This window comes from Macaca fascicularis, chromosome 4, assembly GCF_037993035.2.
Source record: "Macaca fascicularis isolate 582-1 chromosome 4, T2T-MFA8v1.1".
Lineage (NCBI taxonomy): Eukaryota > Metazoa > Chordata > Mammalia > Primates > Cercopithecidae > Macaca > Macaca fascicularis.
Genome location: NC_088378.1, coordinates 130,254,897 through 130,315,947, shown reverse-complemented (window position 1 = coordinate 130,315,947; position 61,051 = coordinate 130,254,897). Strand labels below are relative to the sequence as shown.

The 61,051-nt window shown below is 42.2% G+C and overlaps 1 protein-coding gene, 1 long non-coding RNA gene, 1 other non-coding gene and 1 pseudogene across 8 annotated transcripts; all 4 read right to left on the bottom strand.

Moving 5' to 3' along the window:
- Positions 1-11,806: 11,806 nt before the first annotated feature.
- On the bottom strand, positions 11,807-25,006 carry TREM1 (triggering receptor expressed on myeloid cells 1). 4 transcript variants are annotated; one of them, XR_006697544.3, is made up of 5 exons: positions 24,931-25,006; positions 20,741-21,094; positions 19,284-19,476; positions 14,238-14,420; positions 11,807-13,813 (listed from the first exon to the last, which is right to left on the bottom strand). XR_006697544.3 is itself a non-coding variant. In XM_005553056.5 (4 exons), the coding sequence occupies exons 1-4, from the start codon at positions 24,977-24,979 to the stop codon at positions 15,203-15,205; spliced, it is 633 nt and encodes a 210-aa protein (XP_005553113.3). In that variant the 5' UTR covers positions 24,980-25,006; the 3' UTR covers positions 11,807-15,202. The 4 variants fall into 4 exon arrangements, 3 of the variants coding, with proteins under 3 accessions (XP_005553113.3, XP_005553111.3, XP_073895155.1); XM_005553056.5 differs by having other exon boundaries at positions 11,807-15,239; XM_005553054.5 differs by having other exon boundaries at positions 11,807-14,420.
- A 1,290-nt stretch (positions 25,007-26,296) lies between these two features.
- Positions 26,297-58,366, bottom strand: LOC123572931 (uncharacterized). Of its 3 annotated transcripts, XR_010586109.2 has the most exons (6): positions 58,113-58,366; positions 48,632-48,721; positions 40,040-40,141; positions 29,745-29,812; positions 28,915-29,173; positions 26,297-26,530 (listed from the first exon to the last, which is right to left on the bottom strand). It is a non-coding gene; the product is annotated as an uncharacterized lncRNA (long non-coding RNA). The 3 variants fall into 3 exon arrangements; XR_012434474.1 differs by lacking the exon at positions 48,632-48,721; XR_012434473.1 differs by lacking the exons at positions 28,915-29,173; positions 29,745-29,812.
- Positions 39,624-39,730, bottom strand: LOC123573148 (U6 spliceosomal RNA). The gene has a single exon (XR_006697897.1). It is a non-coding gene; the product is annotated as a U6 spliceosomal RNA (small nuclear RNA).
- Positions 45,497-46,723, bottom strand: LOC123572930 (large ribosomal subunit protein eL32-like; annotated as a pseudogene).
- Positions 58,367-61,051: the final 2,685 nt, after the last annotated feature.

Genomic DNA, 61,051 nt, shown 5'->3' with positions numbered 1-61,051 from the left:
AAAGCTGATATTAACCATCACGAAAACACATGAAAGTATAAAACTCACTAGTAAAGCAATTACACAAAGAAGGTAGAGAAAGGAATCAAATGACACTACTACAATATTTCACCAAACCACAATCAATGAGAGAAAAAGAAAAAAACAAAGACTTGATAGAACAACTAGGAAATAATTAGCAATATGACAGAAATAAAACCCCACATATCAACATTAACTTTAAATGTAAATGCACTAAATGCTCCACTTAAATGATATAGATTGGCTGAATTAATTTTTTTAAACGTGATTCGACTATATGCTGGTTACAAGAAACTCACGTTACCGATAAAGACACATATAGACTGAAAGCAAAGGGTGGAAAAAGATATTCCAGCAAATGGAAACCAAAAGTGATCGGGAGTAGCTATACTTACGTAATATAAAACAGACTTTAAATGAAAAACAATATAAAAAGACAAATAAGGTTATTATATAGTGATAAAAGGATTGATTCAGCAAGAGGATATAACAATTCTGAATATATATGCACCCAACACTGGAGCACCTAGATTCATAAAACAAATATTATTATACCTAAAGAGATAGACAGCAATACAATAATAATGAAGGCCTTCAACACCCCACTCACAGTATTAGATAGATTATCTACAAAATGATCTAAAATCAACAAAGAAACATTGGACATAATTGGATGTTAGAACAAATCAACTTAACAGACATCTAAAGAACATTCTACCCAATAACTGCAGAATATACATTCTTTTCATCAGCCCTTGGAACCTTCTCCAAGATAGACCATATAGTAGGCTACAAAATAAATCTCAACAAATTTTTAAAAACAAAAATCATATCAAGTATCTTCTATGATCATCAAAATTTATTCCATATCACAGTGGAATAAGTTTTTTAAAATAGAAATTATATAAAGTATCTTCTAGGATCACAGTGGAATAAAACTAGAAATCAATACCAAGAGGAACTTTGGAAACTATACAAATACATGGAAATTAAACAACATCCTCCTGAAAAAAAATCACTGGACCAATGAAGAAATTAAATTAGAAATTTAAAAATTTTTAGAAACAAGTGAAACCTGTTAGGTTTCTACCTAACAGAGATTGTGCCATTGCACTCCAGCCTGGGCAACAAGAGCAAAATTCCATCTCAAAGACAAAAGAATAAAAGAAAAAAAAAGAAAAGCTCAGGACCAGATAGATTCATAGCTGAATTCTACTAATCCTCCTCAAAAAAAAAAAAATCTTCCAAAAAAATCAATGAGGAGAGAATTCTTCATAACTCATTCTATGAGACCAGTATAACTCTGATACCAAAACCAGATGAGGACACGACAAAGAAAAGAAGACTACATACCAATATTCCTGATAAACATAGACACAAAATTTCTCAACAAAACACTAGCAAACAAAAACCAACAGTACATCAAAAAAATACACAATGATTAAATGTGTTTTATACTAGGAATGCAAGGATGGTTCCACAATGCAAAGCAATATATGTGATATAGCATATAAACAGAATTAAGGACAAAAAATGTATTATCATCTCAATAGACACAGAAAAAGCATTCAAAAAAATTCAGCATCCCTTCATAATTAAAAGCCCTCAACAAACTAGGCATCAAAGGAACATACTTCAAAATAACAAGAGCCATATATGACAAACTCACAGCCAACAGACTGAATGGGGAAAAGTTGAAAGCATTTCCTCTAAGACCTGGACCAAGACAAGGATGCCTACTTTCACCAATCCTATTCAACATAGTACTGGAAGTCCTGACCAGAGCAATTGGGTAAGATAAAGAAATAAAAGACATCCAAATTTGAAAGGAGGGAGTCGAATTACTCCTTTTGGCTGATCACATGATCTTATATCTGGAAAAACCTAAAGACTTCACCACAAAACTCTCAGATTTGATCAATGAATTTAGTAAAGTTGCAGGATGCAAAATAAATGTACAAAAACCAGTAGTGTTTCTATACACCAATAATGATCTAGTTGAGAATAAAATAAAGAAGGCAATCTCATATACAATAGTTTCAAACAAATTTAAATATGTAGGAATATATTTAACCAAGGAGGTGAAAGATCTACAAAACACTGATGAAAGAAATTGTAGATGACAAAAACAAATGGAAAAACATTTCATGCTCATGGATCAAAAAAAGTAATACCATTACAATGACCATACTTCAGTTAATAGGATTACTATTAAAAATAAAAATAAATAGGCTGGGCATGGTGGCTCATGCCTTTAATCCCAATACTTTTGGAGGCTGAGGTGGGTGGATCACCTGAAGTCATGAGTTTGAGACCAGCCTGACCAATATGGTGAAACCCTGTCTCTACTAAAAATACCAAAATTATTCAGGCATGGTGGTGTGTGCCTGTAATCCCAGCTACTTGGGAGGCTGAGACAGGGGAATTGCTTGAATCCAGGAGGCAGAGGTTGCAGTGAGCTGAGATTGCGCCACTGCACTCCAATCTGGGTGACAGAGTGAGACTCCATCTCTAAATAAATAAATAAATAAAATGACCATACTTCCCGAAGCAATTTACAGATTCAATGCAATCTTTATCAAAAATATCAATATCATTTTGCACAGAATTAGAAAAACATAATCCTAAAATTCACATGGAAACCAAAAAGAACCCAAATAGCCAAAACAATTCTAAGCAAAAAGAACAAAGCTGGAGGCATGGTGTTACCTGACTTCCATTTATATTACAACACTAATATAATGATAGTAACCAAAACAATTTGGCACTGGTATAAAAATAGGCATGTAGATCAGTGGAACAGAATAGAGAACTTGGAAATAAAGCCACATATTTGTGGCCGATTCATTTTTTACAAAGTTGACATGAACGTACATTTGGGAAAGGACACTCTTATAAATAAATGATACTGGGAAAATTAAATGTCCCTATGCAAAAGAATGAAATTGGCCCCCTGTCTCTCACCATATACAAAAATAACTCGAGATGGATTAAAAACTTAAACATAAGACCTGACATTATAAAAATAACAGAAGAAAACCTAGGGAAAACTCTTCTGGGCTTTAGGCAAAGAATTTATGACTAAGACGTCAAAAACAGTGACAACGAAAACAAAACAAAGGAGACTTAAAAGCTTCTGCACAGCAAAATAAATAAATAAACAAACAAAGGTGAGCAATACTTTAGAATGGGAGAAAATATTTGCAAACTATACTTCTAGCAAGGGACTAACATCCAGAATATACAAGGAACTCAAGCAATTCAACAGCAACAACAACAAAAACAAACCCAAATAATCTCATGAAAACATGGGCAAAGGGCATGAACAGACATTTTACAACAATCAGAATGGCTATTACTAAAATCACAAAGCAACAGATGTTGGCAAGGATGCAGAGAAAATGGAACTCTTATACACTGTTGGTGGGAATGTAAGTTAGTACAGCCACTGCAAAAAATGAATTTCTCAAAGAATTAAAAATAGAACTATCATTCGATCCAGCAATCTCAACTGTATACCTAACAAAAGAAAAATAAATCAATATATCAAAAGGACACCTGCACTTGTGTGTTTATCTGCACTATTCACAATAACAAAGATATGGAATCAACCAAAGTGTCCATCAATGGATGGCTGGATAAAGAAAATATGATATATATACACAATGGAATACTATTCAGCCATAAAAATAATGAAATCATGTATTTTGCAGCAACATGGATGGAACTGGAAGCCATTAGCTTAAGTGGAACAAGTCAGAAAGACAAATACTGCATATTTTCACTCATAAGCTGGAGCTAAAATATGTGTACACATGAACATAGAGAGTGGAATAATAGACAATAGAGACTAAGAAGAGTAAAGGGGTGGGAGTGGGGTGGGTGATGATAAACCGCTTAATGGTATAATGTACACCATTCAGGTGATGGATACCCTAAAAACCCTTACTTGGACACTGTGCAATTCATGCATGTAATGAAATTGCATTTGTGTCCCATGAATTTATACAAATAATTTCAACATCTAAACTAACCAAGGGCTTATTAAAAATCAACAAGTGGAAGGAAGGAAGCCAATAGAAACTGGTTAGAAATAGGTTACACATTGCAGTAAAAAACCATATACCCAAGAAACTCATAAATAGATGTTTGATCCTGTTAGTTAGAGAAATACCAATTTAAAAACATGGAGCTGTCACTTTGAACTCATCTGAATGGTGAGCACATGGAAGGTGGATGACACTAGAGGGATCCTTGAGCCCTGCTGGGGGGAAGGCAACATGACCCAGCATTCTGGAGAACAATCTGGAGCCTGTATGTGGCATAAACATGTGGATATCCCATACCCAATGTTCCATCCCTGACTTACGCTCTATTATGCTATTTTTTACGTCCTGTTTAGAAAAGATTTGCCTTCTCCAAGGTCATTTTTTTCTACATTTTCTTCCAGAAACTATATTGTTTTCACCTTTTATATTTAGGTCTATGATACATTTTCAATTAATTTCACGTGCAGTGTGAAAGAGTTAAAAACCTATTTTTTTCCTGGGTGGGTATCCAACTGATCGTTACCCTTTGATAGAAACAATGTCTTTTCCACACTAAATTGCAGAGGCCCTTTAGTGGCAGTCAAGTGACTGTCCATGTGTGGTTATGTTCCTAAACCCTCTATTTTGTTCTTATTTTCTGTTTGGCTTAATGCCAACTTCACATGTACTCTAAAACATTCTTATACGGCTCCTTCAAGAGCATTAATAGAAATGTTTATTTTGAGGGTTTTTTGTTTGTTTGTTTGTTTTTCTGTTTGTATGCTTGTGTTGTTTTGTGGTAGTAAAGAGTTGAAGCAACTTAGGTTCCCATCACTAGGAGGAATGGAAAAATGAAATCCAATACTGCCCCTACATTATATGAAATCCTACCTAGCAGCCAAAAAATTGAAGATTTAGGTTTACATATAGCAATGAGGGATAGTCGCAGAAGCACAATGCTGTCTGAAAACATATAACTGGAGTTATAATTTTCAAAAAAAATAAAGCTTAAACCATGAGAGACAAAAATAAACACATGTTAAAAATTCTATTTAACTCATACTCAATACATAATTTATTTGAGAAGATGTTATGCCAGTTTAAAAATGGAAGTCAAAAAGCACAAATGTATATGAAGTAAAGGAATGTTGAAATGAATTGTATGTGGAAGCATATCAGTTTGGGGTTTGCTTTTCCCTCTCAGCAGGGGAAGGAAGACAGGGCAGAGTTTGCTTGTCTATCAATAACCTGCATTTGTGAAAGTTAGACTCCTCTCACAAAATGATTACCAGATAACATGAAGAAGAGAGTGCAATAGATGATGTGGAAGTTTCAGTTTAATTGCAGATTTTTTTCTACAACAGAGTGAAATGTGTAAAAAACAAATGTGTAAAAAACAAAAGCACACAAAATCGATTCTATATATTTTCAAGAATCTACATGCATGCAAATAAACATGGAAAACACAAAATATAATTATTAAGAAGATGCCTATGAGGGAAGGGTAGAGTGGAGCTCAGGATGAAGGTAGTAAAGATTTATATATATATATATATATAAAACTAACAGTGGTAGTTCATGGCTATAATCTCAGCACTTTGAGAGGCCAAGGAGGGAAGATCCCTTGAGCCCCGGAGTTCAAGACCAGCCTGGGTAACATAGCAAGACTCCATCTCTATACATAAAAATACACATTAAAAAACACATGAAACCAAATGAGTGGTAAAGTGTTTCCTTTGATGACTGTGGGCTGTGAAATAAGGAGTCTGTCAATTCAGTTTGGTTACATGAAGATCTTTTGTGGAAAAAAACAGCATGTTTGCATTTTTGTTTGTTTACAGTTGACCTTGCCATCTTTCAGGACGTAGGTTTTCCTTTATAACATGAATGCAAGGATTGAGTTCCAGCCTGGGAGAGGAACTGACTTATCCGAAAGTGCCCAGTGTGCAGTGGTGGGGGAGGATGGGATTCCACATCCGGCCTTCTGATGCCAAATGTCATGCTTTTTCCCTGCAAATTTAAGCGGGGGAAATGATTGGGTCAGGCAGTCCACACAGGAGACAGACAGGAACAATCTGTACGGGATGCTGCTTTTCTGGCTAGATTAGCCTCAAGTTTTCTCCAGTTCCTGGAGAGAAGAAATATGAAGCTGCTATCAGAACAGCACTGCTTGTTTTATGGTTCAATGAAGATAATTATGTTTAAGTGTATCCTTATTAAACTTGATACAGTTCTCATTTAATAGTATGAGCTCAGTCTTTCTCAACCATTTCTCTTGTCTTTTTTAAGACTTAAGTTAAAGAACTGGGCAGAACTCCAATGATGGATTCAGACCACAAGGACTAAGCCATCCACTGGTGCCTGGACTGGGCCAACTTTGCTACATGTAAAATATAGGCCTTTATTTCCCTGAACTCAATAAAGATCCACAAACCCAAAAGGTTGGAGCTACTGAATGTCACAGAGGGGAAGCCCCACTGCCAGGGATTTACTGAGGCCTAAAAAAGGGTGAGGTGCTTCCCCAAGGTCAGTAAGTGTGATCAAGGCAGAGAGGGACCAAGAATCCAGAATCTTCTATTGCCCTGTGATGGCTGCCCTTACCTTTGCAAAGGACTGAAGTTTTAGTATTTATGTAACAAAGAGACACTAAGACCAAATTACTAAAATGTTCCTGAGTCAGGAGCAGTGGGTGATGGAACCGCTTGACCAATTGCGTCATTAATTTGTAATCAGCCTGCCAGTGACCGGGTATGTTTCTCAAGAACTGGGAAATTATTGTATTCTATTATATGGGTTCAGTAGATTCCAACCATCCTGCCCATGGCTCTGTCCCTTTGCTTGGTCAACTGTTTATTTGCAGATGCTATGATGTTCAACTTCAGCCCCAGCCTGTCCTGATATTCACATATTCAGATTAGCATATATTCAAATAGCAGAAGAGTAATGTCCTGTGCTAATGGAGGCCTCTCAAATTCACTAGCCTGAAAAGAGTCTTATAGAAAAACTTGAGGCAAAACCACTGACCTCCACCATCCCAGTTCTGCCTCCCCATGTAGGCAGGCAGGCTTGCTAACAAAGGAGGGGGAACTGGCAGTGTTTCCACCAATGAGAAGCAACTGAAGGTCACCAAAATGTCCTTCATTTTCCTCTCTAATAACTGTGCCTCATCTACTGCTATTGAAATCCCTGAGAAGAGGAACAGCTTTTCATTGGCCAAATGGGGCCCATTTCCTTGAGTCACCAGGCAATCAGATGGATCCCTGTAAGTCACAGCTGCACCACTTATCTGCAGAATGATATAGTGAATAACTTAACCTCTTTGCGTCTTCTCTTCTGCAGTGAAGACGGCAGCACTTATTTCAGAGTAAAGAGATTAAAAAGGTACGTGCTTGGCTCATAGCACATGTTCAATTAACCAGTTTCTCTAGCAGCCCTCTGCCACAGAGTAAGATAATTTTTTATGTCACCTAGTCCAACATCCTTGTCTTACAGGTGAGAAAACGGAGGCCCAGAGAGAAGCTATTGACTTTCTCAAAAAAGTCACAAAGCAAGAGAATGGAAGACCCAGGTCCCCTGATCTGAGGCCTGGAACTTTTCCCATTGCTCTGTGCTGTCTCTCCAAACAGCCCCTCATGAATGGGCAAATGGGGTCCAGCTCATTGGCTGTGCCTAAGGAGACCCTTCGCTGACCTGGGCCCTGCAGCTGCTCACCTTTGCACCAATACCAGCCAAATCCGATAGTGCAGAACAAAGGGGTCCTGAGGAGACAGGTGGGTCATGCACTGATACAGCCTCAAGTCCTGCCTCCAGAGCCCTATCACCATGACCCTGATCATGGCTTCCGTGGGATAACCCTCCAGCAGGTGCCTCCTGGCCCAGGCCCAGTTTAGGTCTTTGTTTCTTATCTCCATGAGCACCAGAGTCTCCAGGGGAACCTGGCTCCACCCCCACTGCCAGGCCTTCAGGCTGGAGGCATATTTCATGATGTAAGAACAGACCACGGTCAGAGTCTGTCCTTCTAGCAGGCACATTTGCTCCTCCATGTCACCTACAGCTTGGAATCCGGGAATGAAGAGTCAAGCACTTCGCTGAGCAAACATGATTTCTTCCCTCACCTCTGCATCCCCAGTCTCAGACCACAACACAGACACAGGACCACAGACGAAGAGTATTCCTAGCTCCTCCGTCAAGCATGTAGGAGTGATTAAGTATTTCTGTGATTATTTTTAAAAGGTTCTGCAATCATATATGTGTCTGTTTGCATATATACATTATATATTATATATATGATATATTTTATATATATGATATGATATTTTATATATATAATATTATATGTATGTATAATATGTCAGCAAGATTCCTACCTGTATGGAGCAAATGAGGCAAATATGTATCATGGTTGAAGTTTGAATCTAGATGATGAATTGACAGTAACTACTCTTGCTACATTTCGTAGACTGGAAAATGTTCATCATAAAAAGGTACAAAAGAACTTCACCAGATTTACCATCCATTTTCTATTCCACTTGTGGTGGCCCAGGCATGCCTTTTGCTTTCTGGTATACAGTTCTTTTGTCTTTGTCTTTGTTTTTTGAGACAGAGTCTTGCTCTGTCACACAGGCTGGAGTGCAGTGGTGCAGTCACTGCAGTCTTGACCTCCTGGGTTCAAGTGATCCTCCCATCTCAGCCCCCACCAAGTAGCTGGGACTACAGGCGTGTGCCACCATGCCCAGCTAATTTTTTGTTCTTTATAGAAACATGGATCTCACTATGTTTCCCAGATTGGTCTTGAACTCCTGGGCTCAAGCCATCCTCGGACCTCAGTCTCCCAAAGTGTTGGGATTATAGGTGTGAGCCATAGCACTTGGCCTCACACAACTCTTTGTATTAGCTCCGGGTGTCCCCAAGACACATGCTCTTCCCACTCTTCTCTCTTCTCCCAAATGGAAGGGATATTCCCATTTGGTCCCAGAGGGGAATCAACCTGAACAGTTGTAGCTGGCACTAGTCTCTCTCTTCTTCACCCTCAATGTCACGGATCACCCTACACCTGGTTCCATCATCATCATCTCCCATCATAAAATATTTAAGCATGGCTGGGGCGGTGGCTCATGCCTGTAATCCCAGCACTTTGGAAGGCCGAGGCGAGACTATCCTGGCCAACATGGTGAAACCCTGTCTCTACTAAAAATACAAAAATTAGCTAGGTATGGTGGCACATGCCTGTAATCCCAGCTACTCAGGAGGCTGAGGCAGGAGAATCGCTTGATCCAGGGAGTCAGAGGTTGTGGTGAGCCGTGATCATGCCAGTGCACTCCAGCCTGGTGACAGAGTGAGATTCCATCTAAAAAAAAAAAAAAATTTAAGCACTTATTAGGCCCTAAATACTGAGCCAAGGGCTTTCCATCCATCCACTGTTTAATTATTAAGACAACTCTCTGAAGTAGGTGCCACCTACACATACATACCTGTGAGTCAGTTCCATTTACAAATGAGGAAACTGAGCCTAATAGAGGTTACAAACCTTACTCAAGGTCACATACGTAGAGTGTGGCTGAGATGGGATTTGTTGCCCCAGCCCTGTCTGATTCCAGAACTCCTATCCTCTTCTCCACACTCCCTTCGTTGTCTTGCTAGTGACTTCAACAGAAGTTTTGTTTTCATGTTACTACCTGTCTTTTTGCTGTTATTTACCTTATGCTCTACTAATGCCTCCTCTGCACAGTGAGTGCATGCTTTTTTAAGGGGAGACTTTGCCTTGCTTTTCTTTACATCTCCCAGGATATCAGCACAGTGCTGGGGAATTGCTTGGCTGGATCCACCTAATTCTCTCAACTTCAAGATGCAGTAGAGGAACCTCCAGCATCTATTTCATCTCCCAGTCCCTCCTGAGTCAGGGTGGACTAGCACAGTCTGCATGCATTGCCTTCCTTTCCCTTTCCCATCTGTACCACATTACCTGACCCCATTCCAGTCCATCCCAAAGATATGAGAGGAAACTCCCACTAGTGGGCACTTCTGCTGGGCTGTCTACATCCCTCTCCCTGGTGCCCTCTTGCCCAGCCTGCTTACCCACTCTCCTTACCTGCACCAGCAGCAGCAGGAGCAGCAGCAGCAGCCACCAGGGCCACCCCCCGAGCCCTGCCCCCTCCACTCTATCTGCCACCTAGATGTGTTGTCTGCCGGCTGGCCCAGGGCCTCTTCTACTTGCTACAGGATGTTGCCCCACATACATGGTCACCATCTCCCCACGAGGCTGGGCAGTTACTTTACAGTTGAGAAACCTTGGAGGAAATGTGACTGGGGGAACAGCTCAGGAAAATGCAGAAGAGAGGCAGGCTAGCCACCCTTGTGACAGCTTCCTTCCTGCCATCATGATGTCACAGTCCTGATAGGAACACTCAGTTGCTTCCCTTTTTGCACCATGGTGAGTCTAGACCCACTCACCCGAGGTCCCCACTGCGTCACTCACCCCCTCAGGCCACCAACCTCCTCATCACTGACCACTGACCCCTACAACCCACAAGCCTGCACCCCAGTCTCCCTGTGAAATGGTACTGTGCAAACCCCGCAAGGCTGGGTTCAAGCCTTTCTGCTGAACCCGCCCTCTTTAATATCAGCCTGCCCCATGGTTCCCAAGCACAGGCACGTGGCTTTACTCAGGAAGTGTAGCACACGTACACACCCAGGCTCCACCCCCAGACATTCTGACTTGGCAGATCTGCGAAGGGGCCCAGGAATCTGTATTTTAACAACAGCTTAGGTGGTTCTGAGGCAAAGAGTCCAAGCTGACCATGTCTACAAGAGCTGCATATAGGTAAGATGGGCCCTGCAGCATGTCTCGGGGGCTCAGGGCCTTTGCCTGAGTACCAGGTATGGGCTTCCCTGAGCTACCCTGTCCAGGCACAGGCATGGAGACCACAGTTATAACAGTAATAGCAGTAACCACCATGGATTGAAGTCCTACTGTGTGCCAGGTGCTTTACTCAGGCATCTCCTTGGATCCTGTCAACATTGGGAGCTGGTATAATGGAGGCATGTCATCTTGTGACTCTCCAGCACCAAACACCGTTTACTTTTGGGGGTACAGGCTCCAATGTGTGAGTTTCACACAGATGCAGAGCCCTGCTTCCCCTTCTATTGAGGACGGAAGCAGCTATTCCTCCCACCCTCCTCCCGGCAGCTATGCTGCAGGCACGTGACTTGACCTAAGCCTGGCCACATGCATGATTCTGCCCAGGACCCCAGATCTGCAGATGAGACACAAATGCAGAGCCAGTTGGAGATGACTTACTCGGAGGCAATTTTAGGATTCAGAGTCTAGGAATAGCATGGTGGCCTCCAGTGTCCGGGGCAGTGGCATTGATGGCAACATGGCCAGACTGTCTCGTGTGGCCTCTGCTGTCCATTCTCTCTTGGCTTCTGCCCATTTTCCAAACCCAATCCCCCAGCCTCTCATCAACTCTGAGTTACTGATATCCCTCTAGAATTCCCTTGCTGTTTTAGATAGCCAGAGTTGGATTCTGTTGTTAGCGTCCAGAATCATCACTGGCATGGTTAGGCACCATCATGCCCATTAAGGCAAGGAGGAATATTGAGGCCCAGAAGGTTAACTGAGTCACCCAGGATCAGACACCCTGCAAGGATGCAGAGCAGGGATTCAAACCCAGATATTGTTTTCCTCCAAGGTCTGTGTCATTAACCACACAACACTATTGTATCAGTCAAGGTAAAAGCAAGACACCGGTGGCTCATTGAAACTGGGTAATTGAAGAGTATTTAATAAACATGTGCATAGAATTTAGGGAATGCAGTAAGGGGTGCTTCAGTATGCTGAGGCTGGCAACAGTGGTGGGCCGTTCCCACCACTGGGCCTACAGAGGAGAAGATGGAGCAGGTGGCTGGACTCAGAGATGGGAACTGTTTGGTGAGGGGCTTGAAGGAGCCTTCAGAGAGGAAGGCAGCCATTCCTGCCACCACCTCCCAGGGAGAGAGCCCTGAGGACAGAAACTCTGTTCTGACTCTCTCCCCACCCTTGGCTCTTCTTTCATGTTTCCCATTGGTTCAACCAGCCAGAAACTGGCAGCCAAGGAGCCTGCTGGTTTAGCCACATTGGTCAGGTTCCCAGGCAGGATGGGGAGGATGGAGCATGGCGTGGCCTGTAAGTGCAAATGGGAGAGTATCCAGTATGGCCATTTGTCTTCCAATTTAATGCATATAGTATTTCAGGCACGTTTGATATGTTGGACTTAAATAACACTTGATCTATAATAAGTTAAGCACACAGGCATGCACTGGACCACGCACTGGGTTACATCTGGATGAATCTCTAGGAAAGTGTCATGGGCTTTCGTAAGGACTGTAATGACTTCTTGGAAACAAGCTTGAGATTCACTAAGAGGGAGCTGTATACTAGGATACAGAAGATCTGCAGGGGCCCTGGACTCTAAGCATTTGCTTTATGCTCCAGGAGAATCTGATGCAGGTGGTCTAAAGACCTCTGAGAAACACCGCCCTCGTGTGTTCCGCCTCTCCTGGAGTGCATTTAATGATAATACTCCCTTGCCCTGGCACTTTGTCAACCTCATAAACAGGAGCAACAATGGGATTGCTAAAGTGCAGGTTCCAGACCAGCAAGCTCAGCATACAAACACTGCATCCTGCACAGTCACTGCCTCTGAGCTGCTTGATTCTTTTAGGTAAGAAAATAAATGCAGAGATTAACAGCTTCCGGATCTAGTGCCTCTGCAAAGATTGTCACCAGAGCATCAGGATGAAATAAATGCCCCCCACACATCTTCTAATGGGCCCAAAATTGGGGTTCAGAAATCATCTCTCTAGGGTCGTTACCGTTACCTGGGCAGGTTCTGACAGAGCAGCGTTCAGAGGAATGGGGAAGTCCCTATGTGATGGAGCAGGCTGGGAGCTGGACCTCCGCGTGCAGAGAATTGTTTCCACAGGAGTGGAGCTCATTGTGAAAATACATTTACCTGACATGAGACACACTGTGTGTGTAGAAAAGTGTGATTGCTCTTGGGAATTGAGGATAATATCTGCCCTGGACATCACTAAATTGGGCTGGAAGGACCCACCATCCTTTCCCCATCCATGAGGCCCGTTTCCCTTAAAGGGAATCTCGAACGGTGGGAAATAACAAAATCCTGATTGAAATCTGTGGGAGACTGCAAGAAAATCTCCCACAGAGATTTTCTCCGTGGTGGCCTGAACACCTACCTACTTCACAGAGGAGGGCACTGGAGAGAGCATGGAAACTGAAGCAGGTGCTCCAGGAGCAGACTGAGAGAGGAGGAGGAGGGCAGAGTGGGGAACTAGAGGAGCACATGGGGACAGCCTCCAGAAGCCTCCCCGGTGGGGAGAGCTTTTACCCCTCCATCCCTGCCCCTTGTGTGATACAGGAAAGAGGCGTTTAGACACAGGCAGAACGCCTGGTCATTCTATTCCATATGGCTTTGGGGTCCTTCAGGTAAGGAGCTCTTCAGTTTTCACTCCTGCCAGTGGGCGGTGACTTACTCATGTGGCCTCGTTCCAGTCACATACATTTCTGCCTTCATGGGGCTATTTTCAGGCTCCAGCGATAAATGCACACAGGATGTCTGACACTGTCTGTTGATGTTCTCCTATGGATCCCATCTCAGCCTGCCAGTATTTCCTCAGGACAAGATACTCAGTTTAACTCTTTTCTCTGAGAAGGATGCACTTTCTCACCATGATGTCTTATTTCTCCATGCTCCACAATCTTCCTGGGAGTGTTGGAAAGAACCACATATAAGCATGAAACCCAAGTGTCTGATGCTAGAAAGAGGAAGTCCCAGCATAGGGCGAGCAGGATGCTTCTGTAGTGGGAGCTCTGTCCAGGTCAGGCCAAAATTGTATGGTACAAGGCAAAACTGAGCAGAAGTATCAGGTGTGCCTTCTGCACGTCACAGCCCCCACAAGAGAATTACAGTGAAAAACATTGACCTGTCTGTACTTCATGCAAACCCCAAGTGGCTGGTGGAATGAAGGACCAGGCATGTTTGGGGCTGTAACTTCTTTTCTGAGGTGGAAATGCCCACCCAAGGTTATTAGAGAAATGAGGGCAGTGAGCAGGAAGGTGAGATGCTGACTTTAGAAGTAGCCTGTGATTACAGATTTAATTCATATTATTAACTCCCCGCCTTTTACCTCCTCCCTCCTCCCTTGGCACAACTGCCAGATGGATATGGCTGGAAGTCAGAGGACGTTCTCGTGGGTCCGTGGGTCTAGGGTCCAAATGACCTCAGCGTGACAGCAAACAGGACAGAGAAGACCAGGCTCTTACTCAGGAATCCACCAGCCACGATAATGACAATATTGAACACAGGAACCCTGCGGGAGAGAGGAGACTGAACGCTACTGCTGGTAAAGGCTCCCCCACATGCATGTGTTCCCTCTAGAAAATGCCTTCATGTCACACTCCCCTCTGCTTAGGTCCTTGCTGCACCTTTCCCACACTGCCTGACCCTGTGCTTTTCGGTCTGTCTCACTGCCAAAAACTACTGATTAGAAATAATTCAGTGGAGAGTATAGATCCCTGTCCAGGAGAGGCACTGTTGGGAGACTGTCAGGCTGATCAGCCCATCCTCCTCCTTGTGATGTGGTAGGGAGAGGGAACCCCAGCTAGGAAACCCGCTGTCTAGTCTCAGCACCATCCCCTGCCTACTGGGATAGTCATCTCACCTCTTTAGCTCAGTTTCCTCACCTATAAACCGAGAAGAATCCAACCCTAGTGAAAATCTCATCATGAATTTTATAGATTTTGGTGAAATGATTTTAAGGGTTCTGGGTAAACATCAATAGGTATCATAATAAAAAGATGCAAAGGAGTGAGGGCACTTGACCAGTTCCATCAGCAGACATGCAAGCAGATGAGAACACAAGGATGTGGCATGGTAAGAAACAGGGACAGACAGATGGCAATGGAACAAAAAGGCCAGATGCAGAGCCAGTGCCATGTGGGAACATAACGTCTAAGGAAATCAGAGGTCCAGTGGATAAGCCGGATATGGTAGCATGCACCCATGGTCCCAGCTACTTGGAGAGGCAGGAGGATCATTTAGTAAATAGTCTTGCAGTATCTGGACAGCAACATGATAATGGAGTAGCCTTTTCTACAGTTTACAGCATGTGGCAGAATAAATCTTCTCCCTGGATTAAACATTTAAATAAAATTAAAAAACAATCCAAGAAAAGTCACCAGGAAATAGAATAAGACACATTAAGGAATAAAGCAAAGCAACTGATTTAAAATCAACACATCCACCTATACAAAACTTAAAACCACATGCACAAACTAGCAAAGAGGAAAACAGCATAAAGGAGCTAGAAAGCAGAAAACTGCCTATTTGCCCGAAATCCACCCCTAGTCAAGGGCCCTGACTTGTAGCACAGGGGACTACATTCTCAAGGCTGCCTGGTCAAGTTCAGCAACTGGTAGGGGACAGGGGGCAGAGACAGGGGCAGGGATGGGGCAGAGAGACAGGCGGCAAGGCACAGGGAGCCAGCATCTCTCTCACCCCTCACATGATTGTGGCCCACTCAGCATCCTCAGCATCTGCCCTGACTCCAGTGCTGCAACCTGAATGTCCTGGCTTCTGGGCCCTGCTCACTGCACCTCCTCCCCAAGTCCCTCCTGCGAGTGCTCTGCCTTATCCACTCTGAGTGCTGTACCATTTTCCTAGGCTGAACTCGCGGGGCATGTCCACTCCCAACAGGCCACCACCTGCATTTCTTTCGAGGCTGCACACAAGCTACTAACCCCCTGAAGGCCCAGGAATTCATGTGTTTGGCCTTGGTTAGAGCTGCCCTTGCTCAGTTACTGCCCCTTACAGGGACAACTCCAAATGTGACTCAGGAGTCCCCAGAGCTCCTTTACAAGACTGAGCCAGAGTTATCCTGTGAGATACTCCTTGGTTATGACAACCTTGCTTGCCTTCCTTCCCTTCCTTGTCCCACTTCCTCAATGGCTTTGCCAGAAATCACTTCCTAAAACATTTTTTTTGTCATTTCTTTTTAGAGAGAGAGAGCAGGATCTTGCTCTGTTGCCCAGGCTGGAGTACGATGGCTTGATCACAGCTCACTGAAACCTCGATCTTCCAGGCTCAAGTGATCCTCGTGCCTCAGCCTCCCAAGTAGCTGGGACCATGGGTGCATGCCACCATGCCCTGCCAATTTTTTTATTTTTGTGTAAAGACAGGGTCTTGCTAAGTTGCTCAGGCTAATCTCAAATTCCTGGGCTCAAGTGATTCTCCCACCTCAGCCTCCCAAAGTCCTGGGATTATAAATGTGAGCCACGATGCCTAGTCCTAAAACATTTTAACAAGACTTTATGGCTTGCTTCTGGGGAACCTACCTAGAGATAAGGTGATAGTGGCTACATCTGCAGTGCCTCTCTATCGCCAAATTAGTGTCTCAGCTCTTCCATCACCTGGGCAAACAATTCCCTGCATTAAATTCCTTCTTTTCCTGGCTAGATGTGGTGGTTCACACTTGTAATCCCAGCACTTTGGGAGGCCGAGGTGGGAGGATCACTTGATCCCAAGAATTCGAGATCAGCCTGGGTAACACAGGGAGACCCCCATCTCTACAAAAACAATAAAAAGTATTAGCTGTCCTGATGGTATGCATCTGTGGTCCCAGCTACTTGGGAGGCAAAGGTGGGAGGAGGTTGAGGCTACAGTGAGCCATGATTGCGCCACTCCACTCCAGCCTGGTTGACAGAGTGAGACCCTGTCTCAAACAAAAAAAAGAAAGAAAGGAAGGGAAGGGAAGGGAAGGGAAGGGAAGGGAAGGAAGGGGAGGGGAGGGGAGGGGAGGGGAGGGGAGGGGAGGGAAGGGAAGGGAAGGGAAGGGAAGGGAAGGGAAGGGAAGGGAAGGGAAGGGAAGGGAAGGGAAGGGAAGGGAAGAAGGAAGGAAGGAAGGAAAAGAAAAAAAAACTTCTTCTTTTCAAACAGCTACAGTGGATTCCAGACTGGACTTTTGCTGAAAGGATAGTTCATATTAGACGATAAAGTTAACAGGTAAAAGAGAGATGCAGTCTCTAGTAGTGAGGCAGGAGAATAGGGTCTGGAGACAGAAACATAAGGCCAATTCATGCTGAATCAAGGAGCAACACCAAGGTCTGGGATCAAGGAATCTAGAACAGATTCGTGCTGATTTCCCAAAACTGGATCAAAAGGAAAACTCCTGGTGCTGGGGTCAGGGAACCTAAAGGCCAATTAACACAAATTTTCTAAAGCTAAACCAAAAGGAAAAACCCCATCTCCCCATTCCCCAGCAGCAAAGGATCAAAGGCTACTCTCCACACAGCCTTCCCCCTTCCACCATGTCTCAGATGGAAAGGGACAGTGCCTTGGATTGGTCATGTGCCAATCACAAACGACCATCTCTTTATCCGCAGAGGGCGCCAATTCACCTCAGCCTTTAGGTAGCCACAAACCAAATGCTTTATACAGATAACGGTAACTGAGAGGAACCTCACGTGGAGTACTTAAAACCCAGAAAACTTTGTAACCTGGCCCTTGAGCCGCTTGCTCAGGGCCACTTCTACCCTGGGGAGCACTTTCTCGCTTAAATAAATTCCTGCTTTCACTGCTTCATTCCTTTGTTACTCTGTGCATCTTGTCCAATTCTTTGTTTAAAAGGCTCAGAACCTGGACAGCTTACACTTAAGGCCCTCCTTCCCGTAAAAGTAGGAATATGGGCAAAGGTCATGTACTCTTCACTTATGTATTGCAAAATGAAAGTAGAGAAAAAAGAATTGACTCCTAGTGGATCGTTCGTTTGATTTATTCCACAAAGGTTTAATGAACACTCTGTTCTCCAAACAATGTAATGGGAAAAAAGGCACTGCTACTACCCATATGGAGGTGGAGTCTACACTCATAGAGAAATTAGGGCAGGCACCAGTTCACATTCATTTTAGCAGGAATGTGATTTAACTCACACTATTTAATGATTTAAAAGACTAAATCCATGTCTGTAAGCCTGCAGTGACACTGCTTTATTTATGCATAATGAATCACAATGCAAATTGTTTCCAATCTTTTGGAAGACCATTGGTAGATGCTATTTGTATACAAAATGATATCAGTGTTTAAATTATCTCATGGAAATTTCATTTGAGTTAATTATTTAAAAGAAGAAAAATACATCTGCAAGAAAATGTTTATCTCAGAGTTATCAACACTATATCAATGTCTAAGAACAGGCCAATGATTATGTAAGTTATGGCTTTCACAATTGATAGAAAAATATGCACTTATTGAAATTATATTTATGGAATTTAGGTAGCAGCATCAAAGAATAATTTCAGCATGGAAAAGAAAAAAAACAGGTATAATTAGACCTACTGCCATATTAAAATATGTATAAACATAAATAAAGACTAGAAGAGAATATGAGAAAAAAGCCATGTTAGACTAGTGGTAATATGAAAGAATATTTCCTCCCTGATATTTCAATATTTAATGATAAACACATTCTAATATAAATCAACATGTAATAACTGTAAAGAAGAGTGAAATTGCTAAGTTAGTGGTTCTTAAGTTTGCCTACACATTAGAAGTCTTCTAAAGATCTTATTAAAAATACTGAGATGGACCTCATCTGCAAAAATTCTAATTCTATTGATCTATAATTGGACACATGCAACAATATTATTTAAAAAACAATAAGGCAAAAACCAATACTGCATTTAGCCCCAGCTCCAGCTCCTGCTGAGAGCTGTTAGGTGGACAATGTCTTCCAGCTCTGGGTTTCTAGCATGCCTACTGAACTGTCAAGGAAGCTAAAGCCAGAGAGGGTTCCTGACTCACCCAGAGTCACAGTTAGTCAGGCCAACACTAGATCCAGGGCCCCTCACTCAGAGTGCTTTCCCACTACCCATCAGACCCCTAGAGTTGGATGAGCTCCATTGGAATTTGGGGAAGATGCCATTTCCCTCTCCTTAATACTCAGGTTGCAAGGAAACAAGGAAGGTGAACTGGGGAGAAGGACAGCCTGGCTGACAGCCTCCCCTATTCTCCATCACCACTTCCTTCTTCCCCTGGACATTTCTACCCAGACTAAAGTGACTCAAGTCAGCTCCTGCCCCACCCTCCCCTTTCCCTCACTTTCACATCCTCTCAGCACACGGACTGGGGAAAAAGGGCTCAGTGTCCAAACCAGGGGCCCAGGGCCTGAAAACCATACCTGATGATATCTGTCACATTTGTAAGGTTGATTTCAGAGCCAGGAGTGGAGACAACGACAGTTGACTCGGGTGGAGCTTGGGTCACGGTTCTGGGGCTGGTATAGCGTGGGCCCAAGGCCTTAACAGTGGTAGAAGGAGTCCTATACACATTCTGGGTAGAATTCTCACTGGAACCAGGGGTACCTGAAGAACCTGCAAGAAGACACATTGGATGGATGGGTGGACAGATGAATGATGAAGGGGTGGATGGGTGGGTGAATGGATGTATGGATGAAAAGGTGGATGAGTTGATGGACGGGTAGGTGGTATGGTAAATGAAGCTGAGGAGGGAAATAAGCATGGCCCAAATGCAAAGTTTTCTTTTGCTAAAACCAAAGAAATACTGTGGAGTCAACCTGAGTCAGAGATTGAAAAAAGGAAAGAAGAAAAAAAGGGCAGGAAGTGAGGGAGAGCAGAAAGAGAGAAGAAGAAAGGAATTTTTTGCCATTCGTATTGTTGGAAATGCACTTGCCTTCTGTTCTTCACCAGTTCATGTGCCCCCACCTTCTCCAAGAGTAATTCCAGGCTTACTTGATTCACTCTGCCTTTCATTCACCTGGCTTATGGCATATTGCTTTAAAAGTTATCTTTTATTAATATATTATGTATGCACCTTGTCTTCCTCAGGCTTAGAATTCCCCAGGTTCTGGGAACTGGGAACTTGAACCTGCCTCCCTTTCCTCTGTCTTCTATAATTCATTCCTTAATGTAACATCTACTGAGAGCCTACTTTGTGTCAGAAACTACATTATTTGCTAAGGGTGCAGAACCCAGGAAGGCACAGGTGCTTCCCGCAAGCAGTTCTGAAATTAATAGGGGACAGGTAAGTAAACCGGCCTCTCCTATCCAGTGAGATAGAGTTGTGTATGAGCTCTGGAGCTCTCCCATCTTGCTCCCCGAAAATGGGAGCCATGGACTATCAGCACTGGCATCACCTGGGAGATCAATAGAGATGCAGACTCTTGAGTCCCACCCTATACCTATTCAGCTGGAGTCTGCATTGGAAATAAAATCTCCAGGTGGTCTGTGCCCACAGAAAGATCTGAGAGGGGCTGCTTCAGAGGTACACAGGCATGCCACCAAATGCATCCTTGGGAAGGGGAGTCAGGACATGACTTCTAAGTGGAGAACAAAGAATGGGACTAAATTATCCCAAATCTACCACTCACCTTAATTGTACCCTAATTCCTACCACAGCACCCCAAATTAGGCTTTGCCTAATTTGGCTCTTGCCTAATTCAAGGAGAATCTCATACATGGAAGGTTCTACTTACTATTGGACCTCAGATGAGAGACAAGGAGCTTCTGGGAGGAAGACAGCCTGCTAGGAATCCTGAACCCCAGCTCTGCTGATGCTGCCACCACCGTCCCTTTCCTCACCTGGCCTTCCTGTCCCCACCAATCCCAGGCCACTCACCCTTGGTCACCACCAAGCAGATGGGATTAAACAGCACATGAGATTCCTTGGGATGCTGGTAGATCACACACTGATACAGTCCAGAGTCTTCCACTTGAAGGTTGGTCATTTGGACCTGCAGTAAACCATGATCAGGGTAGTCTTCTAGTGTGATCCTCCCAACTTGGACTGGATGGGAATTCTCTGAAGGCCTCTCTGTTTTTGCCAGGATCTTGGGCATCTTTCCCTCCATTTTCTGCCAAGCTTTCCTGCTGTTGGCATACTTCTCTAGTGCATAGTCACATTTTACCTCCAGGGTCTGCCCCTCTTTGTATTCATACTTTTCCTCAGTTAATTCAGTTGTAGCTCGGAGTTCTATAAGCAGGGAAAGAGAATTGGGTTCTGTGAGGAATTATTTTTCTCTCTCTGGGTGGGGAAAAAGGAGAGGAGCCCCCTGTTTTTCTTGTCCAAACACCCATATTTCAGACAAGGTTCTTGAGGCCTCCAGAGAAAATACAACTTGCCCTGCAAGCCAGCACTAGACCTCAGCTCTTTCCACTGTGAGTAGGTTTTTTACTATAAGAGTGAGACTTCATATGGTGCATGAGGATCAAATTTCATAAATGATCACAGGAAGACTGACTTTGAGAGGAAGAAACTGCCCAACTGGAGACAGAACATGGGACATTGTGCTAAGACCACAAGTGGCTGCAGCGTGGTGGGAGGGAACAATTACAAGGGTGTACGACATAAAAAGTGAATGCAAAGACACAGTGCTAGAAGAGAGTGGCTCCAAGGACAGCTTGAGGAACTTCACCTAAGTCAGGGCAAGGACATCAGTTCAAAAGACCTTTGGACAAACAGTGAGGAAGCTGTCTGGAGGGCATGATGGGCATGGATATCTGACTGCCTGCCACTCCTTTCTCCCTTTGGGTAGCAGAGCACCCCTTTCCAAGGGAACGATCCTGTGTGGCTCTACTGTTGGGGCTGCCCACATTCTCAAGGATGGGCACAGGACACAGGCTTTGCCAATCCAAGTACCCCATCTCGGGGTCAGGTGCGGTAGCTCACGCTTGTAATCCCACACTTTGGGAGGATGAGGAGGTCAGATCACCTGAGGTCAGGAGTTTGAGACCAGCCTGGCCAACATGGTGAAACCCCGCCTCTACTAAAAATACAAAAAATTAGCCAGGCATGCTGGTGCACACCTGTAGTCCCAGATACATGGGAGGCTGAGGTGGGAGAATCACTTGAACCCAGGAGGAGTAGGTTACAGTGAGCTGAGATCACAACACTGCACTCCAGCCTGGGCCTTGCCAGGCTGATTGGTTTAGGAAGGAGCACGTGGCTGAGCTGGACCAATCAGAATCCTCCCTGAGACTGCTGTAGCCATTAAGAGAAATGCTTCTTGCTAGGATTCACAGGTCAGTGAGATGTGAAACTTTATTATGTGAAACTTTCTTCCATGTGGGAATAGGCTGCCTGAGAATGGCTAAACAGGCAGAAAGTGAGTGAGAGGAAGGGAGAGAGGGGAGAGTGGAGGGAAGAGAGAGAAAGAGAGAAAAAAAAAAAAAACCCCACGTTATCTGAGTCATGGACTCAGCTGTGCTCCAGAGGAGCACCCCTTGTACTTTCCAGTTACCTGAGCCAAGAAATGTCCCCTCCTATTTTTGATGTCACAGAGTCACAGCAGTGGTTCTCCACTGGGGAGCAATTTTTGCTCCCTGCCACAACTCTCCCTGAAACCCTGGACAATATCTAGACATTTTTGGTTGTTATAACCAGGGAGAGAGGTGGGTGCTACTAACATCTAGTGGATACCAGGCTAAGCATCCTACAGTGCACAGGACAGCCCCCACAACAAAGAATCATCCCACCCCAAATGTCAATAGTGCCAGGTTTGAGAACCCCTGGGTTACAGTGACAATGGTTTCCACCACATTCTTGGAGGCTGAACCGGGTTAACCATCTAGAATTGGGAATGCTCATCTGGCCTTGTCCAAGGGAGCCTTGCTGATGGGAGGCCAAGCAGAGCAGAAGTTAGAAGACCAAGGTCCGTGTTTCAGCTGGACACCCGGGGCTCTCTAAGTTGCTGAGAAACTGTAGCTTACGCACTCAGGCCTAGGGTACCTTCCCCCATGGAGCACCAAATAATAGGCTGGACAGTGCTGCTGGGTTTACTGTGAGGGTCAAGGTAACACTAGTACTGCTGTTATTAATACCACACACTTAGGTCCTTGCAGGCCTGGTGAAAAATGACAAGCACTGCCCCTTTCACGGAGCCCCCTGGCACGCCCACCCCAGGATAGGCCAACAGATCTGCCTGACCTTAGGAAGACTCCACTCAGGGACTCACAAGGATTTTAAAGGTGAAACCAGTCTTGAAAGCCAGTTCTTCTGGGAGCAGACTCCAGTTTCTAAGGAAACCTTGCAAACAGGCCTCCTGGGCAACTCCCACAAACTCCGGTCAGGAGTGCCCCTCCAAGAGGCAGCTGAGCAGAGGCTGAGTGTTGTCTGAAACCAAGCCTGGTTCCCTCATTTGTTCACTCACTCATCAGACTGTGGCTGAGAAACTTCTCTATCACAGGCACTGTGCTGGGCTCTTTGGAAGACACACAGACTCCATCCTCAAGTTGTCACCACTGAAGCCCTAACCTCTGAAGTTAATGTTACAGATAAATCTCCTTTATTTGCCAGCTCCCCAGGGAAGGTGGGAGCTACAGGTGACTGAGTTTGCAAACTTGCCTGTCTCTCGCAGAAGGAAGGAGACAGTAAGAAACGAAGGCTGCTGAGCTGTCTGTGCAGCATTGCAAGAAGGGAATTCCTTTGAATATGTTAATTAAAAGGATAGCAAATACTACCTATTAAGTATTATGTGCTAAGGGTTTTCAAAGACTATCTTATTTAATCTTTGTAATGTAAAAAGTTGACACCATTATTCTCCCCATTTTATAGATAAGGAAACTGAGGCACAGAGAGATTAAGTGATTTGCCCAAAGTTTCACCATAGTTAAGTGCTAGAGCCAGGATTCAAACCCAAGGACTCTGGTTCCATCTAAAGCACTGAGCTACATGGCCCAACACAGTCTGATAGGGATTAGAGCAGTCCTGGCCCAAGCGTAAATAAGCATCCAGTTGCAAGGAGCATTCAGGTTAACCCCTAACCTATCCCCACAGGGCACAATGAAATATATACCACTGGTTTTCTCTCACACAAGTACATAACCTTCAGCCCTCTGCTGTCTCCCAGTTCTCCTTCAGAAAAACATGAATCAAACACGAGGAAATACACTTGTCCATGAGGACCTAACTCCCTTCTGCCCATCTAGATTATCACCCCAGCTCCAAGAAGCCCCAGAGCAACATCTGAGCATGGACTCTACAAGGCAGTTGTCCATGACTTTGCTCAAAGTAGAGGGCCCAAGAGAATACCTCTCCCTGATTTTTCATGCCTTCCTAAGGCAAGCCTCGTTTTTAACTCATATTGACACTTTCCTCCTGTTATTCATAAACATCATAATCCTTCCTCCTAAATATAAGGATTAGGAGGAGGAGTGAATAAAGCCTCACATGCTTCTGGTTTGGGTGCAGGTATGAGCTGTGCAGATCATAAGAGGAGACACATGGAAGAGCTGGGGCATGAGCTGGCTCTGCTGAGCCTCAGCAACTGTGCCCTCCAATCCCAGCGTGCCATGGAGAGCTGGGATGATCGCCCCCACCAAAATGAGCACCAGCCTCTTCTGGTCACATCTGTGTCCTCAGCAGTAGTATATTTGCTGGCCCATAGTAGACCCCTGGGAAATATTTGTTAAATCAATACTGCCTTTTGGGTTTAACGGACTGTCAACATCAAATGGAATATAACATCCAACATCATGATGGAATATAAGAAAAAGATTTCAACATCAAATAAACTCATTTTAGATCATGCCATGATGAGATCTACTCTATCATTATTCCCATGCCAGACTTTGCCTGTCTCTGACAATGTCGACATGCACAGACATCTTGTTTCCCTGACTCTCTCCTTCTTTTACTTTTGTGGGCAGACACTGCACGTTCTCCCGATTCTGGGTAGAGCAGCACAGTCTGGCATAACTATTGGGTGGCTCTATCTTGGATGGTCCTGTGTTCTGAAGCTTCAACAGAAAAGGGCTCCCCGAGATCCTGGACCAAACGCCTTCCCTGCCCACTCCTCTTCCTTGTCTTACCTGAGACAAAGAGCATCCACAGCAGCCCCCAGAGCCGGGTCTTCCTCATCCCTCCTGTGCACCAACTCCAACTGCTGCTGAGGGCTCCCGGGACAGCTACAAGGCACCACAGTCACCTAGAGGCTTCGGAAAGTTGCACAACAGGATGTGAGGACATTCCTGGGAGGCACTGAGCCTGGGCTCTGTTTCATCACCAGTTGCTGTGACTCCTGACATCAACAAAAGAATCCAGAGACCAGGGCTCACTTCTCAGTTAAGTTTCTTTGAACTCCAGTTTTCCTTTCTGTGGTAATAATGACAATTACCTTCCAACCTCACAAAATCTAAGGAAGAATGACACTTGAATGTAAATCAAAGTAAGGCATTAATATTAGGAAGGGGAACAGAGGGCCCTTTGCTCTCCAGAGGCCCCCTCTCCATTCACATCCAGTTTAGTGTAGTGAAGAGAGTCAGGCCCACATAGGGACAGGCGGCGACAATCGTATCTCATCTTCTCATCTTCAGAGTTTTTGTGAGAACATGTTTCTACATCCTGCCCTGCTTAGCCCCGCTGGTTCTCTTGGCTTCTGGTGACCTGGGGTGCACCTCCTCTTCATCACCAGGAGGGCCATACCCTGCATTTGTCCTCAGCATTGCCACAGACATGGCCTGGGAGCTCACAGGGGTGTAGGGACCCCAGAAACAATTTGAGAGGACACTGCCACCACCCAACAAGAACAGACTTAGATTTAAAAAGGAAATTTGGTTCAAGACACTGAAGAAAGAAGAAAAAATCCAGCAGGTTTTGTACTAGAAGCAAGAAAAGACAGATTTGACAGTGTGAAAATCAAATCAGTAACGGAGAGGATTCACTTCAGAAGTATTCCCAAATGTAAAATGAATAAAGACATTTAGAAGAGCTCAGAAATTTAAGCGAGGACAAATCATAGAACTCCAATCTACAAATTAGAGATCCCCTTAAAACATAAAATGGAAGGGTGGATCACAAGAAAGATTAAAAATTTTATCTTAAAAATATGCTTTCCAGGTCTGAGAAGAAATCTAAAATTGGAGGTTGAGAGTTCAACATGGGCAAGGAAAAAATTCATAAAGTGAGACCTAGAATAGGAAGTGTCTAGGTGAAAATTTTTAAATTTAAATAGAAAGACTCCTACTGTTAAACAAAAAAAGTAACTTGGTTTCTTCAAAGGAATCGAAATAATCAGGACTCAGATTTCTTCTCTGAGTAACAAATACCATGAGAGAGTGGGATGAGGTATAGAGAACATTATGACCCTAATATTTTACACCCAAATTGATTGCTACTAAAGTATAGGAACAACTAAAATGTACTATCATATCTGCAAATTAAAACAACAACCAAAAAAATTTTCAAGGTTAACTTTAATTTTTTTAATTAAAACTGTTCAATGTAGCAATTTATAAAATACAGAAAATAAGAAATAAACTTAAATCATGTTATTACACTTTATAGAGATCATTTGTAGTGGAGATTTTACTATGTTTATTTTTTGTTTCACAGATAATGTCGGAAAACAGACTTCAAACATGCTTGAACTGAAATCTGCTGGCCCCTCCTTTTGCTGTAGTCAAGCAGTCCCTAAAAAGGAAAAATAGACAGAAAGGTCTTAACATTTTCTGACTCAGAGAAGAGCCTGTGTGACTTCTGTGGCGATGAGTCAGATTCATACAGTTCATTTCAGTGAATAAATCCCTCTTCTTACAACAAAATTAATATTCCACACTTAAATAATAGCTATACATACTTTCTACATAATGTAGAAATACATATTTTGTACATTTTTGTGTCTTCATATACTTTGTGTGGAGGATTAAGTTCCTGGAAGATTAAGAGGGAGCTTTGAACTAAACAGTCCAAGAAGAATTTCTAATTAGACTTGAATATCACCGGAGGCTGATTGCTCCTTCACATTTTCCTAACTACAGACAGCACCTGCATTTAAATTAGAATGAAGTAGAATGAAGTCTTTCTCCACTTGTCTGATCTATTTCTGTACTTGAGGTCAACAGTGTAAATAGTCATGTGTCACTTAATGACAGATACATTCTGAGAAATGTGTGGTTAGGTGATTTTGTGTTGTGGGAACATCATAGAGTGCACTTACACAAACCTAGATGGCACAGCCTACTGTACACCTAGGCTGTATGGTATAGACTATTAACATTAGGAAGGGGAACAGAGGGCACTTTGCTCTCCAGAGGCCCCCTCTCCATTCACATCCAGTTTAAACAATTACCTTTCAACCTCACAAAATCTAAGGGAGAATGATACTTGAACATAAATTAAAGTAAAGCATGTTCCTAGGCTGCAAGCCTGCACAGTATGTTACAGTCCTCAATACTGTAGGCAATTGTAACACAATGGCAAGTATTTGTGTATCTAAACATAGAAGAGGCATAGTAGCAATACGGTATTATGACATTATAATCTTACGGGACCACCACCGTATATGCGGTCTGTTATGGACCAAAACATCCTCGTGCAGTGCATGGCAGCATTCTCTAATCCTTACCACTTTATTTTTCTGAGGAGTTTAATGACCCAACCAGTAACTTTTTCAGGCTGAATAGGCATGATGATATTCCTGCCTAACTACTAGGGTCTCTTTAAATTCTCAAGCTACTGCTCCCAACAAGATATTATTTCTTAAGGCTTGTCATAGAGCATTGTGATTTGTGACCTATGGTTCCTGTTAATTTTACTAAGGCTAGGTCACATGTCCCATTTCCATGCTTGCTCATAGGGTGGCCTCTACCACCAGGAAGATTTAGTCTTTGGGTACCATGAACCTTTTTGTATTTGTCAAACTCTATCTTCAGAGCTATTATGAAATTAATACAGTTTCAAAATTGATACAATTAATGAAATAATACCAATATTATTCTGTTTTGTTTTGTCTTTAATAAGTCACTGCCCCAAGTCAGTAGGTCTCAATCTTCACTATGGGGTAAATTAGCAGTTTCTTCCTTAATAAAGATTGGTTAATCTAACCTAGCTAGAATATATGTGTAACATTTTTTAACAGTGAGATTGCATATACAATATTTTCTTTTCTGGCTCAGAGGAGGGGCCCACATGGAACTGGAACACAGATCTCTGAGGATAGTGTGACCCTGGTGCTGATATCTCTGAGGACGCCCAATGAGACTACTTCTGAGAGTGGGGAAAACTGCAAACTGGAACCAGTCACTGTTGCCCGTGAAAAGCATCACTGAGGCTACTCACAATGGAAAGGGATGAAACAGGAATCAGTGAGCGTGTCCTGTCTTCCTCCTCCAGCCTCCCAGTCTCCCTCTAGTGCCCCTATTGAGAGTCCAACAGGGAACCAGCCAGCAAAGACAAAGTGAGTTTCAGAATCTCCACTCAAACCAAGGTAAAGAAGTGTTCATCAGAGAGACAATGACTGAATAACCAGCTCACTCACACAGTCAATAAACAGGGGCACCTCAACTGTGGGACAGGAATCTTTGACAAGCCGTGCTAACAGTGACTGTGTTACAGGAAAGAGGTTGGATCTCACACAAGAAAGAATCCAGGGCAGGTCCACACAGTAAAGTGAAAGTAAGTTTACTAAAAAAGTAAAGGAATAAAGAATGGCTACTCCATAGACAGAGCAGCCCCAAGGGCTGCTGCTTGGCCACTTTTATGATTACTTCTTGATTATATACCGAACAAGGGGTGGATTATTCATGCCTCCTCCTTTTAGACCACATGGAGTAATTTCCTGACTTTGCCATAGCATTTCAAAACTGTCATGGTGCTGGTGGGAGGATGACCAGGGGTCACTCTTGTTACCATCTCAGTTTTGGTGGGTTTGGGCCAGATTCTTTACTGCAGCCTGTTTTATGAGCAAGGTCTTTATGACCTGTATCTTGTGCTGACCTCCTATCTCATCCTGTGACTTAGAATGCCTTAACCATCTGGGAATGCAGCCCAGTAGGTCCCAGCCTCATTTTACCCACCTCCTATTCAAGATGCAGCTGCTATGGTTCACACGCCTCTGACATTTCGCCCCTCCCTTTTATAAGAGAACCCTTAATCCTAAGGGTTTCAAAGGGATGAAGATCCGTTTTCTGTAACTTCTTCAGGCTGAATAGGGGTGACGATATTCCTGCCTAACTATTAGGGTCTCTTGTATTCAGTGCAGGGAGGAGCTCAGTCAGAAAGCATCAGTATGCTGAGGGCCATTCATTACTCTTGAGTTCTGACAAAAGTTGATATCTGGAAGATTAGTAAATGTTCAGTTTAAGAAAACATTCAGTAAGCTTATCCTGCATTCCTACACAAAGAGTAAAACAGCAATATATTCCACAACAGTAAAGCAAAATAAGTAAAATTATCCCAAGTAAACTAAATTAGAAGGCTTTCCATGAACTGGGCAACTGTTAAAACCAAGCTGATATAGGGTTGTTAGCCAATTCCAATATGTGCTCAGAATTTAAATATTGATCCAGATTTTTGTGTTACCCCTTTTGTATTACTCTTCCAGCAAAGAGTGCAAAGCAGATTATTTCAAAGAGAATAGCAGTTAATATCCCATAGTGCTAAATTCGTTCTTAGCCACAAAGGACCTTACCAAGAGGGACTTTACCGACAGGGACCTCTAACCCCCTAAATCTTAGAAGGGACTCTAACCCTCGTAAGTCGGGTCTCTAACCCAGCTGGTCAAGCGTTCTTGTCTTTTATTAAGAGGGGGCTCCAACCCACTATGCCTTAGGAGAGACTCTAACTCCTTTAAATTGAGCCTCTAACCCAATCCCATTCTTTACCCAGGTATATGCACCCCACTTACCCAAAGTCCGCCAATCAGTGCTGCAGTCTATTTCCTTTGCATCAGGGGTCTCCTCAGTACCATGCCTTCTGTGGTTCACCAGAAAGATGTTACAGAAACATCCTCAGATGTTTTTAAATTTTTTTTCCAAAATGAAGTCCTTTTAATTTTCAGACCAACCAAACATTTTTAATATAAAAACATTTTAATAATATACAAGCAGCAATCACAATGGCATCCACGTGGAAGCAAAGGGACTCGGGCACAGATGGGGAGGCGGACTACGGAGGGATGGTTTTCAGGGTCCCAGTTGCTTTCCTTGCCTGAAATCACTCTGGTCTTAGCAGAGGGAAGATTAAGGCAGCCAGAGGCAGAGGGGCCCTGACCCTGACCCAGAGACAGACTGAGCACAGCAGGCCCCTCTAACATCATCTTCCCACCATGGCAGCCTCCAGGGAAAGCCAGATTCAGTCAGAAGAGAACAGGAAGGTGGCTGTGATTAACAGGAAAGGCAACCATGGTTCCTCAGCATCCTGTTGATCACACCTCTGGGAAAAGAGTTTTCCAGTGACTGCTGGATTGAAGAGGACCTAAGAATCTTCCTGGGAGAAGGATGGAAATGGGATCTGAGTCTGCGTACTAACCAAGATGCCTTGCCTGCAACACCAGAAAGCTGGAGTGGATCTGCTCAGATGTTTGGGAAGAGAAAAGAATGACAGAGCCTTTGGCCCAGGAGAGCTGGAGTGTTAACAAGTATTGACTGAGAAATCCTCTAGGCAGGCCAGGGAGGTCTGTGGCCCACCACTTACCCAAAGGTAGCCATTGGATTGGGGGTTTCTGCACTATAGTCACTTCCATGGTCAGCAGAAAGATGTTACAGGACCCCACCACTTACCCAAAGTTAGCCTTTGGGTCGGGGATTTCTGTGCTATAGTCCCTTCTGTGGTTGCCAGAAAGATACTACAGGAAATGGGTCTGGATCCAGACCCCAAGAGAGGGTTCTTGGGTCTTGTGCATGAAAGAATTCAGGGGAAGTCTATATAGTAAAGTGAAAGCAAGTTTATTAAGAAAGTAAAGGAATAAAAGAATGTCTACTCCATAGACAGAGCAGCCCCAAGGGCTGCTGGTTTAGCTGTTTTTATGGTTATTTCTTGATTATATGCTAAACAAGGGGTGGATTATTCATGCCTCCCCTTTTTAGACCATATAGGGTAACTCCTGACGTTGCTATGACTGTAAACTATCATGGTGCTGGTGGGAGTGTAGCAGTGAGGACAACCAGAGGTCACTCTTTATGACCTGTGTCTTGTGCTGACCTCCTATCTCATCCTGTGACTTAGAATGCCTTAACCATCTGAGAATGCAGCCCAGTAGGTCTCAGCCTTATTTTACCCAGCTCCTATTCAAGATGGAGTTGCTCTGGTTCACACGCCTCTGACAACTGCACCAGCCTTTCACCTACGCTGAAGTCATACATAACAATTAAATGTGAACAACATCACTATCCTGATAACAAAACCAAAGACATCACAAGAAAAAAACTACAGACCAAATCCCTTATGAAAATAGACACAAAAATCCTCAGCAAAACACTAACAAACTGAATACAACAATATATAAAAAGGATTATACACCATGACCAATTAGGATTTGTCCTACTTGGCATTGATTCAACATATGAAAATATTTCAGTGTAATACTCCATATTACCTTGTAAAGGAGGAAAATGTCACAGTCATTTCAACAGATGCAGAAAAAGCATTTGACAAAATTCAACTCTCTTTTATGATAAAATACTCAATAAACTAGGATAAGAAGGGAATTTCCTCTATGCAATAAAGGGCATCTATTTAGAAAAAAAAAACCTACAACTAACATATTTAATGATGAGAGACTGCAAGCTTTCTCTCTAAGGTCAGGAATAAGATAAGAACGTCTTCTCAGGCAACTCTATTCAACATTGTACTGGAGGTTCTAGTCAAGGCAATTAGGCAAGAAAATAAAAGGCAGCCAGGTTAGAAACAAAGAAGTAAAACTATCTCTATTCACAGGTGACATAATCTTGTACATAGGAAATTCTAGGGAAGTTTTTAAGAAAACTATTAGAGCTAATTAACAAGTTCAGCAAAGTTACAGGATATAAGATCAATGTGTAAAAATCAGTTGTATTTCTACTTACTAGCAATAAACAATCTGAAAATGAAATGAAATTAAGAAAGCAATTTCCTTTATAATGGCATCCAAAGGAATGAATATTTAAGAACAAATTGAACAAAAGAATGCAAGATTTGCACACTAAAAACTACAAAACATTGTTATCTAGCAGAGTCTTTGTCTTTTTGTACCCACTCACCCAGCTTGGGTCCCATCTCCACTGCTTTATGTTTCTGCTCCAGGAGGCCCTAGGTAACTCTGCTGCAGCCTCTACCATCCTGTGACCTGCAGGAGCTCAGTAAGATGGCTAACTAGATGCAGCTAGGAGGAACATCTGCCACTTAAGGACGGTGACATAGAGAAGACTGGTGTACTGAGGGAAGGCACTGAGAGTGGATGGAGGGAGGACACAGAAGCTGGGAGAAAGCTGGAAACCTTGCATGGGCCATCATACCTTGGGACTCATTCCTGGCCCCCAACAACTCTGGGGAACAGGTGAGTTGAGCAGGCAAGGCATGACCCAGTCTTGCCACAGACCTCTAGAATCCTGACAGCAGGAGACCCCACAACCCCACAGACACTTGAGCTGGCAGAGGGAGCTGCTTAGAGAGGTAGTAAGGGCAGGACTCCAGTCTGTGTAGAACCCAGAGGGTTTGGTGTGGGAATGTCTGTGGTGGAGCACAGCTGGGGATGCCCATACCACAAGGCTTAACATGATCTCCTAGGAGATTTTAGCCTTGGGGAAACTGTCTGATTTCAACAGAGCAGGGTGGTCTTGCCAGTGAGACAGGCCAGTCTGATCCGAGTGCCCTCCTGTCTGCTGGCCTCTCCTGGGGCCCCAGCCTGCCCATGCCTGCTTTCAGTGCAGCCTTGGATACCCAACTGGCGTGCCTCCTGGGGGCCTGCGTCATAGTTCCTTCACCAGCAGACCTGATCATCAGAGCACTCAGCAGAGTGGCCCCTGCTGATGAACACCAGCCCACCACACCCTCCCTCTGTGGCAGCCTTCCCCATGCCACTTTACCAGCACACATTTGCTCACAGCCAACCCCCACCACTTTCCCAGTACACGTGTGTGGGGGCGGATCTCACCTCCCCTCCTCCACTGGTGCATGTGAACCTCACAGTGCCACTACTGCAGGCATGAGCATACCCCTGCCCCAGCCACGCTGCCATTGCCAATGTGAACACAGGCACAGAGGCCCCACCTCCCACCCCACACTGCCACCACCACTAGCACAAACACACACACGGTGGCCCACAGTCTCACAGCCGCCAGGACCCTACCCCAGCCAACAAGCATGCACCCTGCTGTGCTGCTGCTGCTGCTGCTGACACATGCAAACACACACAGATCCTACTGCCATCACCCTGACAAAGTGCTTTGACTGGTACCACCCATCAGAGTGTCGTGACCAGCGGCCCAAGAATACCTCTGTCCCTCTAGCATAGCTGGTTCCTAACCTCAAGGGGCCAGAGAATAAAGCTGGGGGCCTCATTCCAGCCCCCCGGAGCTAGACCCTGCAGCTTAGGAGTGCTGAGTTGAGCCTTGGCCCCCTAACATCTTCCAGAAACAAAGCCAGTCAACTGGACCCACCTTATACCACAATCAAACCCCTAAGGGCATCAATGAAGATAAAAGCAAACAAACCTGTCCAAAGGACAGCAGCTTCAAAGATTGAAGAAACATCAGCCCACACATATGAGAAGGAATCAGCACAGGAACTCTGGCCTCTCAAAAAGTCAGAGGTCTTTTTACCTCCAAATGACCACACTAGTTCCCCAGCAATGGTTCTTAACCAGGCTGAAATGAGTGAATCACAAAAACCGAATTTAGAATATGTATAGGAACAAAGATCATTGAAATTCAGGAGAAAGCCAAAACCCAATCCAAGGATTCTAAGGAATACAATAAAACAATAAAAGAGCTGAAAGACAAAATGGCCATTTTCAGAAAGAACCACACTGATTTGATAGAGCTGAAAAACTCACTTCAGGAATTTTATAATACAATCAGAAGTATTAACAGCAGAATTGATGAAGCTGAAGAAAGAATCTCAGAGCTCAAAGACTGGTTATCCAAAATAACTCAGACAAAAATAAGGAAAAAAAATAAAGAAGAATGAACAAAACCTCTAAGAAATATGAGATTATGTAAAGAGACCAAATCTATGACTCACTAGAATCCCTGAAAGAGAAGGAGAGAAAATAAGCAACTTGGAAAACATATTTCAAGCTATCATCCATGAAAATTTCCCCAACCTCACTAGAGAGCACCACATTCAGGAAATTCAGAGACCCCTGCAAGATACTAGATACAATGGCCATCCCTAAGAAACATAGTCTTCAGATTCTCTAAGGTTGAAATGAAAGAAAAAAGTGTTAAAGGCAGCTATAGAGAAGGGGCAGGTCACCTACAAAGAGAACCAGCAAACTTTCAGCAGAAATCCTACAAGCCAGAAGAGATCGCGGGCCTATATTTAGCATTCTTTTTTGTTTTGTTTTGTTTTGTTTTGTCTTTTGTTTTTAATCTCAATAGCTTAAGAGGTACAAGTGGTTTTTGGCTACATGATGAATGAACGAATTGTATGGTGGATGAATTGTATAGCAGTGAAACCTGGACTTTTAGTGTATTCATCACCTAAATAGTGTGTATTATACCAACAGGTAATTGTTCATCCTGAACCCCTTTCCCACCCTTCTCCATTCTGAGTCCACAATGTTTTATATACCATTCTGTATGCCTTTGTGTATCCACAGCTTAGCTCCCACTTACAAATGAGAACATTCTGTATTTGGTTTTCTGTTCCAGAGTTGTTACTTCACTTAGGATAATGGACTCTAATTCCTTCAAAGTTACTGCAAAAGAAATTACATCACTCTTTTTCATGAATGCATAGTATTCCATGGTGTGTGGATGGATGGATGGATAGATAGATACATAGATAGATAGATAGATAGATAGATAGATAGATAGATAGATAGATAACCATATATTTTTATCCACTTACCAGTTAGTTGGTAATGAGGATGATTCCATATATTTGCAATTGTGAATTATGTTGCATACATTTAGCATTCTTAAAGAAAAGAGATTCCAACCAAGAGTTTCACATCCAGCCCAAATAAGCTTCGTAAGTGAGGAGAAATAAGATCCTTGTCAGACAAGCAAGTGCTAAGGCAAGTCATTATTACCAGACTTGTCTTACAAGAGGTCCTGAAGGGAGTACTAAATATGTTAAAGAAAGACCATTACCAGCTGATATAATCTGAATATTTGTCCCCACCCAAATGTCATGTTGAAATGTAATCTCCAATCTTGGTGGTAGGGCCTGGAGGGGAGTGTTTGGATCAAGGGGGTGGATCCCACATGAATGGCTTGGGCCATGACTTGGTGACAAGTGAGCTCTCACTCTGAGTTCACATAAGATCTGGTGGTTTGAAAGTGTGTGGCCCCACCATTCTCTCTTGCTTCTGCCTTCACCATGTGCCATCCCTGTACCCCCTTCACCTTCTGCCATGACTGTAGGCTTCCTGAGGCCTCCCCAGAAGCAGATGTCAGCACCATGCTTCCTGTATAGCCTGTAGAACCATTACCCAATTAAACCTCTTTTCTTTATACATTATCCAGTCTTGGGTATTTCTTTATAGCAATGCAAGAATGACCTAATACATTGGCCACTACAAAAACACACTTAAGTACATAGACCATTGACACTATTGAGCAACCACACAAACAAATCTGCATAATAACCAGCTAACAATGGATAATAAGATCAAATTCACACATATCAATACTAACTTTGAATGTAAAAGGGCTAAAATCCCAATTAAAAGTCACAGAGTAGCAAGTTGGATAAAGAAGCAACACTCAGTTGTATGCTATCTTCAAGAGACTCATCTCACATGCAATGAGACCTATCAGCTCAAAGTTAAAAGATGGAGAAAATGTACCAAGCAAACAGAAAAAAGCAGGAGTTGCTATCTAATTTCCGACAAAATGGAATTTAAGCCAACAAAAATATAAAAAGACAAAGAACATTACATAGTGGTAAAAAGTTTAATTCAGCAAGAAGATCTAACTATCCTAAATATATGTGCATCCAACACAGGAGCACTCAGATTCATAAAGCAAATTCTTGGAGACCTACAAAAAGACTGAACTTGACACTTGACCAAATGAATCTAATAGATATTGATAGAATTCTCCACCCCAAAACAACAGCGTGTACATTCTTCCTATCTGCACATGGCACATAATTTGAAGTCAACTACACAATCAACCAAAAAACAATCCTCAACAAATTCAAAGAAACCAAAATCACACCAACCACACTCTTGGACCACAGCACAATAAAAATAGAAATCAATAGTAAGAAAATTGCTCAAAACCATACAATTGTATGGAAATTAAATAACCTTTCCCCGAATGACTTTTGGATAAACAACAAAATTAAGGTAGAAATCAAGAAGTTCTTTGAATCAATGAGAACAATGATACAACATACCAGAATCTCTGAGACATAGCTAAAGCAGTATTAAGAGGGAAGCTAATAGTACTAAACACCCACATCAAAAAGTTAGAAGGATCTCAAATTAACAACCTAACATCACACTTAGAGGAAATAGAGAAACACCAGTAAACCAACCCCAAAGCTAACAGAAGACAGGAAGTAACCAAAATCAGAGCTGAACTGAAGGAAAGTCAGTCACAAAAAAGATACAAAAGACCAATGATTCCAGAAGTTGGCTATTTGAAAGAATAAATTTTATATATATATATATACACACACACACACATAACATTATTAGCTAGATTAATAAAGAAAAAAGAGAAGATCCAAAAAACACAACCAGAAATGAAAAAGGGGACATTACCACCAACCCCACAGAAATACAAAAAACCCTCAGGGACTACTACAAACACCATTATGCACACAAGCTAGAAAACGTAGAAGAAATGAATACATTCCTGGAAACATACAACCTCCCAACACTGAACTGGGAAGAAATTGAATTCTTGAACAGAATAATATATTCCTAAATTGAATCAGTAACAAAAGGCCTACCAACCAGAAAAAGCCCAGGACCAGATGGATTCACAGACAAATTCTAAGAGGTGTATTAATATAAAGAAGAGTTGGTACCATTCCTATTGAAACTATTTCAAAAAGTTGAGTAGGGACTCCTCCCTAACTCATACTATGAGGCCAGCATCATCCTGATACCAAAAGCTGGCAAAGACACAACAAAAAAAGAAAGCTTCAGGCCAACATCCTTGACAAACATAGATTCAAAAATCCTCAACAACATACTAGTAAACCAAATCCAGCAGCACATCCAAAAGCTAATCTACCATGAACAAGTAGGCTTCAACCCTGGGATGTAATGTTGATTCAATATATGCAAGTCAATAAATGTGATTCATCACATACATAGAACTAAAAAAAAACACACATGATCCTCTCAATAGATGCAGAATTTTGATAAAATTCAGCATTGCTTTATGGTAAAAACCCTCAACAAACTCAGCATTGAAGGAATACCTCAAAATTATAAGGACCATCTATGACAAACTCACAGCTAACATCATACTGAATGGGCAAAAGCTTGAAGCATTCCCCTGGAGAACCAGAAAAAGATACGGATGCCCTCTCTCACCACTTCTATTTAACATAGTACTGGAAGTCCTAACCAAAATAATCAGGCAAAAGAAAGAAATAAAAGTCATCCAAACAGGAATAAAGGAAGTCAAACTATTTCTCTTCACAGATTATATGATTCTATGCCTAGAAAAACCTATTGTCTCTGCCCCAAAGCACTTTGATCTGATAAACAACTTTAACAAAGTTTCAGGACACAAAATCAATGTGCAAAAATCAGTATCATTTCTATGCACCAACAATTTCCAAGCTAAGCGCCAAATCAAGGACACAATCCCATTGACAATAGCCACAAAAGGAACGAAATACCTAGGAATACAGCTATCCAGGGAAGTGAAAGATCTCCACAAAAGAATTACAAAATGCTGCTCAAATAAATCAGAGACGACACGAACAAATGGAGAAACATTCCATGTTTGTGAATAGGAAGAGTCAATATTGTCAAAATGGCCACACTACCCAAAGCAACTTACAGATTCAATGTTATCCCCACCAAACTACCAATAACATTTCTCACAGAATTAGAAAAAACCATTTTAAAATCCACATAGAACCACAAAGCTTGAATAGCCAAGACAATCTTAAGCAAAAAGATTAAAGTTGGAGGCATCACATTACCCAACTTTGAACTATACCACAAGGCTACAGTAACCAAAACAGCATGGTGCTGGTACAAAAACAGACACATAGACAAATGGAAAATACAGAGCCCAGAAATAAAGCCACATACCTACAACCAACTGATCCTTGACAAAGTCGATAAAAACAAGCAATGGGAAAAATCCATTTGGCTAGCCAATTACCCTAGCATCATTTATTGCACCACTTATTTATTCAATAAGTGATGCTGAGGTAATTGGCTAGCCATATGCAGAAGACTGAAACTGAGCTGCCTCCCTTACACCATATACCAAAAAATCAACTCAAGATGGATTAAAGACTTAAGTGTAAAACCTAAAATTACAAAAACCCTGAAGATAAACTTGGAAATAACATTCTCAATATAGGACCCAGCAAAGATCCAGCATTTTCATGGCAAAAATGCCACAAGCAATTGCAACAAAAACAAAAATTGACAAATGGGACCTCATTAAACTAAAGAGCTTCTGCCCAGCAAAAGAAACTATCAACAGAATAAATAGACAACCTACAGAATGTGAGAAAATATGTGCAAGCCATGTGTCTGACAAAGATTTAATATCCAGAATCTATAAGGAACTTAAACAAATTTACAAGCAAAAAACAAACAGCCCCACAAAAAAGTGGGCAAAGGATATGAACAATCAATTTTCAAAAGAAGACATACACATAACCAACAAGCATATGAAAAAATACTCAACATCACTAATCATTAGAGCAATGCAAATCAAAACCACAGTGAGACACCATCTCACACTAGTCAGAATGGCTATTATTAAAAACTCAAAAAATAAAAGATGCTGGAGAGGTTGCAGAGAAAAGAGAATGCTTATAAACTGCTGGTGGGAATGTAAGTTAGTTCAACCGCTGTGGAAAATGGTTTGGTGATTTCTCAAAGAACTTAAAATAGAACTACCATTCAACTCAGCGATCCCATTATTCAGTATAAGCCCCTAAAAATATAAATCGCTCTACCATAAAGATGCATGCACACATATGTTCACTGAAGCACTATTCACAATAGCAAAGACATGGAATCAATGCAAATGTCCATCAATGATAGACTAGATAAAGAAAATGTCGTGTATACACATCATGGAATACTATGCAGCCATAAAAAGAACAAGATGATGTCCTTTGTAGCAACATGGATGGAGCTGGAGCCCATCATGCTAAATGAACTAATGGAAAAACAGAAAACCAAATACCTCATGTTCTTACTAATAAGTGAGAACTAAACATTGAGTACATATGGACACAAAGAAGGGAATAACAGATACCTGGGTACTGTGCTTATTACCAGGGTATGAAATAATCTGTATGCCAAATTCCTGTGGCATGCAATTTACCTATATAACAAACCTGCACATGTATTTCTGAACCTAAATAAAAGTTACTTTTTAAGGAAATAAAATTAAATCCTTACAGTTTAAAAACATATATATTATATATATAATGCTTCATGAATTTGCATGTCATCCTTGCAAAGGGGCAATGCTATTCTTCTCTGTATCATTCCAATTTTAGTATACGTGCTGCCAAAGTGAGCATAAGACTATTAAGGTGAGGTTATTAGGTCATGGGGATCTTCCCTTATGAATGGATTAATGCTGGTATTGGGGAACTGGATTAGTTATTGCAGGAATGGGTTCCTGACAAAAGGATGGTGATATGATTTGGCTCTGTGTCCCCACTCAAATCTCATGTTGAATTGTAATTCCCAATGTTGGGGGAGGGACCTGGTGGAAGATGGTTGGATCATGGCAGAGGATTTCCCCTTGGCTGTTCTCATGTTGGTGAGTGAGTTCTCATGAAATATGATGGTTTAAAAGTGTGTGTGGCACTTCCCGTCTCACTCACTCTGTCTCCTGCTGCCGTGCGAAGACGTGCTTGTTTCTCCTTCACCCTTCTGCCACGATTGTAAGTTTCCAGAGGCCTCCCCAGACATGCCTCCTGTTCAGCCTGCAGAACCAGAGCCAATTAAATCTCTTTTCTCCATAAATTACCCAGTCTCCAATCTTTATAGCAATGTGACAATGAACTAATACAGATGGATTTGGTTATCTCTTCCTCTGGATAGGTTGGTTCCTTCCAACCCTTCCTCCTTCTGCCATGGGATGATTCCAAAAGAAAGCCATGATCTGATGTGCCCCCTTTGTCTTGGACTTTTCATCCCCAGAACTATAAGCCAAATAAATTATTTACCTTTATAAATTTTTAAAAAGATTGGTGAAAGAAATTTTTTAAATAACTGAATAAATTGAAAAACACTCCTTGTTCATGGACTGTAAGACTTAATATTGCTTAAATGACAATATTCCCCAACTTGATCTACAGATTAAATGCAATTCCTATCAAAATTCACTTTCTGTAGAGACTGACAACATGCACTGGCATAAATATAAAAATATAAATCAATGGAATAGAATTTATGGTCCAGAAATAAGCCTATACATTTATAGTTGACTAATTTTTGATAGGGGTGCCACAATAATTCAATGGGGAAAGGATAGTCTTTCAACAGTTGGTTTAGGACAACTACATGTGAACATGTGACTAAACTTAGACACCTACCTCACACCATATATAAAATTAACTCAAAATAGATCAAAGATCTAATGTAAAAGCTAAAACTATAAAACTCTAGGACAAAAAAATACAGGAATAAATCTTTGTAACCTTGGATTAAGCAACAGTTTCTTAGATATGACACCTAAAGTAACCAAAGAAAGAAAAAGATAAATTGGACTTAATCAAAATTAAAAACTTTTATGCTGCAAAATTTTACCATCATGAGAGTAAAAGGACAACCCAAAGAATAAAAGAAAGTATTTACAAGTCATATATCTGATAAAGGTCTGGTATCCAAAATATGAAAAGAACTCTAACCAACCAACAATAAAAAGACAAAAAATGGGTTTCCCAAAGAAGATATACAAGTGGCCAATAACCATTATTCTTGAGTCATTCCTATTCAACGAATGTTTAAGGTAAATGTTTAATAACCAGCTCTTTAAAAGGTTCCCTGATTTGTAGTGACTGTCAATTTCTGTGGTGTAAATACTCTCACGTGGTTGATTTCAAGCTAGCAACATGGCACCACTGGATGTGGAGTTGGAAAGAGAGGCTTGCAAACAATTTTTGTGAGCCAGTGCAAGCTGGCTCCAACACTTCACTTCTTATAATAATTTAAAATTTCATTTTGGTTATATGAACTCTTCCCATGTTTGGTGATTTTTCATTCAGGAGCATTCATGCTCTATTAGCTAACTAATCTTACTTGCTTTGTGTGACTAGTCCTTACTTCCTAGTAGCATTTTGCCACTGAAAGATAGTGAAGTTGGCTTTGCAAGTCCAGATTATGAACTGAGTGGGGAATAGTGAGCAGTGTACTCTGTAAGCCTTTCATGTCACTTCAGGTCTCTCACTTCACATCAGGTCCACCTGAAGTGATGACTCAATGCATGTTAATAAGCAGGAATCTCCACTGAACAAACTCATTTTGCATTCACTATTCATAGCAATAGAAATTCTAGTAATGTAAGTGGAATATAGCAGAAATTTATAAGTGAACTTTCAAAATTGTTTGTTATTAACTTTGACACAACTGCAAATTGGTATTCAAGTTAATGGCAAAGACCAAACAAAACCAAACCAAAAAATAGCACATACAATCTTCAAGTGCACTTTCAGTTGTATCCAATTCAACTTTAACTTTACTCTGTCATTTTCTATTGTGTCTTGATATGAAAATAATTAGATTTCCCCCTTTCATGAGCTTTTTTCTCGTTTGTTAAAAGCATTTAAAAAAATTTTTTTTAACAGTATGTCTTATATTATCTTGCCATCCTATATTTTGATTATACTTTTGATGAAAATATGATAACTTTAGGGCTGTTCACAAATCTTCAGTCACTCCTCATTCCTGCCCATTTCTTTGCATTGCCTTGCACCCTTTGCAGGTAGGTATGGCCTTAGGATTTGCTTTGGTCAGTGAAATTCTGAGCAGAAATACACATCACTTAGATCAAGGCTTTAAGAAACATCACAGAATGCCCTGTGTTTCCTTTTTCTCTACAGTGGCTTTAGAAGTTTCTATCAGTGGGATCCCAAAGTGTCTTTGATGAGCAGAGCTTTAGTGGCCCATTTGCATCAGAATTGAGGTATAAGTGAGAAGTAAATTTTTGTTGGCCTAAGCCATTGAGATAGGGTGAGGAGTGAGGGGGAAGGTTATTCTTGCAGCACAATCTAGCCCCGTCTAACAAGCACAATAATTAAATCTTGTTCAAATGTTTGATAAGATAATGCCCACAATAGATTTGTTTCATAGGTATGAATAAATTCAAAGGTATGAAACGCACAGGAATGGTATGAGAACTATGCATATTCTTTTTCATTCTTAGCCCAAATATCTTGGCATTTATTTTACATTGTATTTATCCAGAGTATTCTCCCTGTTAGTATTACCTTAACAATCTACCTGTACACTGAAAAAATAAATTTCTGTTCTAGCCTCAGGAAGAGATTAGGGAGGGTATCTAATAACTTTAGAGAGAATTTCATGTGATAAATGAAAGCAAGAGTACAGACAAGAACAAATTTTCGAAGTTTTATCTAAAATTCTCTTCCTTCTTTATTCCATTGGTTGAAATCACATATGTGTTTTATATATGCATGTACGTATGATAGATATTAGATCTTTAACTTAGATTTAGTCCCTAATATATTCTAGTATTGTTTTTTTAGCTACATCCATTTTAATGAGCTACAGTTTCTCAAAAATATTTAGATAGAAGTATTTCTTATCCCAAAGTCCAAAAAGTTTACTAATAATATCGTAAAGTACGACTAGATTATTATCAACAATTGATTTGAGTATGTTAAGACTTATAGAAATATTATGCGTTTAAAACTTTACCAGGCCATGCATAATGATTACACTAGGTCCACACAATTTTCAATTTTATATGGATTAGAAGACCCTATTTTATTTTATTTTATTTTTTATTTCTATTTTTTTTTTAGACCAAGTCTCATTCTGTCACCCAGGCTGGACACAATCTTGGCTCATTGCAACCTCCGCCTCCAGGGTTCAAGCAATTCTCCTTCCTCAGCCTCCCAAGTAGCTGAGATTACAGCCATGTACCACCACGCCCAGCTAATTTTTGTATCTTTAGTAGAAACGTGGTTTCACCATGTTGGCCAGGATGTTCTCCAACTCCTGACCTCATGTGATCCACCCGCCTCGGCCTCCCAAAGTGCTGGGATTACAGGCGTGAGCCATCGCGCCCGGCCAACATACCCAATTATACAGACATCAGCTACTTATATAATAATCAGTTTAATCGTGGTAATTCGAAACTATGAAATAATTATATCATAAACCCTTAGCCATTTAAGTTTTGTAGGCGGAAATGCCATTCATTCCACAGTAAGTGCACTATTATAAAAAGAAAGAAAGAAAGAAAGAAAGAAAGAAAGAAAGAAAGAAAGAAAGAAAGAAAGAAAGAAAGAAACACAAAGTTGCTTTTTTTTTTTTTTTTTTTCTTTTTTGAGACAGAGTCTCACTCTGTCGCCCAGGCTGGAGTGCAGTGGCAAGGTCTCAGCTCCCGGCAACCTCTGCCTTTTTGGCTCAAGTGATTCTCGTGCCTCAGCCTCCTGTGAGTAGCTGGGATTACAGGCTCTCGCCATCACACCCGGCTAATTTTTTGTGTGTTTTTAGTAGAGACGGGGTTTCATCATGAGGTCAGGCTGGTCTTCGAACTCCTGACCTCAAGCGTTCCACCCGCCTCAGCATTCCAAAGTGCTGGGATTACAGGTGTGAGCCACCACGCCCGGCCTACGCAAGGTTACTTTTTAAAGACAAAAGTAAACAAAAAATTAGTTTTAAAATTTCCGAACTCAGATTTTTTTTTTTTTTTTCGGTCCTAAAACAAAACTAACCAGCAAAACGCTCAGTCGCCAACCTTTTATAAATCCAAAGTCACCACCAGAGGGAGCAATTCACCTGGTTTATCTCTGATTTCGCGCCTATAATTTCTTAAGTAAGGCCTAGGGGACAGTAGTTTTTAGACACCTTACGCTCAGATCTCAATATTCAAAAATTTTACCCTTGGAATACCTTCCACACCAAAATAATTTAAGCCTAAAAGAATTTCCTTTTTCTTCTTTTTTAAATAGCAGTTGGAGTTTGCAAGGAACTCTTCCCACAGAAACCCAAGGTTGCATTCCTGCCCACCTGAATCTTGGTGGACATACAGGGTTTATGATCTGGGGAAGCCCCAAGGATGTGAGATTCCTCTGTAAATGGGTAGTAGGACTTGTTCTGATTCCGTTAGAATTAGCGGGCTGGTATAACAGGAAACTGCAGTAAAAGTGGTTTAAGCAAAAGAGTAGTTTGTTACCTCTCACTTAAAAGTTCAGTGATAGGCTCCTCAGGGCTGGCATCGCACCATCAGGGACTTTGGCTCCTTCTGTTTGTTCCACCGTCTCAGTTCATGACTTCCAAAATGACTGCTGGCGCTCCAGTCATCACATTTGCGTTCCAGCAACAAGAAAGTTTTCTCCTCGCCGCTTCCTTAGCTTCAGTGGGTCTTCACCTCCTCTCTGGAAGTGACAGGGCTTGTTTCCCCTACCTTAGTTGTTTGATGCTTTTGTTTAATAGAGGATAAGAGCCTATTTTTCCACTCTCTTTCTCCATGTTTTCACCACTGAGGGACCATCTCTCATTGCTCACTCCACCTTCAGTCTTTCTCATGAGCACCTGGTGGAGGTCCCCAGGAAAGAGATTAAAAGTGACTGTGATCACTCCTTTTGTGTCCTAGGATCCCAGAAGTACTATACAGTCATGCTAGCCTGCACCTGACCTTTAACAATTTGTTAAAGCCTTAGCTGAATTGTTCTTACCCACTCGTTTGGTATTCCACATCTCTTCCACTTTTCTGTGAGACAGGTGAGCTGGTGCTCACATCCCAACTCTCTTTGGAGTGGCCTTGGATTCTAGATGATTTGGGTGCCTTGCAACTGCAGCTCTCTAATAGGGTCAGGAAAAGCTATGGCTTTGCAGTTTACCTGGCTTTGTCTTCCTGTGCGAATGGGAGCTGCAATCATTTGAGCTTCCTACATCTGGGACATAAACTGAACTTCAGAGGTAGTATGTGATGATGTAGTGGCTGAGAATTTTCCAGAGGTTTGAAAAGTCATTAAGCCACAAATATAGATCATCATAAACCAAGCAATATAAGCATAAAACAAAAATCCTCATGGTGGCATATTGTGGAGAAATTGTAGAATACAAACCAAAAAGGAAGCAGCCAATCATTTATGAAGAAATTTAAATAGCAGACTTGTCAACTGAAACAACACAAGCCAGAAGGTGATGATATCATATCACCAAAATGCTTAGGAAAAATCACTGTTAAACTAAAATTGTATACCTGGCAAAACTCTGAATAGTGAGAGTTGTATTAGGGTTAGGTTCATCTATAAAGAACAGAAAAACTCCAAATAACAGGGCTTAGAACTGCTTCAAGTAAAAATCCAGAGGTGTGTTGTTTAGGAATGAATGGGGTCCATGCTCCATGAAGTTCTCAGGGCCTCAGGTTTCCTCCAGCTCAAGATGTGGTTCTTCCCCCCCGCCACCCCAGTTTTTACAGCTTTATTTAAATACAAAACGTGCACATGAACTGTTTACTCATTGTCTTCGCTGCACAGCTTGGCATTGGGGTTGGTGACTCTGATGGCCATCTGGGCAGCTCTTTGCACGATGGCTTTGCGGTTCTTGGAGGAAACACTGTGAGCAATCTCAGCACAGAAAGATTTGTTGCACATCAGCAGCACTTCCAGCTCCTTGACGTTGTGCACCAGGAACTTCCGGAAGCCACTGGGCAGCATGTGCTTTGTTTTTTTGTTGCTCCCGTAACCAATGTTGGGCATCAAGGTCTGGCCCTTGAACCTTCTACGAACCCTATTGTCAGTACCTCCAGGTTTCCACCAGTTATGCTTAATTTTGACATATCAGTCAGACTGGTGCCATATGAACCTCTTGCTTCTCTTTTTGATGATCTTGGTCTTCACAAGGGGCCTGAGGGCGGCCATGATGCCGAGGAAGAGTTGGTTGCCACCTCCATAGGCAGCACTGAGGAAGCGAGAGGGGCAAGATGTGGTTCTTCCACTAATGATCCAAGGCAATGTTCACAATTTAAATATGCCTTTTCTTTTAGGAAAAACAGTAGTCATAGAAGATGAAAGTAATTCTTTCTTGGTAAAATAAAAATTTGGCCTATGTCAGCAATGTGACATGTTTTATGAAATGCTGTTCATCTGAGGAATCCACATCTCAGGAAGCCATGCCTCAAAGTCTAGAAGAATGACCAAGCCTTAAATTTACATCCAGTGGTGGTGGGAGTAGGACCAGGGCCTCTTCTCTCTTTTTTCCTTTAGACGGTAGGACACCTGAAAGAATATCAAAGCAGTTGTCTACTGGTCTTCCCAGGCTTGGAGACACTGCTTCACTCATCATCAGTTACTTCCATCCTTCTAGAGCGTGCACTAAGAATTCCCCTCAATATGCTCCTAATTGTTTTGCTCCGTGTTTCACAGCTGTCCAAGCAAGTCATGCTCAGAGACCATTTGATTTCAGAAGCTTCTACTGCTCCCAGGACTGAGGACTGACTACCCAGGACTTTCCAGAGCCCCCACCACCAAATCCATTCTGAGTTAAGGGTTAGGAATACTCTGAGACATTGTTGTGATTGGCCTTCTCAGAGAGATCTCTGAATTGTCACCAGGCACCCTGAGGACACAGAAGAGAGTGACCAGAGTATTGATCACTGGCCATAGAAAGACAAATTTCCTCTTATTGTCCTTGTTCACGGACCCCTGGGCTGAAAGAAAAGGACAGAGACAGAGCAGGAAAGAGGAAGATCAGGAAGCAGGAACAGAGTCAGAGGAAAACTGCAGGCTTGATGGGAAGGGGCAGGCTTTGGGGCCTCTGGAGTTATTGATTTTTCAGCTTGGTCAGCTTTTACTTGTTAGGATGCAGTGACAATTTTCAAGCTCCTTACATGCCAGACTGGGAGCTGGAAATCCTATTTTTTTACATGCATTTAACTTTAATCAAGTTACCATAACACCTCACTGACTCCAAAATAAGTTTCTATCTCAGCATGGCATTCTTTCTCCATGGACTGACCCACCCAGCACTCAACCTTATGACTTCTTATGCTCTTCTAAGAAAATAGCATGGGACCTACAAAACAGTAAAAAACTGTCAAGATTTTGGAGAATGCTCTATCTATTCCAGCCTTGCAGCCTCAAACATGCAAAGGTCGGTCACACATGTTTGTTCTGTTGTGTGATTCAACTCTACATGTAGAAATGGAAATGGAAGAAAATATGACAGGAGAAAAACCAAAGGACATAAGCAGTATTATATGTTCCCAAATGAAGCTGAGTTTTTTGTGTGTGTGCACGAATGTGCCTTCGTGTATAGCTCACAGGTGTGCATGTGCATTTGTGTACCTATGTGTGCGTGTGTGTGGGGGTGAGCGTGTGTGTGTATATGTGTGTCTGAATATTCTTACCCTCAATGCTCCAAACATAATATTGATTAAAGTCCACAGTGAGTGGGCTGAGTTTGTGGGGTCCTCTGTGAAACAGAAGGAATAAAACCATTCTCAACGAGAGAGGGATGTATGTGAGCTCCCCAAGAACATGCTGGAGGTCCTGGGGCAGCAGGTTGGTAATCTCCAGGGTTCTTGACAACAACAGACCAGGGAAGCCAATAAAGGATCTGTCAGTGGTCTCCAGGACCTGCAGGCAGTGCCTCTGACAGGCTGTGCTCTCTGGTCACTGGGAAGACGGACCCTTAAGAAGGTCACAGCCATCCTAGAGGCTCAGCTCCGCCTCGGTGAGTGTCCCACAAAGTCAAGCCACCTTCGCAGGATAGAATATGAGCTCTCCAGGCCAACTTCCAAGACCCGTGGACTCTCCTTTTCTCAGGCACCTCCAGTCCCAGGAGGGGTGGGGGGAAGCAGCAGAACCCAGTATTCTGGCCTGGGAGTCACATGGCCTCTAGAGGGCTCACCAGAGCAGAGCAGTTTAGCCAAAGTCAGCTTCCCATTCCCTTCAGGATCAGTTTGCCTATTGAGAAATGTTTCTGGGAAACGTATTTGCCAAGTGGAATGGTTTCATACAAAATACTATGGGTATAGCTCTTCTAAAGATTTTTTCAAATCCTTGGGTATCTTTTTCTGTTGGATATAATTTTAAGGAGTGCCCACAGATAAATTTTGAACTAGTTTATACTTATTTTTCTACTTACACTAAGTACTTATCCAACTTTTAGTATAACATATGCAAGTTATCAGACTTAATTAACCCTTGTTGAGTGGTCTAGCCTTTTTTTGGGTTAAAACAATTATTTTCTGGGCCAGGTACAGTGACTCATACCTGTATCCCAGCACTTTGGGAGGCCGAGGCTGGAGGATCACTTGAGCTCAGGAATTTGAGGCCAGCCTGGGCAACATAAGGAGACTCCATCTACAAAAAAAAAAAAAAAAAAAAAAAAATTAAAATTAGTCAAGCATGGTGACACATGCCTGTAGTCCCAGCTACTCAGGAGGCTGAGGTGGGAGGATCAGCTGAACCCAGAAAGTCAAGGCTGCAGCAAGTTGTGATTGTGCCACTGCACTCCAGCCTGGGCAACAAAGCAAGACCCTGTCTCAAAAAAATATATTATTTTCTGTATGACATGGCTGTATTAAAAATAAATGAATAAAATGAGGAAAGAAATATATAGATTCATTTACACTTCTACCATAGTATTCATGACACCTAAATCACAGTGCTATTGCTGTGGTGTCCCTCACTTGCATTTATAATCCAACTCAGCCTCTTATGAGCTCCCTGAGTTGAGTGATTTACAAAGCTTCTCTAAGTCTCCGTTTCTCAGCTGTAAATGTTTAGTGGCTCCCTCATCGGGTGTTTTGAAGATTAAATGAACTAACCCTTTCAAAGCACTTACAGCAGAGCCTGGTACACACTAAATAAATACTCAATTAATTCCAGTTTAGGAAATACTTATTACCTACTGCTATACATCAAGCACTGTTCTAGGACTGGGGATATGAGAATACAAGGTAAACAAAGTCCCTGTCCTCATAAAGCTTCCATTCTCATGGAGGGATGGAGACAAAAAAGTGAGCCATACATCACATGGGGACAACTGCTACAGAGGGAAAGGGTGGTGGAGAAAGAGAAGGTGCACAGGGTTTGTGCTACAGCAACTTAGATAAGCTGGTACTGCATTTCTGAGGACCCACTTCCCTCTATGGCTCTGTATTGGGTTTGCAAGAGAAACTTGCATGAGATTTGGAAGGCAGAGGTGAAGCGGCAGGTGTGATGTTCTGAAGGTTGGTGTAGGTGCAAGGGTCTGTCAGGCGCATTGTTGCTCAACTTACCTTGCTGACATGGGCAGCACCTGCCTGTAGCTCCTCCTACTCAGCCTCCCTGAGTCCTGCGCAGCACATGTGCAGCTTTGCAGCCAAGAATCAGAAAAGACAGAAATGAAGGCAGAGAGGCAGAGCCACAAGGTGCTCACAAATACCTATTTTCTTCTCTTCCTAGACATTCAGGTAGACCCCATCTTAGCCCATGCAGTGAAGGCAGAAGTGATGGGCACTGTTCCAGACCTGTTCCAGACCTGGCCTATAAACACTCCCATGTGCCATACTTCCTCTTTTCTCATCCACTCCTGGAGGCAAAGAACTCTGAAGACCTGGAGGACAGCAGAGCCACAGGACAGAAAGCCTGGGCCCCTGAATGGTCCTGCGGAGTCACCACTCATTAGATGAGTAAGAAATCAACGTTTACTGTCTGAGATTTGGAACTATACTGTTAAAGGAGCTAAGATTATCCTAGTTAAGATAGGTAGAAATCAAATAAATAGAGAAATATATGTGTGAAAGAGAGAAGAGGGAGTGAAGAAGAAACAAAATAAAATACTGCTCTTGGAAAAAAAAAAAAGAACAAGATATACAAACCTGTAGCAAGACTAATTGAGAGAAAAGTTTAAAAGTGCAAAGAGAAAACAAAGAGAACAGGTCAGGCACATTGGCTCACGCCTGTAATCCCAGCACTTTGGGAGGACGAGGCGGGTGGATCACTTGAGGTCGGAAATTTGAGATCAGCCTGGCCAACATGGTGAAACCCTGTATCTACTAAAAACACAAAAAATCAGGCAGGTGTGGTGACACACGCCTGCAATCCCAGCTACTCAGAGGCTGAAGTGGGAGAATCGCTTGAACCCAGGAGACGGAGGAGGTTGCAGTGAGCCAAGATCGCGCCACTGCACTCCAGCCTGGGTGACAGAGCAAGACTCTGTCTCAAAAGAAAAAGAGAAAAGAGAACAAATGAGAAATACCCGGACATCCAAAAGAGATTTTCACAATAATAATATTGTGAATAATCGTACACTAATATATTGAATAACTTAAAATGGATACATTTCTGGGAAGATATAAAATATTAAAATTGGTGTTGAGATTAAAAGCTTGATTAAAGCAACAACAATTCAAAAATCAATATCCAATCATATAACCATCTCAGGCACTAGAGAGGTGAGGGGAGGGCAACTTCAGGCACAGAAGAATTTTCAAGGTATAGATATTTCTTAATTCATACAATATATTCCAGGAAATAGAAAAGAGGGGGAAAGCTGCTCATATAATTTCTGTGGCTAGAACAATATTGATACCAAAACCACATGAGGACCAAATGAGAATAATGGGTGATCAGCCCATTTTATTTATGATCATAGATTCTGTAATCTAAGATCAACATTCAGATTCTCAGGTAAAGATGGCAGATGGAACATACACCTTTATTTCTGTTCCCTCCTAAAATCCACAAAAATGAGCATAAAGAAATGCAAGAAACATAGGAATGACGGAAACTAGAAGGTAAAATAGCAAGAAAATTTGGGGAGCTGAAAAAAAATATAAGTAAGTGGGCAATGACTTAGAAGTGAGAAAACAGAACCTTTCATCAGAGTTGAGGAAGGCAGAAGTTAAATCTTATTTACACAACAGTATCGCCAAGATGGCTGAGAAAGTGGGGGTGGTTTAGGGGAGTCCAATTAAGAAGAAATACTATAAAGTTGTTTAAGAATAAACAAGGAACCCAGATCCCCTTGCCACTTTCTGCAGATGAGCGACCTTGACCGACCTTGGCAGACAACTGGGAATGAATGCCTTAGAGAGGTTGCAAAGAAGGGTGGGCTTCTGGGTGTGGTAGGGAAGGGGTGGGCAATAGGTATAGGTGAGGATGGTGACAACGTCCTGAAAACCAAGGGATTATGAGAAGAACATGTACCAGAAGCTGAGAAACACCCCAGCCCTCTTCTCCTATTTGGATTCCAGAAAGTTGGCAGCCAGATCTTCTTCCTCCAGACAAGAGATGGGGTGAGTCTTTCCTGGGGATCCTGAGCAACCCAAGAGAGAAGGCTGAACGATATTGACAAGGCACTTCCTTAAGCAAATGGCCAAGGAGTCATCCTCCTGTGAAGCTCCCAGGGCACCAGCCCCACTGTGGGCTCACAGCATATCCAATTATCTTTAGAATTTTGTTACCAGGCCTGAGAAAAAGTTCTCAAGTGAAAGAGAGAAAGAAGAAACTAAACAGAGAATAGTGAAGGCAACCGGGAAGAAACAGAGACCACCCAATGAACCATAAATAAAAAGAGAAAACTTTTTTTCCAAGGGCTGTTTCCAAAACAACCCTTGGAAACTTAAAAATACATATGATAGCAGGAATTAAAACTTCAATGGAATGATTGAAATATAAAAGTGAGGAAATCTCCCCAGAAAATAAAGTAAAAGAGAAGGAGAGATGCAGAGGGAGGGGGAGAGGGAGGCAGAGAGAGAATGAGAACAACAGAGAAATGGGAGAGAAAAAGAAAAAAAGAAAAAGACAACTGTCCAGGAGGTGAATGCTTGAATAAAAGGAGTTTTAGAAAGAGAGAACATAGAAAACAGAGAGGGGAAAATCATGCATGAACTAATTCAATAAATTTTCCTGTGAATTTCTAGATTGAAAATGCCACTCACTGTGAGGAGCAAATGGATGGAAATAGACAAACTCCAAGGCTCATCCCTGAGACATTCCAGGACACGGGGAACAAAAAGAAAATGCTGATAAAGTGAAGACAACAGATCACATACTACCATAGTTATCATAATTGCTCCTGACTTTTCAACAACAATGGGATCAAGAAGGTAACAGAGCAATGCCTTTGAAATCCTGAGGACAAATTGTTTCCAACTCAGAATTTTATATCAGTCAAACTGTCATGGTAAAACACTCATTTTTAAATATAAAAATTGTCCAAATGTATTTTCCATTCCCCCTTTCTCCTGTAGTTACTCAAGGATGGGTTCCACCAGTATAAAGGAGTAAACAAAGACCCAAGAACCAGGAAAATGGTGTAGGAGAGACAAAGAGAAGCCCCAGAATCATGGGGAAGAGACAGCTGTGCACCAACTGGTGGAGGCAGTGCATCCATACAGGGCAACAAAAGGCCACAGGCATGACATTTTAGAAAGATGCTCAACAAAACACTTGCTGAGAAAAAAAACAAAACAAAACTTAGAACTGCTGGTTCCAAAACATGTGCTTTTGCTTGTTTGTTTTTCTTGTTCTGACTTTTAATTCATTACATCACTGCTCTCCGAGAAAAGGCTATCAATTATTCCCCTCCAACAATGCATAAGAATGACCTTTTCCCTGCTTCTCCAGGACAGAATATAATTATCATTTATTTTAATCTTTTTTGAACTGTTAAAAAAGATAAACTGAGGCACAGTAAAATTTTAAAGCATTTTGGTGGGTTTTTTGTTTTTTCAAGCATCAACAGTTTATGAACTGAGCAGCTCCAAACCAGAAATAGTTTGGGAGCTCCAGTGAAGAACACAAAGAGGAGACTTTTATAAGACAGACACAGAAGTAAAGCAAAGTGTTTAATTGGTTACAGTTACACAATTGCCTTTTTTGGTCTATCAGGTTGAAAGGTCCCTTGTTATCTAAGTTTGTATAAGTAGTAACTTCTGATTGGTTGAGCTTAAGTTGTGCTTTTTTTTCTTAAAATATAGGCATTCACAAGAAATAGCTCAAGTTAAGTTTGTTTATGTTTGCAAATCAAGCAAGGTTTAGGTCACTTACAAATCGTAACTGCTTTTGTCCTCTCTGGGATTCTTCAGGTCTGGTCTCCATTTTAATTTACCTTAACAATCCCCCCGCTTTTGGTCACCCTCTCAGCAAGCTAAGAAGGTGATAGCATTCCTGTCGGTTACCACTAGTGAAATAGTTCCAGTGACTGTTATCCTTAACAGTTGTATTGAGATATAAGGTTACATGGCATGATTACCCGCATCATGGGCTTCAGTGGTAGGGTTGTTGAGTTCTTCAAGTTAATTAATGATGATGGCAGTCATTTGATGTGTGAGTGCCTTCCAGAAAGCAGTGAAATCCTTGACAGGATAAGATATACTAGGACGGTAAACAAAATGCCTATAAAGAGAATAATAGCCAAGGATTTTTAAATTCCCTGGAACAGAGATTCCCAGGAGCCAATATTTCACCAATAAAATAAATCAGTGGAGGAGGCGACACCTGTCTGATAAAAGACATATTTGTTCCTTAAGATCCTTTAAATTGGGCTCAACAATTTCAAATTTATTAATAGAAACAATATTTTTTTTTACAAATAAGAGCCTCCTTGTTAAGTTGCTAAGATATCAAGGACTTCTATTTTGGAGTACTACTGAGGTTAAATTGTTTATTTCAGATTGTATTGCTTGAAGGGAATTCAAGGTAGAATTCCATGAAAACAAAAGAAAGAAAAAGGTTAATATGAGGAACAAATTACGATCTTAGTCTTTAAGTCCAGAAAGCAGCCAGTCAAGATTTCTAAATTTGAGTGTGAAGCATTTTTGGTGGTGGAATGAGGATGGCAATTGCAACCTGATGGATTTTCCTGGCTTGCAGTTTGAATGTCTCTGGTAATGTCATCAGGTGTTCCAGTGAATTCTCCAAGTGACCTACATAGCAGCAGGCATGAAAATTTTCCATACATGGGCTGCTGTAGTAATTTTTCTGAATTTGAAGTCATCCAATTTCAGCTGGCAGGACTTTGGAAACAGGCAGTTTTAGTTTCTAATGACTCTCGAAAATTTTAGGATTCAGTCCAATTCACAAGGACATAACAAAGACCAGAATTGATGATGGGTGCTATAGTTTTCTACTGAAATACAATCTTTTTTATGGTCATTCCAAATTTTTCCAAAAATAATCATGGTTAACTCTTCTTTTTGTGCAAAATCAGTAGTCTTATTAAACTTGATCTCATTATTTACATAAGTGTAACAAGAAAAGTGATTCTATGTATGCATATTTTTAAAATACATCATTTTAGTCAAAGTTTTGGTAATATCCAAGGGGCTTTATTGACTTTGTATAAGTCAGTTTTAGTTATTTGTTCATTTTATTATTTGTTTTTATTATTTGGTAACAAGGAGTCTCAGATTAGACCTTTAAAAACCTCTCTAGGCTAAGAGGCTAAGTCAAGGACTTACCCAGTTGTGTCTTGTTATAAGAAAAGATTCTTATTGAACCTATGCAAACACGTATATTGCCATGAAAATAAGAATATTCAATAAATGCTTCCAAACTATGGGGTGATCAGGTAGGGAGAAAAAAATGTTTTCATTTACAAAAGTATATTTTACCAAATTGTTTTAAGTTATAGAAAAAAGTTTTCCTAAATCTAGAAAGCAAGACATTAAAGAACCAGTAAAGTTTCAAATGAAAAGTTATAACAATTATAATTATTCTCATCAGTTAATTTAGTCTCACATAATTAATTTTTGTTTTGCTTGATCTTGGGTTAGCAGATTTATAATACATTGCTTTTCCATTAGAGGTCTGGAAATTCTTACCTAGCCTTATAGTATGATCTTAAAGTTATCAGAAACCTGTACTCATCAGCCTTTGTCATGAATCTCACAATTCTGTGTCATGCAACTGACAAGGGAATTTCGTTGCTTTGGTAACATACAACATTTTAACATAATAATTAAAATTATGGATGATAACATTATACTAGTACATATCAGATTTCTAAGAATTTTACAGAATTTCTGGAACACTCATCAATAACAAACATAACTTAAAGAAGGTTCAGCATCACCCATTGTTGCAGGAAGTCAGGGACTCTGAATGGAGGGACCAGCTGGAGCCATGGCAGAGGAACATAAATTGTGAAGATTTCTTGGACATTTATCAGTTCCCAAATAATACTCTTATAATTTCTTACACCTGTCTTACTTTAATCTCTTAATCCTGTTATCTTTGTAAGCTAGGATGTACATTACCTCAGGACCACTATAATTGTGTTAACTGTACAAATTGATTGTAAAACATGTGTGTTTGAACAATATGAAATCAGTGCACCTTGAAAAAGAACAGAATAACAGCGATTTTCAGGGAACAAGGGAAAACAACCATAAGGTCTGACTGCTTGCGGGGTCCGGCAAAATAGAGCCATATTTTCCTGCTTGCAGAGAGCCTATAAACGGACATGCAAGTAGGAGAGATATTGCTAAATTCTTTTCCTAGCAAGGAATATTAATATTAAGACCCTGGGAAAGGAATTCATTCCTGAGGGGAGGTCTATAAACAGTCGCTCTGGGAATGTCTGTTCTATGTGGTTGAGATAAGGACTGAGAGATGCCCTGGTCTCCTGCAGTACCCTCAGGCTTACTAGGGTGGGAAAAACCCCACCCTAGTAAATTTGAGGTCAGACCGGTTCTCTGCTCTCAAACCCTCTGTTGTTTAAGATGTTTATCAAGACAACATGTGCACTGCTGAACATAGACCCTTATCAGTAATTCTGCTTTTGCCCTTTGCCTTGTGATCTTTGCTTTGCCCTTTGCCTTGTGATCTTTGTTGGACCCTTATCAGGAGTTTCTGATTTTGCCCTTGTCCTGTTTCCTCAGAAGCATGTGATCTTTGTTCTCCTTTTTGCCTTTTGAAGCATGTGATCTTTGTGACCTATTCTCTGATTTTACAGCCCCTCCCCTTTTGAAATCCTTAATAAAAACTTGTGGTTTTGCAGGTCAGGTGGGCATCATGGTCCTACCAATATGTTACATCACTCCCAGCCACCCAGCTGTAAAATTCCTCTCTTTGTGCTCTTCCTCTTTATTTCTCAGCCGGTCAACACTTATGTAAAATAGAAAAAGCCTACGATGAAATATTGGGGGTGGGTTCTCCCAATAACCCATTATTTGGCATTGCTTCTCATGCAATTTAACATATCAAATAAGCCTCATTAGTTTAACATGTCTCTTTTTATAAGAAGAGAAGATAAATTCTTTTGAGATATTCCAGGGACCCTTTTGGACACTCCCAAAGTTGGTTTGAGGTCAAAAAGACCTATATACCCTCTAGGGGTAAGGTTGTGTCTATGCCAGTGTGTGGCATATGGTGATGTTCAGCTAGCGTGAGCCTGAATTAATTACCACACATAGGAACCACAGTAAAGTGTTCCCAGGCCATCTACCCCCAACCAACGTCCCCACTTATTACTGCAACCTCTTACACACTTCTATAACATGCTCCAAAAAGTACACACAACAGTAATCCCCCCAAATGCCAAATACCACATTATTTAACGTTGAACAGTCTTGTTAGTTCATGAGTTCGTGTGCAGCACACGTGGTATTGCACACAAATTACATTTCCCTTCTACAGTGTAACAACCATGGAGTGTGATGTAAATAACCATGGAATACTGAGTTAAAGCTAAAATTTTATCTAAATTAGACCTGAGTTTGTCGCGCCCCCAGGTGCCTGACAGAACTACACAGTGAGAAATCCAGAACTCTTTCCAATGGGGAACGGCAGAGGCGCCACAGCCAGGGACCCTCCACTCTCTCTTGCACTCACTGCACCTTGACCGTCTTCTTTGGTGTTTGCAAACGTTTGTCATAGTGGATTTTTTTAATCAGATCGTGAATTTTGGGCAAACTTTCTACAGTTCGTGGGAATAAATGTTTGAATGGTTTGAGTTCAGACTGTGAGACAAATCTGCATTTTCCATTTTAAAGAGGTTATACATGAGCTATCAGATAGAGAGATGGGATCGAATTTCAATTATATGGAAATAAGGTAGAAAAGAAGGGACCTCAGGCAAAAGAGTAAAAGCACGTTTGTGACTTAAGAGTTTACAGTAGCTGGCCACAGGAGTATCTGACCCTGGAATTCCCAAACTTCTCTGCACCTTAGAATTACCTGAGGAATATTTTTTAAAATGCCAAAGCCCAGGCCACACCCGGATCAATTAAATTAGGCACACTGAGGTGGCATCAGGCATCTGCATTTCTGAAGCTCCCTAGATGATCCCAGCGTGCAGAGGAGTCTGAGAATGACTAATCTAATTTTCACAATATGCTTGTGAAGCGGTTGCCACTATCCCCTTTGATTCCCTTAAGGTTCTCCCCAGTGAATTTGTGGCATCAGGAGCCCAGGTCGCCCAGCCCAGCGCTCCTTCTACTGCACGTGCCGCTGTCCTGGAGGACAGGAAGCAGAACCAGGGTGCTGCGTGCATAGCACTTCAGAGGGGCTCTAAGGGTGCACCGCCAAATTGAGCCGTCTAATTACGCTCCGGGGTGATGGACAGGCTGCCCCTGCCCCCTGCTGGCCAAAGGCTGCTATTGCCGCCAGCGTGCACACGCGTGCACTCATCTTCAGCCACCTGTTGTTTCTGATTCTTCCCTGCCTCTTCTCTGCAGTGTCGCCAGAACACCTTTCCACACTCTATTCTCTTGCCCTCCTGACTTACTCTTTGCTGTGTGACAGGGGAGTCCTCCCTTACCAGCAGACGATGAAGGTGTAGTCCACGTTTCTCGGCCTCCACGAATAGCCAGTCTCAGACCCCGCAAGGCTGCAGGCAGTACTGTGTAAGTGGGCCTTCAGTCCTGTGGGGAGCCCAGGTTGAATCCCCAGGAATAGAAACTCCAGAGGAAGGTCCTCAATCAGTCCGTGGTCCCCAATCCTGAGAAGGGTTGCCTCTTCCAGGTGGAGCCTGGTGCTCATTGCTATGCGGGAACAGGGCTCTGGGAGGAGTCCAGGAAATGTGAAACCGGAAGTCGCTGTCAGGGAATGGAGTAGTCTGTGGCCCGGTTAGAGGAAACAGCCCTGGGAAGTCCCAATTGCTTCCAGAATCTATTCTGTTTACTCTTCCGGGGAATACCTGTACCTTCTTTCCTTGGACCCAAGACTTAGGACATAAGAAGAATCTGGTAGAAGCTGAGCCCACAAGGGTCCCAGGAGGGCATTCTGCCTGCCCACTGACCGTCTCAGCATGCTACACGCTCGAGCGAACTCAGATTCCGTGTCTGTAAAATGCGGATTCTCTCCCACGAAATCTCTGAGGTGAATAGCTCTGGATAAGTCAGTGACCTTCTTTTAGATTTTGTTTGTTTGTTTGTTTGTTTGTTTGTTTCCCCCTTAGGTCTTCCTGCCTGGGGCCCTCTGCCCTGGGTCTCCTGCAGAGGTTCCCACCAGCTCAGGAAAACACTTAAGAGTGGGTGTCTCAGAGCTCAATGGGCCTGAGTTCCTTTCCCAATACCTCCTACCACTCCCTGGACACACACACTTGCACATACATGCACACATATGTGTGCATCAAGCTAATCAGAGTGGGGCCTTGATTGAGTCAGAGCTCTTTGCCCTCCACACGCTCTCTACAGTGTAGCACTAATTCTGTGTCCTCCAGGGTCCTCTGGGGTCAGGGCCAGGTGCAGCAGGTGCAACCCACATTGCAGGTGAAACTGTGGGTGGAGGAGCCTGGTGGGGGCTCTTGCTGTCATCTAAGTGGAAGGAGATGAAGATCAGGCAGAGGAGGCAGAAAAAGATCTGGAGGGTTTGGTGACAAAGGAAAAGATCTAAAGGGTCTGTGACAATGGATTTGAAAGCTGTTTGTCACTTTCAAGTTCTACACAAATTTGGGACAGACATATGATTCTAGAACCATTGTCTCAAATTTCATATCTGTCAAAATTTTACAATATTCTACAAGAGGCAAATGCAATTACCTTGCATCTTTAAGTTTAGAATTTTTCTTTCTATTTTTTTCCATTTTGATCATTTTTAGGTTTGAGCCCCAGCTGAGGTCCAAGAGGAGCAGGTGGACAGGGGGCAGGGAGATGGAAGAATACTCAAGAGACAGCAGATAGATGAGACATGGCTTTCTTCAGCAGCTCACTCACACTGTCGGTGCTGCATTTATGCACCTCACAAACAATAGTGGCTCCAAGCCAGGCGATGAGCCTCTCCATGTTATGGCTACATAGCTGTGTTTACATTATACACAGGACTGTGTGCCTGTGCTACAATCCCGCTGAGTCATACAGGATGTAGCCTATGCCTACGTGGCTGCAGCTCAGCCATGTTCCTTACAATCATCATAAGGGTTTAAAGCACTGTTTGGGGAAACCCAGGCAATCTTTTTTTTTTTTTTTCCAGACAAAATCTCACTCTGTCTACCAGTCTAGAGTGCAGTGGTACAATCTCAGCTCACTGCAACCTCCGCCTCCTGGGTTCAAGTGATTCTCCTGCCTCAGCCTCCCAAGTAGCTGAAATTACAGGCATGCACCACTATACGCAGCTAATTTCTGTATTTTTAGTAGAGATGGGGTTTCACCATGTTGGTCAGGCTGGTCTGGAACTCCTGATCTCAGGTGATCCACCTGCCTCTGCCTCCCAAAGTGCTGAGATTACAGATGTGAGCCACTGTGCCCAGTGCCAGGTAATCATTTAATGAGCTGAACTTGCCCCTTACTTTGACTCTGCAAGTGTGCTACACTTGTAGCTCCTTGGCAATGAGGTTGTGAAAACCAGTCCAACACACATAGGATGAGGATCTATCATTCTTGCATGTTTAGCTTAAAACCGGGTGAGGCTCTCCACTCCTCTCTCATGCTCCTTTCCCTCTCCAGGCTGCCATCTGCTGAGGTATGCAGTCCCCTCTAGGCCCAGGTCATGGAGCTTGTGCTTCACCTGCTGGTGTCTCCCCTCACCCAGCCTCCAGACCCCGCCAGGCCAGCCATGACTCTCACTACCTGATCATCTTCACTCTTAGACACAAGAAAAAACTTTCAGGTTTTGCACTTCCGGAGTTTTATGACTTTGGGATCTCTATCCCTTGCTTAAGAAACCCATGAATTTATTTTTTATAATTTTTACCACGCCAGTGTGGGCGGGAGAGTAAAATTCCCCACCTCCCGAGGACATGTTTCAGGAAATAAGGAAACGATACCAGTTATTATCAGATCCTGATATTTCACTGGGGCCCTGGCCTGATCTGCGGGACAGGAGACAGGTGCACACCAGCCCAGGCCTTAAGTCCACTCTTCTTACTTCATTCAGCTCCTCTCTTTCTTCTCCTCCAGCCCAGAGAATCTTTATTTAGTCTAGGGTGTTGAGGGTAAGACTAGAAGAGCTGTTTCTCTCGATTCACATACATATGAGAAAATTTCTACTCAATGTGTTGAGCTACAATTTACTTAAATACATATATCCATGTATCAGTCATCATTATCAAGATATAGATTGTTTGCACTACACCAGGAAGTTCTTTCACATGCCTTTACAATTAATACACTTCTCCCAAGTGTCTTTCAACACATGAACAGATAAACAGATAGCAGAACATCACACGATGGTATATTACTCAGCAATAAAAAGGAATGGTCTATGACACACCAACAACATGAAAGAATCTCCAAAGCCTTAGGCCAAGCAAAAGATGAC

Bases quoted from the DNA above. Each gene is read 5' to 3' on its own strand.
- TREM1 (XM_005553054.5), bottom strand. From the start codon at position 24,979: ATGAGGAAGACCCGGCTCTGGGGGCTGCTGTGGATGCTCTTTGTCTCA. The intron at 19,477-20,740 runs GTGAGTGGCCTG...GTCTTCTTGCAG, and splicing joins CTGCTTGGTGGTGACCAAGG to GTTCTTCAGGTACCCCTGGT. The intron at 14,421-19,283 runs GTATGGTTTTCA...TCTCTCCCGCAG, and splicing joins AATGTGACAGATATCATCAG to GGTTCCTGTGTTCAATATTG.